Here is a 67,606-nt window from a genome sequence, read left to right on the forward strand (position 1 = left end):
CACACCTTTAATCCCAGCACTTGGGAGGCAGAGCCAGGTGGATCTCTGAGTTCGAGGCCTGGTCGACAGAGTGAGCTCTAGGACAGCCAGGGATACGAGAACTGTGTCTTGAGAAACCAAAACAAATGAGTAAATAATGAAGACACATACCTCCGCACCTGGCTAATTTTAGGCTTTTGATTTTTAAGACAAAGTCTCACTGTGTAAGCTTAGCTGGGTCTATTTGCTATGTAGATCAGGCTAACTTCAAACAGAGATCTTCCTGCTTCTGCTTCCCCAGTGCTGGGACTAAATGTGTATGCCACCGTGCTTGACTTATTTTAGAGTTTTTTTCTCCTACTGGGAGAAAAAAGGCCCAGGTCTGGCCTTGAGCTCCTGTTCACCTTGCCTCCACTTCCTGTATGCTGGGGTTACAGATGCAGGAAACCACCCTGAGTTACAGTGCTCTATTTACTCCACAGAAAACGGCAAATGCTACTAAGCCAGGATCCTGCCTCCTACCAGGGAACAAACATTAGTTAACACAGCTCTGCCCACATCCAAGCTAAGTGTAGGGCGCTCTCTCTCTCTCTCTCTCTCTCTCTCTCTTTCTCTCCCTCTAGAAGTTGCCACCTCTGTCCCTCCTGGACCCATCCTCCTTCCTTTGTCACCTGTACCCTGTATCCCTCTCTACTTCTTCCCCCAGCCTCCACCTAATAGCCCCCAAATCCTCCTAAACTTATAAGATGGAGCTGGAGAGATGGCTCATGGTTAAGAGCATTGGCTGCTCTCACAGAGGAACCAGGCACCCACACGGTGGCTCAGTCATCTACAACTCCAATTGTAGGGGATCTAGCGCCCTCTTCTGGTCTCTGCTGGCACCAGCATGCACATGACATATACTCAGGGCAAAATAAACAAAACTTAAAAATTGAATTCTGTCTGGCTCTCTGTCTTCCTCCCAGCCTTGGGTGCCTGCCTGATCTATGCTTCCTCTGGGTTTGGTCCAACCACTTGTGTCTCCTTCCCACATTTCCTAGGCAAGGTCTCATCTCCCCCATGGAGCAGGTCCTGCCCACTCTCCACCCCAGCACCCACTGCTGAATCTTCCCACTAAGTGCTTTTCTCCTCACTTCCCCCTACACAGGGTACTCTCACCATGGAAGGTGACCCTGTGTGGACAGGAATTCCCAGCATCTGGTGCGGGTCCAGGATGTTCAATAATGTGCAGAATGGGTATAGCATGGACTCCATGGAAGGGTACAGGAGACTCAAGTTTTGGACATTTGTGCCCATGGAAGGCCTGTAATGGTGAACTAGGAGGTGAAGGGACAAAGTCAGAACCTGTCCCTCTCCAACCCACCTGCCAAGAATCTCCAGGACATAGTTTCCTCCTCCCTCCTCCCATCCCCACTGCCAGCCTCTGCCTAGCTCTACTCACAGCAACCTCCTGCCCCAGGGTTTGTGGGGAGCAATCAAGAGGAATTCCTGGCCCGGAGTCAGAGGAGGTGCCCCAGCAGGCTGGCAGGATGCAAGAGTATGCATATGCCAGGAGATGCTCCAAATTCCAGTTCCCACAGCCCTGTGCAGAGCCCACCAAGTGGGGCCAAGATGGATGGGTGCTCCCCCGGAGCGGGGTGGGGGCACTTAGGAGGTTGTGGGGAGAGTAGAGAAGACAGACAAGTACAAAATGCAGCAGGAGTAGGCAATGACAGTCCCAATGAGAGGCAGGCAAGATGTGGGTGTCACTCTGCAATCAGACACCAACAACCCCCAGAATGGTGGATTAGTATGAGACCCATAGGAAGACTCCTGGCTGACCCCAGGAAGTCCTAGTTGCCCTTGCCCTGTATGGGACATGGACTACCCCACCACTAGCTGTGCCCCCACTTATTCAGAAGTGTCTCCAAAAGGGCTCTAGCATGTTCCAGCCATTATACGATCACTGGCAAGAAGGGTCTAGGCATAGTGGTGCAAAGTTTTTACCTCAGCACTTGGAAGGCAGGTGGATCTCTTTAAGTTCAAGATCAGTCTGGTCTACATACTGAATTTCAAGGGAGTCTGAAACCCCATCTCAAAACAAAATGGAAAAAAAAAAACCAAGCTGGGCTGGGCAGTGGTGGCACACATGCCTTTAATCCCAGCACTCTGGAGACAGCAGCAGGCAGATCTCTGAGCTCCAGGACAGCCTGGTCTACAGAGTGAGTTCTAGGACAGCCTGATCTACACAGAGGAATGGGGGGAGAGGGCATGACTCAGAGGTTGAAAACATTGACTGCTTTCCCAGAAGACCCAGGTACAGTTCCCAGCACCCACATGGTAGCCTACAACCATCTCCAACCAACTCCAGTCCCAGGATACCTGATGCCACTTCTGACCTTCTCAAGCACCAGATATACACAAACTGCATATACATACATGCAGGCAAGCACTCATAAAATAAAAATAAATTTTTTAGGGGCTGGAGAGATGGCTCAGTGGTTAAGAGCACCAGCTGCTCTTCCAGAGGTCATGAGTTCAATTCCCAGCAACCACATGGTGGCTCACAACCATCTGTAATGAGATCTGGTTCCCTCTTCTAGTGTGTGGGCATACATGGAGGCAGAATGTTGTATACACAATAAATAAATAAATTTTAAAAAAATAAAAATAATTTTTTTAAAAATTAAAAAAGAAAGGAAGGAAGGAAGGAAGGAGGAAGGAAAGGGAGGGAGAGAGGAAAAAAGAAAGGAGGAGGAAGGTCCCAAGTAAGAGAATGCAAGGCTGAGGGAGAAGGTTCCCTTCTGGTCTCTGGGCCTCTGGTCCTTGTCACTCCCCTTCCTGGGCCAGGGCCAGGTGTGATAGGCTCAGACAACAGCCCCTGCCCAGCTGTCAGCACCCAAGCTGCCACCAACGCCCACAGCGGTGCACCTGGCCTGCCACCATCACAGCCACCATCATCCCTCCCAACCTGCAGCGTGACTCTGGAACCACAATGCCTTTGCAGAAATGCTAACACAAGTTCTTCCAATGAGAAAACTCCAGGACCATGGAGTGCTGGACCATTTTCCAGCTCTGGCTCCGAGAATTTTGTGACTCACTCTTAGAAGCCTGGAGTCTCTTCTTGACCTTTTGGCCAAGTCTAGAAGCTCAGTGCCTTACAGACAAGGATTATAACCACAGAAATCTGGGGACTGGGGATCTGGGGAGCAAAGCTCTTAGAACTGAAATCTTCCAGTCATGATCCCTGTGCTCAACCCAGGAGCCCCCCAACCTTCCAGCCATCCAGACTAGCGAGCTGCAGCAAGACAGGACAAGTCTTGGTTAGGAACATTAGACCAGTACCTTGAGCCTGGGCTGCAAACAGGATAGGACAAGAAAGAGACAGGGCACTTGTGAGCAAAACCAGGGTGCTGGAGGCCTCTCCCCCCAACCCAAGAGGTTCCCCCATGGGGCCAGGAGAGATGCAGGAGGAGAGAAGGAACGTGCAGATGCCAAGGGGTTGGAGGGAGGGTGTGTGGTCACCGGGGGTGGCAAGATCTTTCCCTCCCGGCAGCTGAGCTTGGAATTTTCTCCTGGCAGGAAAGACCCACCACCATCCTATGAATGGAAAACAATCCCTGGCATCTGGCCCCTGAGGCTGTATGGTTTCTGACAATCCACCATTATTATCCTCCCTGCCTCACCCTAGCCTGGTGCAGAGGGGAAACGGAGGCAGGCAGGAAGGCAGGCAAGCAGGGTCTCTGGCTAAATTCAGAAATTTGACTCACCCTCTGGAAGATTCCAGTTATCTCTATCCCTGGCATACGCAATGCTATGAGAGGCTGAAGAAAGGGCTCAGCGGTTAAGAGCACTGGGTGCTTTTCAGTAGGAGCCGGGTTCAGTTCCCAGCACCCACATGGAGGCTTACAACCAACTCTGACCCCAGTTTGAGGGAATCCAATTCCTTCTTCTGGTTTCCTCTGGAGCCAGGCACATCTGTGGTTGACAGACATACATGTAGGCAAAACACTGAACCCATAAAAACAAATAAATATCAAAAGAAAATAAATGTGAGTCTGGCCTGGTGGATCTTGCGTTTAATCCCAGCACTCGGTAGGCAGAGGCAGAGGCAGGGGCAGGCAGATCTCTGAGTTTGAGGACATTTTGAAGACAACCTGGTCTTCAGAGCAAGTTCCAGGACAGCTAGGGCTACACAGAGAAACCCTGTCTTGGAAAGAGAGAGAGAGAGAGAGAGAGAGAGAGAGAGGTTTTTTTGTTTTTTTTTTTTTTTTTGGTTTTTCGAGACAGGGTTTCTCTGTGGTTTTGGAGCCTGTCCTGGAACTAGCTCTGTAGACCAGGCTGGCCTCAAACTCACAGAGATCCTCCTGCCTCTGCCTCCCGAGTGCTGGGATTAAAGGGGTGCGCCACCACCGCCCAGCAAGGGTTCTGTTTTGTTTTGTTAGCTACTTTCACCTTATTTTGAAGCAGGGTCTCATGTAGCCCAGGTTAGACTCAAACCAGCTATGTAATTGAGGTTGACCTGGTCTCCTGCCTTCCAGGTATGGAGGTTGACAGAAGTAAGCCACAACACTCCACCCACGGTCCTCTCACTGTCCCTGTGAAGGCTCACGTTCAGGCCCTCTCCTCTGGGAGGCCTCATCTTTTCCTGGACCCCCTTTGTCCCTTAAACTGTTCCCATTCCTCCCTTGGCTCCCTGCTACCCTGGGATAAGGTCCAAGCTCCCTCCTGTGGCTGCTCACCTTAGTCCCACTAGGCCGGAGCTAGTTCTTGCTGGGTGTCTTCTGCCTCTCCTTGTGGTCCCTCTCTCTTTCCCACTGACCAGCTTTCCCCAGAGCCCTTCCCATGGCCCTTCTGGAGCCTTCCCTGGTGGCTCTCTGGAGCCCTGGACTCCCGTACATGGCATTGATGGCCCTTCTCCATCTGCTGTTCACCGACTCCAGAGGTCATCTGGAACACAGCCTGCCTGGGTCTTAGATTGGACCCAAGACCAAGGTCCAGGGGTTCAGTCACTTGCTCAAGGTCACACAGTAGGCACCAGAGCTGGGACTGGGAACTTTTAGGGGGAGGACAGAGGAAACAAGTCCCGCAACCCTGGAGTCTCAGGGCATCTGGGCTGTAGAGAGGCCTTCGTGTAACCCTCACCTCCAAGGACGAGAAGCACCCCCCACACCAGTCACACAGACACCCTGAGACAGAGCCCCTACCCCCATGCCCGGGCTGAGTTACAGGGAGCACTCTGCTGCCCAAAGCCATTTTCACTTCATCTTTTCCTAATTTTGCTTAGAGGAAGTCACGGCGGCTGGGCCCTTTCCCCTTCTCTCACACACTTGGATTGCTTCCTTTTCCACCCTCACTTCTCTGGAAGCTTAGATCATGGTGACCAAAACAGAAGGCCCTGCCCTATAGGGCAGCAGGGTGACAGTGAGCAGGATGGAGGCAGGTGCTAGCAATGGAGAGAAGAGGTGTGCAGGGAGCGGCTTCTAGAGTGGACATGGCACTGTCCCTTCTTTGCATTCTAAGGAACCAAAAACCTAGGAAGCAGGAGAGCCAGGCCAGAGGCACTGAGGAACAGCAGGCTGTGCTCCTAGCTTCGGAGCAATATGTCATTCATTCTTCAGCTTCTTCACACATGCTGTGGTCTACGGATCTTCTGACAGATTTGGGGGGGTACAAGAACAGGGCAGAACAGGAGGAGGTGTGTGGCTGGGACCCAGGGCCAACAGCAGCAAACATGGTGGCGGGGACCAACGGAGAACAGGGTGGAGGAGCCTAGAGAGCAGACTTCAGGGAGGGGGCACTGTGGTGGCAGCAGGGCGAGCCCCCTGCCCAGTGTGGAAAGGGGATGCGTCAATGCAAGGGACTCTCTAGGGCTTGGACCACCCGCTTCTCTCCCCAGGAGAGACGGTACTTGCTCAAGCCTGGCTCTCTGCTATGAATGGGGGTCCCTTAGCACCTGCTTCCCCAGATATTTAGAGTAAACAGGACTGTATGAGACAAATCCAAGGGTGTTCTCTCCACCCAGCTCATCCTAGTTTGAGAAGAGGGCCCTGCATGGGCTGAGACGGAGAACCTAGATCCAGGCAGAGAGGTGGTGACTCCTAGTTTCCATCCCTCACTTTCTGCCTGTTGTCAGGTTGTCGTTGTTATTATTATTACTGTGTGTGCGTGTGTGTTTGAGATAGGAGGGGCAGAGTGTACTTATGGAGGTCAGAGGACAACTTGCAGTGGTTGGTTCTTACTTGTGCTGGAGGATCAGTTCTGTCATCCTCAGCTACAAAGAGTTCACGGATAGCTTGCAACACAAGAGTGTCCCAAACAAACCAAAATTAAAACAACAATTAAAAAAAAACCCCAGCACATCCAGGCTGGCGAACACACAATAGGCACTTCACTTGGCCCTCTGTGCCTGAGTACCCACTATGTCAGGCCCTGCACACATTGCTCTGAGACAGCCCAGCCTCAGGTGGAGACCACACGAGGCAGGACAAGCAGCAGGTGCAGGCAGTAGAGAGCAATAGCTTCAGGCTGCTGTGACCACACAGCCCAGCATCCAGCCTTCTCTACAGTGAGTTCCAGGACAGTCAGAGCTACACAGAGCAACCCTGTCTCACTGGGTGGTGGTGGCACACGCCTTTAATCCCAGCACTCAGGAGGCAGAGGCAGGCGGATCTCTGTGAGTTTGAGGCCAGTCTGGTCTATAAGAGCTAGTTCTAGGACAGGCTCCAAAGCTACAGAGAAATCCTGTCTCGAAAAACCAAAGGGGGGCAAAGAAAAGAAAGAAACCCTGTCTCAATAAATAAGAAAAGAAAGAAAGAAAAAGAAAAGAAAAGAAAAGAAAGAAAGAAAGAAAGAAAGAACCTGTCCAAACTGCTTTGCACTGTCAGTTGGCTTGGACGGTTGGGGATCCTGTAAGACCCAAAGGCCAAGGTCAGCAGTGGTGAGCTGGGAGATGGTAGCTCTCTGGCAGAAGGGCCCAGATCCACCATGGCTGAATGGGTGACTGGCTTGGTTGGTTAACCAGCCTTAGTGGAGATAGGTGGATGGTATGAGCATCAAGGGGCACATGGTGTGAGCATGGGGACTGCTGTCCTTCTGCTTGGACTGTCATCTATGAAATGACAGGGTAGCTTCTGCAGAAGCACAGGTCAGCCAGTCACCCAGTACCCTGTGCTATGCCCCAGCACTGGCCAGGCAGCTTGCTGGAAGGGCCAACTGGCGACTGGGTGGTGGCCTCAGGGATGGGGAAGTGGCTGCTTCAACTATCTTTAGCGCCTTCCCTCAGTCTTTGACTCGGCCAGACTGAGCAGAGCTAAAGTGGGGAGATGGAGGCAGGGCCACTTCTCCATAGTCACATGAAGCCAGTGGTCACCCAGGGACCTAGTGTGGTAGCTGACTCCTCTATGCCTACTGTCAGGAGTAAGCACCGTGTCACCCGTGTGAAGGAAGCAGAGCCCACGGATGAGCTTGGAGAGGGGCTGCAGTGGCACTGGGGATTACGTCCCTCCATTCCTCATGGAGCCTCGGTGGCCCTGCTTGTTAGGGGCAGTGGACACAGTCGTCAAGACCTTAGCTTCCTGAGGCAGCATCTGCTTCTGGCTTCCCCACTCCTGGGAGTCTCACCAAGGGATGGTTAGTCTCATCCTGCCTCAGTTTCCTTCTGTGAGCTGTCCTACTCAAGTGTGTGTGACCTGAAGATGCTCGGAAGCAGCTGTGAGTTCACTTCTCCATCTGTGGAATGGGAACAGCTGTCAGGACTGCAGGTGACCCTGAGCCAGCAGGTGTGATGCCCAGTAGGTGCTCACCAGACAGACTTCCAGCTCCTCCCAGCACCCAAACTCGGCTAAGAGACTTGGGTCCTCTTCCTGTCTGACTTAGTCCCAGCAGTGCTACCCCTAATCATGCTACTTATTCTCTTGACCTCAGCTTTGCATCTGCACCATGGGGTAGTAACAGAACCCATTTCAAGGAGTGGCCCTAAAGGCTCAGAGCTGAGTCAGGTGGTGGTGGCTCTCGCAGAGACAGGCAGATCTGTAAGTTCGAGGCCAACTGATCTATAGAGAGTTCCAGGACAGCCAGGAGAAAAGGAGCTACCTACCAAGCTTTTGGGAGCTGTCCAGGGGCCAGACCAAGGAGCAGGCCTGATATAGGCAGGCGGGACTTTAGGAAGAGGGCAGAGCAGCTAGGGGGTATGAGAGCCTCAGACAAGAACCTGCATGCCAAGAACTGGCAGATAAGAAGCTGCCTCTATTACTGGGGACAGCCTGGGGACCCATTCCCACCCCAGCAAGACTGTCACCAGGGTCTAGGCTAGAACACTTATAGGTGAACCCTGGAGGTGGCACCCAGTTGGCTATCCCTAGTAACTCTGGCTTTGTCATACCTTTTAAGGCAATGGTGGTTCTTGCCACTACCTCCCTGTTCCCACTTGCTCAGAAATTCCCAGCAGGTATTTTTTTCAGGATTGGAATGCAAATCCTTGTTTTGCCACCACAGGATTCCGGTGAGACCTGTCTTGGAATTCCAGTGAGAGGAAAGTGTGACAGGAACAAGACACAGGCATTGGAACTGTATGATGCACATGGAGAATGGTTGGGAGAGGCAATGTATCCCAGCAACAAGCAAATGCTGGTAATTCCCACCCAGGTACAGATGCAACACTCCAAAGTTTATTAAGCACTTACTGTGTGCCAAGCTCTGTCCTAGAGAGGCCAGGGGAATCTGCAGGTGACCTGGCCAAAACAGGTTGCTCTTATGGCTCTCCCTCAGGAACTGGGACCAGGAGTCCCAGGTCTGTCCTAGAGCCTCTGCCACACTTGCTTGCAGACTGAAGAAAGGCCCTGCCACTGGCCTGTTTTCTGTTAATCACTTCTCAGTTTTGTCTACATTTCCCATCTGCCTCCACGAGGTTCCTGAGAAGTCCTTGTAATGGTGCTGGGAGTGTAGTGAGCACTGGCTCCAGAGGCCATGCCTCGGGTAGAGGCTTGGGGTGGGTGTCCATGCTGCCCAAGTATCAAGAAAGCAAAACTACAGCCCTCTGTGCCTCTTTTCTACAAACTGTATTCTATGCCTGGTGTTATGGAGCTACCTATCTTGGGTGAGGTGAGGAGCTGGAGCTGAGGACCAGAGTTCAGGTCCCATAACCCACATGGGGGCTTATAGCCATCCTTAACCCCAATTCTGTCCTCTTCTGGCTCTGTAGGCACCAGGCATGCATGTGGTATATAAATACATGTTAAACATACAGATAAAGTAGAACTACAGACATGAGGCAAGGTGGCCCAGGGTACCCTGGACTACCTGAAAAATTCTAGGACCAGACTACATTTATATCTCTTAAGGTTACCTTACCTGTAGTATTACTTTCCCCAAGCACAGGCTTCCATCACTTTTACCTAGACAAACTTTGTTCCCCAGACCGTCTTGGCCATAACTAGGGAATAAGGTCTGGATGTCCTGTAGTGCCTTCTACAGGTCTAATAGGGTCCTAAAAGCAGTCCACAACATGAGATCAGCGTTCTCACTGGGATGTGCCTGGGCCAACTTGATAGATACCACAGCAGAGCTTAGCTGTTTGCCATGTATACCTACCCCCTGGTGGCTCAGGGCTTAAGTACAGGCTGAAACACCAAGTGACCACTGAACCACAACTTTAAAGGACCTCCAGGTTTATATTGAGTTGTGGGCTGACATCCACACATACCCTTGAAGCAGTCCAAGGGTAACCTTAAATCAGGGCCTTGGAGCTGTTCTAGCTGTCCTGTCCTATTTGCTTGAGCCGAGCAGCTGACACATTATCACCACCAGAAAACCTTTGTATTTAAGCCAAGCTCTAACTGAAAGCTACCATGTAAACCACAGCATCAAGTCCTACCTCCCCTTGTCACAACCCCAGTGTCAAGCAAACTCTGCAAGAAGCTGCATGTATCAGATAGGAAGGACATATAGTCCTCCAGTGACTCACTATGTTTCCTGTAGGCAATGGACACCAAGCATTTTTAGCGCCTCTATGTTGAAGTATTGAACTTCCCCCTCCATTAATGGTTGGCCATTGCCCTAGAGAAAAATTGAAGAGCCAATTTCACTGAAAAAGTTTTTATTGAGACCAGCCACACCAGTCAAGCAAATTCTGGCATTAAGCACCTTCCTCCTTGGCAATGCGGTCTTTCTTGAGTGGTCCCTGTGAGAGAAACAGTAGTTTGTCAGTCTAAATCCTAAACAGCCATGTGGGCAAAACAGCCAAGACAAAACTGGGACATGAAGGTCCTTACCATGAATGCTTTCTTCTCCTCCATGGTCTGGAAACGACCGTGGCCAAACTTGGAGGTGGTGTCAATGAATTTCAGGTCAATCTTCTCCAGAGCCCGCCGTTTGGTCTGCACCAGCAAGGACTGTGGCACATACAAAAAAATTGGTTAGTGACTGACACCTAGAGCCAGTTCAGTAGCACAATATGCAGAACTCATGCAAACTGTGGAAACTGCTATGTGGGGTCAGGTTCCACTCCTACGACAGGCCAGTATTTCCAGTGAAGGACCCTGGGTTTTTTACCTTGCGGAGTGTGAGCACTCGCTTCTTGGTTCCCACCACACAGCCTTTGAGCATGATGAAGTCATTGGTTACCTCACCATAATGGACAAAGCCACCCTAGGGAATCATAAAGTTACTGGTCAGTGCAGATTAAGAAGCCAGTTACACACAGCCAACCATGATCAGCAATGCTGTTCTCAGAAGGAAGGCAACAGGGAATGGTTCCTCAGTTTCACTCGGGCGCTGTGCCCAGCGCACATTCCAGAGCCTCATCACAGAACAGCTATGATGGATCCCCACCCCTCTAGGAACTACTACAGGGGTCATGAAAGCCAAGTGCCATCCCACAGAAGCATCTGGGTGTCGGCACTCACCAGTGGGTTGATGCTCTTGTCAGAAAGGTCATAGTCGGTAGATGCATTGTTCTTGATCAGCTTGCCATCCTTGATAAGGTAGCCCTGACCAATCTTGTAAATCTGAAAATACCATCAACAACTGAGAAAGCAGTCCTAGGAACCAGGTCAATAACACTGAGGTGCTAGCAACTAGCCTAGTACCCAGACTCTGAAAGCAGGAAGTCCACAGGTTTCCAGGTAGATAGGACAGTACACAAATATGTACTTCTCCAAAGGTCAAAGTGCTCTTCAATTAGCTACATGAGCCTAAAAACTAATGCTAGGCATAACGACAGCTCACTCCAATAATCCTGAGGTCTGTCACAACCTCCAAGGGCATGCAGGAACATTGCTTATAAAATGAACCTTTTTAAAAAAATCTCCCTGGAGCCAGGTCGAACTGAGTTCAAGGCCAGGCAGGTCTACAGAGCAAATGCCAGGACAGGCTCAAAAGCTAGAGAAACTTTCTCAAAAAATTCAAACAAAACTCCCTGCCCAGGAAAGGGTTGGGGCTGTGGGTTCCGCCCCTGGACTGCCCCACCGGCCGGATAGATCCCAGCCAGCCTTGTCACATCTCACCTTCTTGTTGATTTCTGTCCGATGATGGTAGCCTTTCTGCCCAGCCCGAGCCACAGAGAAGGCCACTCGGGCAGGGTGCCAAGCGCCAATACAGGCAACCTTGCGCAACCCTCGATGGGTCTTGCGGGGCAGTTTCTTTGTATGCCAACGACTGGTCACCCCTAAAGAGAACATGTCATTTTTAGAAGGGACCGGGGCACACAACTCTGTTCCTCCCTGTGAGTGCCCAACTGGTTTTTATCTGAGTTACTTTTGGGAAAAATATCACTAATTATCTGCCAAAAGGCGAGTGAAGATCAGATCACATTTCACATCTGATTTTATCTGCAACATCAATGTCTGCATATCACACAGAGAGAGAGCAAGCGCACGCTTAAGGCCAGACGATGCCATGTCTTTGATTTTAAGGCAGTTTAACATTTAGTGTTCACAAGTAAACTCAACTGTCATTCCATTCCCTAGAACCTAGACAAGGGATGCTATTCTCAGAAGGAAGGCAACAGGGAATGCTTCCACAGTGTTACTCGGGTGCTGTGTACAGCACATTCCAGAGTCTCATCATAGAATAGCTAGTTCACTCCCCATGTATCACCCACAGAACCACAACCTACTACACCAAAGCTTACCTTTGTAGCCTTTGCCTTTTGTCACTCCAATGACATCAATCATCTCATCCTGCCCAAACACCTGGTTCACAGGAACCTGCTGCTCCAGCCTCTCCCGGGCCCAGTCTAGCTTCTCAGCCACAGTGCCCCCATTTAGCTGGATCTCCATCAAGTGTGCCTTCTTCTGGCGCAAAGGAAGCAGACGCATCTAGAAGGGGAGAAAGCTCAGATCAGGCTGACAGCAAAGCAACTTTACAATCCCACTTCTAACCACTGAGTTAGAGTGGTTAGCTGGCATGAGATAGTTGTACTTAAATGGTTCCTGTAATCCACCTCACCAGCCCTGTGTTTTGAAAACAAAATACACAGCCCAAGCTCACTTCATTTTAATATGTGTGAGTTTCGAGTTTCAAGTTGAGCCAGGGATACAGCAAGATACCCGACACTGAGAAGCCTGAATTGTAATTAACAGCCTGAAATATCCAACTAAATAACTGTCATTACAGCCCAGTGCCAGCACCTTACAAGGATCCAGGTTAAGCATTGATTGCTGCCATGAATCACCAGTGTGCTGATTAAATGAAACTTAAGATGGAGTAAAGTGCCACAGTGCCCTCTGCTGGTCAGTAACACCATGAGATTAAGCACTACACATGGGCAATAGTCAAGTTCAAGCAGCAATTAAGCTGCTACCTGGACAAGACTCCTAAAATGTCCTAATACCCCCAAGTCTCAGATAATAAAATACCTATGAATGACAGAAAAGCCTCACTCCTAGGTCGCAGCAGGTGCTCACCTGAGTGTGGGCAATTATGCGGATGACCTGGCAGTACTTCTTCATGCTGTTGAAGTCCTTCTCCAGCTGTTTCTTGCCCATGTCATCCTGCCATTTCTTACAGTATTTGGTGAAGGCCTTCTTCTTAGATTTGTGCCTTCAGGAGCAGAGCAGAGTTGGGGGAGGAGCCCGGTGCAGGCCATCATCACCATTGCAAGGGGTGAGAGGAAGGCACACTGGCACCATGTGGGCATGAGGCTCATTGCTGGCTTCTAAGGAGCCTTTTCCACCAGCAAGCGGAGCCTGGATGGAGCTCATCGGGCAGAGCCGAGCGGAGCTGAGCAGAGGTCCACAGGTTAATGAAAGCCACACATATACAGAAAGCAGTTCTTGCTCCAAGGCACCATAATCTCCCCTTTTCTACCCAAGGGATCACCTCACTGAAATATTAGGGATTAGGCAGAGGCAGGAGACTTGTCTGGTACAGCTAAGGCTCCAGGTTCAATCTCCAAATCACAACGAACCTCAACTAAAGAGGCAGAATGAGTAGACATGTCTACTTTCTAGCCTTTTTTAAAAAAAAAAAGACTTATTTAGTATGTATACAACACTCTGCCTCTATGTATGCCCGCACGCCAGAAGAGGGCACCAGATCTCACTAGAGTTGTGAGCCACCATGTGGTTGCTGAGAATTGAACTCAGGACCTCTGAAGAACAGCCAGTGCTCTTAACCTCTGAGGCATCTCTCCAGCCCCTACTTTCTAGCTTTATCTGCTATTTTTCAGTATCAAAACAATGCCAAACCCATTAGGTTGGTTGGAGTCAAGATTTCGGGTCAAACAAAAACCAAAATAAATACAGATCTGTCTTCACAACCTTTGATGAAGGTCCTAAGAAACCCAGCACTAGGGAAGCAAAGGCAGACAAATCGCCAGGTGGTCTGGAGTTCCAGGACAATCAGGGCTACAGAGAATCTGCCGGCTGGGCTGTAGTGGCACACACCTAATCCCAGCACTCCCAATGAAAGGGGAGTGCGGAGCTGTGGGTGCACACCTGAGGTGCTAGCCTGGTATAAAGTGCGAGTTATAAGACATACCCCAAAGAGGTAAACCCTGTCTCAAACATGCTAAAGGTGGAGGAAAGAAGAACCCAGTACAATGTCCACAAGATCCTAAATTGCACCTCCCCAGTGTTCCCCCTCCTTACCAGTTCTTGTAGAACCGCCTTTTACACTCATCACTGATGTGCTCAGCAAATACTGTCTTGAAGGTGCGGAGACCTCGTGGGGTTTCGACGTATCCCACGATGCCCACAACTACCATAGGTGGTGTTTCCACAATGGTTACAGCCTCCACGACTTCTTTCTTATTTACCTCTGTGAAGGCAAACAGGCATCAGTGTGTACACAACTACCGACATTCCAATGCCCACTCAGCCAGAAAGGCTCTCTGCCTCCGCACCAACTATTCGGTCTGGCCTTCAGGACTGCTCTCCACATCTTCAGGCTCCCCAAGGAGCTTTCACTGCAGTTGAACCCTAAGCTCCCAGGTGCCACAATACCTCGACTACACTTGTTCTGTGTACTCGTTGGTAGTACAGAACAGACATTACATCAGGCAGCAACTATCATCAACTATAATCCCCAGCATTCAGGAAGCTGGCTTTGATAAAATACCTCAGCTTCACGCTACACTTGAAATAAGCTTTGCCACAAGGCTATCACTGGCCTGGTTTCAGATCTCTTTATAATCAGTTCAGACATCAAGTGTCTAGACAGACGTAGGAACAAACCTTAAACCTCCGAATATGTGAGGCACCGGCTGCTTTTAGGACTAACTCGGCTTTGATGCCCAGGCATGCACATGGTTAGGAATGACCAACTTTGGACTTTGCCCCCACAGGATTTTGAACGGGCCCTATCTGCCTACCACAGCCATTCTTAGTCTCATTAAGTGGGCACTGTCACCCCTTAGCTTCAGAAGGCAACACCTGCTGTGGGGCTTTGCAAATTCATTGCAGGCACCATTTCTGAACATACCCTGCCAAGTTGTACAAGGAATTTTTTACGTACTGGATCCTGGTCTGTCAACCTCTCGGACAATGTGGGTCATGCCAGCCTTGTAGCCTAGAAAGGCTGTGAGGTGAACAGGCTTGGAAGGGTCATCCTTGGGGAAGCTCTTCACTTTCCCACGATGCCTGCTGCTGCGCTTCCGCGGCAAGAAGCCCAAGGACCCATGCCTGGGAGCAGAGAATTTCCTGTGAGACTGGGGGAGAGAGAATCATCATTACCACAGGGCATTCTCAACTGCTCTGGTCAACCCTACCACTTAACCATTAGTCCCTGGAGAGCATGCCCCTTTACATGTGTGTGCTCTTACGACGCCCTGGTAAATAGCCACATGGCGCTTCTTAGTCCAGCCTTTACGGGTAGGCCTCTCGAATTCCCAACGCCAAATCAGAACATGACAATCAGCACAGAGTTTCTGTCCGCCCGTCAAAAGGTTCATCATTTGTAGCTTCTGGGAACTCGGAAGACCCAGTTCCTTTCGCGGAATCAGGTCCCAAATGGAAGTTCGCACAATAACCCCCGTTAAAACTAAAGTCAAGGCAATCCAAAGCACACGGAATTTCCCACCACGCTACCAATAGGCACTTTTGGAATAAAACTGATGTCAAGAAGCAAAAATAACTCGTTTTAAATCGAGGGACCTTTAGGCTTGGGCTCAAGGCAAGGCCTCTCCCACAGGCTCAGGCCGGCCCTCCGCACGCATTCTCAATAGAGATCTAGGGCCCGTCGCGGCCACCGCCATGTCCTCTGTGCTCCGAAAGCACCTTCCCAGTCATGGTGAGACCACGATGGCGCCCATTGGACCACACTAGCAGAGAACCAAGGGGACGCCCGGCATTGACACACGTACCATCTCTCCTCACACGCCGCCGCCGATAGAGGACGGCCAGGCCGTGGGGCAGACTATATAAAGCCTCCTGATGACTCCGCCCACTCAGCGTGCGAGCGTGCTGCCGCAGAGGACGTCGGATCGAAGTACGCGCAACGAACGTCCCTTTCCCGCCCATTCCGGATTGACAAGTAGCGTCGGTACGGCAAGTGGTTGGGTTCAAACGTTGCAAAAAAGCCTCATAGACGCTGCGGTTTCTAAAGTAATGAATCTACGGCGCTCTGCAGCAGCCAAACTTGATGGTAATGAAGCAAAATGGCTGCGTTGTTTGTGTCGGTGTGCTACGCTGTCACCTCTAGAATTCAGTCTCCAGGTGCTGTCCCTTATAACTCTACACAATGTCGAAAGCAACGTCGTTGAGGCAGGTTTTAGTTAGATGGAACTGGATGAAACGCGTTTGCTCTCTGACTAGCCAGTGATTTTAATGCAACAACGACCTGCCTTTAATACGCCATAATTTCGGGATCAATTCTTTCAAGTTCGGTCTCTGCCATTCCAGCACCTACATGCCATGTCCCGTTCACATTTTGTTCTTTCCTTTCCTTTTTTTTTTTTAATTTTTAAACGTGTATTGGTGTTTTGCCTGCATGTCCGCCTGTCTGTCCTTGTGAGGGTGTTAAATCCCCTGGAACTGGAGTTACAGACACTTTTGAGCCGCCTTGTGGGTGCTAGACTTGAACCCCTGGTCCGGAAGAGCAGTCAGTAATCTTAACTGCTGAGCCATCGGTCCAGCCCCTTAATTTTTAGGGTGTTTTTTTTTGTTTGTTTGTTTGTTTGTTTTGTTTTTCGAGACAGGGTTTCTCTGTGGCTTTGGAGCCTGTCCTGGAACTAGCTCTGTAGACCAGGCTGGTCTCGAACTCACAGAGATCCACCTGCCTCTGCATCCTGAGTGCTGGGATTAAAGGCGTGCACCACCATCGCCTGGCTTAATTTTTAGATTTATTCATGTTATGTGAGTGTATGAGTATTTTGCCAAGGTGTATGTATGTGTACCATGTGTGTGCCTGGCGTCTGCAGAAGTCAGAAGAGGGTGTCAGACCCTGGAACTGGAGCTACAGACAGTTGGGAGTGCTGTAAACCAAACCCCGGGTCCCTGGGATAGCAGCAAGTTTCCTTAACGACTGAATCATCTCTCCAGATTTAATATATATTATATTATATATATATATATATTTGTTTTTAGGAGTGTGAATATAGCTTTATTAAAGAAAAGTAAGAAAGACATTCTGAAAGTAGGGGTACCAAGTGCAGAACATCCTTTAAACCGATATCTAGCACACGCCTTCAATCCCAGCACTTGGGAGGCAAAGGCAGGCAGGTATCTGAGTTTGAGGCCAACCTGGTCTACATAGGTAGCTGCAAGCCAGCCAAGGCTATGTGGTGAGACTCTGTCACAAAATAATAAAATAAAATAAATTAACACTTAAAAAGGTAGAACTTTTGGGTTAGAAATTGTGCTTCAGTTGGTAGAGTCTTTGCCTAGAATACATGAAACTAGTACAGTGTAAAGACAGGCATGGTGTTCATATCTGTAATCCTATCAATCCGGAGAATCAGGATTTATAGGTTGTTCTTGGCTACATATTGAGTCTGAAACGAACCTGGAATACAAATGACCCTGTTTCAGAAACTAAAATAAAGGCTCGACAGATGGCTTGTTGATTAAGACTGCGTACTGCTTTTCCAGATGACTCCAGCTACCGTGAATCAGACATCTTCCGGCATTCTCAGGCACCTGTGCAAGCATGCACATATGGAGACACAAAAATAAAATCTAGCCCGGTATGGGGACACACAGTGCAAGGCCAGCCTGGTGTACCCAGTGAGACTCTGTCTCAAAACAAACCAGACAAGGTTTCCCTGTGTAACCCGGACTGTCCTGGAACTCTGTCGACCAGATTGGCCTCGAACTCACAGAGATCCACCTTCCTCAGCCTCCTGGGATTAAAGACCTTAAAGGCCTGCTGTTGGATGCCTGGCCACCTTGCCAAAAATCTCTTAAACACAAGAAGAGACGTGAACGTGAGACAAGTGCTCTCCAGTAAACTACATCCTTAGCCCTTGGCTATTTGTTGTTGTTGTTGTTGTTGTTTGTTTGTTTGTTTTTTCCTAGACAGGGTTTCTCTGTAGCTTGGAGCCTGTCCTGGAACTAGCTCTTGTAGATCAGGCTAGCCTCGAACTCACAGAGATCCGCCTGCCTCTGCCTCCTGAGTGCTGGGATTAAAGGCGTGCGCCACCACCGCCCAGCCAGGCTTGTCTATTTGTTTTTGTTTTGTGGTATGGCCTTGAATCCTCTGTGCAGCCTAAGGTCGCCTCAAACTCTGGGTCTCCCTAAGACGTCTCCCAAGTGCTGCATTCCAGGCACATCCAGTCCCAGCTTAAGACGTTTTTGAAAACACCGAGCCAAGCTGGAGACTTGCTTTACCAAAAATAGTAAACATATTACGAATTCACAGTAGTGAAAACAATGTGGCAGGGAAAAGAAAGAAAAAAGGAATAGAACATAGACATCAGAGGTGTCAATTGTCAATTTTTGTTTGCTTTTGTTTTTGTTTTTCGAGATAGGATTTCTCTGTGTAGCCCTGGCTGTCCTGGAATTCATTTTGTATACCAGTCTGGCCTTAAATTTTTGCGTGCACACACACACACACACACACACACACACACACGCATGGATGCACACAGTGAACAACAATGCTAACACACATCGAAAAAGATTTTTCAAAGAAATTGTTATTTTTATGTGTATAGGTGTTTTGCCTACATGTATGCTTGTATACCACATGCATGCAACGTCTCCAGATACCCTGGAACTGGAATTATAGCTGGTTGTGACCCTTTATGTGGATGCTGGAAGTGAACTCCTGTCTTCTGCAAGAGCAGCTAATGTACTTAACCACTGACCCATTTCTCCAGCCCCCACCACCAACAGATACTTTTGACCCCTGAATCTTAGAAACACAAGCCATAAAGAATAAAGTAATTAATTATATTTGGTTATGTCAAAATTAAGGGTTTGTTTTGTTTTTTTGAGATAGGGTTTCTCTGTAGCTTTGGAGTCTGTCCTGGAACTAGCTCTTGTAGACCAGGCTGGCCTCGAACTCCCAGAGATCCGCCTGCCTCTGCCTCCCGAGTGCTGGAACTAAAGGCACGAGCCACCACTGCCCGGCCAGGTTGGTATGTTTTTCATCCTCTGTAAATATGTAAACTTATCCACAGAGAGGCAATATTGAGAGCCATACCAAGTCCAAGCAGTCTGGCAAACCCCAGGCTGTCAGCCAAGCAAATGCTCTTCGCTTTCTTTGAAGAATCAGCCAGAAATGACAATTTTTGAACATACAGTGGCAGGAACATTCAGCTAAAATCATCTGGACAGGTTCTGCAAGGTGGGTGATCCTGTGAAGGAGCTTGCAGACACTCTGGAAGACCCGAATTCTATCCTAGGGACTCAGAACCAACACCCACAGGAAGTCCTCTAAGCTCCACAAGCGCTGTGACACACACAGATACTTTTCTGAAAATCTGAACAGACACCACTTGCAGGAGAAAAACAAAAAACCCAAAGTCTAAAACTTCATCTAAACTTCTCAGCTGATTCAAATAGGAACTGGTCAAAAGCTGTCACATGACTCCCCTCTCTCTGGGGTGCTGATAGCCCTGAGATGATGAATGCTTCTCTTTTCAGGTCACTTTTGAAAAGCTTGTCATTAGCATGTGCTAGTTACACGTAATAGTGGTTTTCACTGTGACTCCTTTGTGCACATGTATAACACGCTGCAATTGAGCTTATCGCTTATTGCCCTCCCACTCTTGCCGCTCACCTTTCTCTTCCCAAATAGTTCTTTTTCCACATTCATGTCTTTCCTGTTCTAATTGTTGGTGGCCCAGTGAGTTTTATTAGAATTACTTCTGGGGTCATGGGTGGTAATTTAATATATGGGCAAAGAATGAGTATCTTAGCAGTGGCTACACCACTGAAGAAAGTGTCCCTCTCCTAGCAACCATTTAGCAGTCTTTAAATCATCTTGGAGAGATGGGCATCTGTGAAGTCTTCTACTCTTCTTGTAATTGGATGGTGACAGGACAGATCTTGTGCTGGTAATCACAGAGAATTCAAGACTGCAGTGGCCACATCATTCCTGGAGGACCGCATTCTGCTACTCCACCACCGTGTTTGTTGTTGTTGCTGTGTGTGTGTCTATGTGTGGTGTATGTGTGTGTTTATGTATCTTTGTCTTGTGTGTGTGTGTGTGTGTGTGTGTGTTTATTTTTGAGGCAGAGTCTTATTTATCCCAGCCTGGTCTCAAGATCACTACTTGTATAGCTAAGGATGGCTATTCCTGATCCTCCGGCTTCTACCTAAGAGAGCTAGATTACATACATATATGTGCCTTCACACTTATTTTTAGGGTAGTGCTGGGGATTGAACCCAGGATTTTGTGCTTGCTATGGAAGCCAGAAGAGCTATATATTATTATTGTATTTAGTATATAAGTGTTTTGCTTTTGTGTGTGTGTCTGTGTGTGCCTAAAGCCCATGAAGGCCTGTAAAAGGTATCTGGAGTTACAGACTATTGTGAGCCACTATATGGGTGTTAGGAATTGAACCTGGGTCCTCTGGAAGAAGAGCCAGTGTTTTTAACTACTGAGCCATCTTTCTAGTCCCTTGTTTATTTAGATTTATTTATTATAGTGTTCTGCCTGCATGTATGCCTGAGTGCCAGAAGAGGGCACCAGATCTCATAACAGTTGGTTGTGAACATCCTGGTAGCTGGGTATTGAACCTCTGGAAGAGTAGCCCGGGCTCTTAACTTTTTTTTTTTTTTTTTTTTTTTTTTTTTTTTGGTTTTTCGAGACAGACAGGGTTTCTCTGTGGTTTTGGAGCCTGTCCTGGAACTAGCTCTGTAGACCAGGCTGGTCTCGAACTCACAGAGATCCGCCTGCCTCTGCCTCCTGAGTGCTGGGATTAAAGGCATGCACCCCCCCTTTTTTTTCAAGACAGGGTTTCTCTGTGTAGCCCTGGCTGTCCTGGAACTAGTTCTGTAGATCAGGCTTTCTTTGAATTCACAGAGATCCTCCTACTTCTGCCTCCCTGGGATTAAAGGTGTGTGCCACCACTGCCTGGCTTAGTTGTTTTTTTTTTTTTTAATTTTACTCCTTCCCTTCTCTCTATATTGTTATTATTAGTGTGTATGTATGTATGGTGTATGTGTGTATGTATGTATGCTGTGTGTGTGTGTTGCTTTCAAGGAGATCAAAAGGGGATCGAATCTTCTGGAATTGGAATTACTAAATTACAATGGTTGTGAGTCACAGTATAGGCGCTAGGAACTGAACTAAGGTCCTCCGCAAGGGCAGCAAGTCATCTCTCTTAATTGCTGAGCCCTTCTTTTAATTTTTTATCTTTTAAACAGAGGGCTCACCAGTTGGCTGCAGTCAGTGTGTACGCTAGGCTATTCTGAAACCCACTCAGCTCCACCTGTCTCTGCCTCCACAGCGCTGTTTGTTTCCACCTTATTTGTTAGGATTTTTTTCTAGATAGGGTCTCTGTTAGGTAGTCCTGGCTATCCTGGTACTCACCTAGTAGACCAGGCTGGCCTTGAACTCAGAGACCTGCCTTCCTCTTGCTTCCTCTTTATTTTTGACAGATTCTCCCAAAGAACCTGGAGACAGAAGCCATTTGGGATAGGCAATATGGCTAGCCAGTAAGTTCCCAAGATTTGTCTGTCTCTACCTCCTAGCTCTGGGATTACAAGTGTGTCTCTACCATATATAATTTTTTTAATATGAATGTTTGGGATTGAAACTCGGGTCCTAAGCAATGCAAGCTCTGTACCTACTGAGTCATTTCCCTGGCTTGATGGGAAACTTTTGAAGGCAAACATAAGGTGGATGTGTTTTCTTTGTAACTTTTTAAATTTATTTATGTATTTATTTTATATGTATGGTCTGTGTATGGGTGTGTACACCAGAATGCAGATGCCCATGGAGACTATAGGCGACAGATCCCTCTGGAGCTGGAGTTACAGGTTATGAGTCACCCAATGTGACTGCTGGGATCTGAACTCTGGCCCACTGCAAGAGCAGCGTTTGCTCCCGGCCCCTCTCTCTGGTCTATTTGTTCTTTTGAGACAGTCTCAAGTAGCCCAGGCTGACTGGAACTTAAGTGCTGAAGCCAACCATGAACTGCTTCTCCAGTCTCTACCTTCCAGATTCTAGGATTACAGCCAACCTGGTTTAGCAATAAGGAGGGTTACACAAGACATTTTGAAACTATAGTCTTGCCAGGCGATGGTGGCGCATGCCTTTAATCCCAGCACTCGGGAGGCAGAGGCAGGCAGATCTCTGTGAGTTCGAGACCAGCCTGGTCTACAGAGCTAGTTCCAGGACAGGCTCCAAAGCCACAGTGAAACCTTGTCTCCAAAAAACCAAAATTATAGTCTTTTGCCAGAGGGCTTAATAGCCAAGATGATGCTACTCTGATGGGGAGTAGTGCTGCTATTCGGATGTCCTACCAGAAGTCCTTTTGGTATAAGGTGTCCAGAGCCTCTGAGCAGGATCAAGGCTGAGGTTCCGGGACCCTCATTAGTGTTGTTCTTAATTCTGCGGGTTGGCTGCGGGTTAGACGGTAAAGGCATTACGCGAGGAAGAAGACACAGACACGCGGCGGTCCCACGTGGGTGCACTTTAATGGGGGAGGGGTAACAGGCAGGTAAGGGGCGTGCAGACACGGTAGGAAAGGCGGGGGAAGATAAGGAAGGGGAGGGGGGGGCTCGTGGCGGCCCCCGCTTTTTAACGGGGAATGCAAAGGCTTCTGGGAAATGTGTCCCACGCTTGGTGCGCTGGAGTCCAGCAGAACGCTGTGAGTTGTAGTCTTGCAAGAGAACAACATTTCACCCTTTTGTTTGATTAAAAAAAATTGGGGGGCCGGGCGGTGGTGGCGCAAGCCTTTAATCCCAGCACTCGGGAGGCAGAGGCAGGCGGATCTCTGTGAGTTCGAGGCCAGCCTGGTCTACAAGAGCTAGTTCCAGGACAGGAACCAAAAGCTACGGAGAAACCCTGTCTCGAAAAATCAAAAAAAAAAATTGGGGGACCTTAAAGGGTAGGGAATGGGGGCGTAGTCCGGTCTCTCATGGCTGCTTCCTGCTGGCTTTGGGCGTTGAGGGGTCCAGGAAATGTCTGATTATTCTGGCGATGTCCCACTGGCATCTGAGGTCGCTGGTGTCTGGTGATGGCTGGTTGTACCGCTAGCATTTGAAGTCCTGGCTGTCGTCTGAGGTGGCTGATTGAAGAAATCTGTCTGGCTTTTCCTGAGTAGCTGGGTCATCATTAAGATGCTGGAAGGCAAAAGTTGCATTAGTAAAAGGAAAAATTAAAAAAGGGGGGGGGATCTAAGGGAATTTTTTTGGGGGGGGAACTGGGGTGAGGAGGGAGAGTGAGGGAGTCTTAGGATGTCCAGGGTTAAGAATGATAAAAAATTAAATGATACTTATTCCGTTATTCCGTTTGTGTTTGATTTGTTTAGATGGGTTGGGCTGGCATCCTGGAGCTTAAAGAGAGTGTCTTAAAGGAAATAGATTTTAGCTGTATATTCCTTAACATTTCAGGGGCCACTGCTGCAGTCAGCGGCTGACCTGCTATGTCAAAGAACCTTATTGAGAATCTGCTTACCACCTGAGCCCTTGACTCCGTATTTGATGATGGTACCTGTAACGACAGCTAAACGGTTATTTATGAATTTAAAGAAGGAAGGGTGTGTTAACACAGCGACGGATGGGGACCACTGTTTTCCTTAGACTGTAGTAGAGGGGACTGAATCCGGCGTCCTTTGGAACTTAAGAGAACAAGGTCCCGTCTTAGTTACCGTGTATGGAGGATTATCTTGAGCTGTGGAGATAAACGGTTTAAGATATGATAGGTGAATCCAATGAGGAATTCCTTCAAGCTTGGCAGCTGTGGGAGTTAAAAGAATTACTCTGAAAGGGCCCTGCCATTTAGGGGAAAGGGGTGAAGGGCACTGGCCTGGGGGTGAGAGTAATACCTTATCTCCTATGTTAACCGGCGGTGGACATGTATTAGCACATGGTCGAGGTAGTGAGTGATCTGTGAAGTACCTTACCTGATGACTGAGGATGGTACGGTATGTGAAAATTCCAGGGGATTCCGAGCGCTTTAGACAGATTTGGGCGTTTTAAGTGAATATTTGGTCCTGGGATCTGACTTTTGGCAGATCTGACAGGAGGCTGCTGTAGCTTTTAGGAGCCTGATATCCTTAGGTGTAACAACGGGAGAGTGGTGGTTAGTGACAGCGGGAGCCTAGAGGGGCTTTGGAAGATCGAGGGGGAGGCGTAGGACAGGGAGGAGATGCTTTAAGCCGCCTGTGTGACCTGTGGTGGAGAGGAGACGGGGAAGAATCCGAAGACGCGCGCGACCTGTTACGGGAGAAGTGGGGTGAGGCTGGTTCGGAGAGGGAGTGGGTAGGTGACCCAGAAGAATATTTATGTGGGACTCCTGGAGACCTAGGAATGAAACGTTTAGAGGCAACATGGGGAAAGGTGCAGGCGAGTAAATCTTGGAAGAAAGAGGAATGGGTGAGCTGTTGCTGTCGCTCGACTGGGTGGAGTGAGAGCGAGTGGCCCCTCGAGGCGCGGTGGGGGGTGTGTGGAGGCAGGGGGGTGGGGGTTGAGGTTTGTCTGCGGGATCCATGGCGGCGGGAGCAGAGGGTCCCTGGAGGGATGGCATTGCCAAAAACATGTCAGCAGGTGAACAGTGTGAAAAAGTAGAAGGATCAGTCTTTAGGGCCATGTAAAAGAAGGCCATTACGTACATTAATTCCTTCCATTTAGCTGACCGGTGACAAAAATTGGCCAACTCCCACAGAGTGTCGGGGTCAAACGACCCTTGGGAAGGCCGTGGATAGAACCTTATAAATTGTACTTAGGCCAAGTTTTGGAACAAAGGCGTGTTAACTTAGATAGTTTTATGGAGGGGACGAGGGCGTGAGGCTCAAGAGCTTCCAGAAGCTGCCCGAGTGGGGAGGATGGGGGAATTGGCTTGGAATGCTTAGAGCCCATAGTTGAAGAGGAGCCTGCCTGCAAAAAGGTACCGGAGTACCACGAACACGGCAGCCACGAATACAGGCGTCCGAGTATTCGTGGGGCGTGTTAGGGCTTAATTGGCCTGAGCCCAGCTACTGGATGGGGGGAAAAAAAGCCCCGGCTGGGAGGAGACAATTAAGCTTATTGGAGCTGACCGTACAGCCCAAAAAGGCACCGCACTGGAGCGGGCCGGGAAGAGGACAGGAAAGGTTAGAAAAAAAAAGAGAAAAAGGCCAGAAGCACCGAACTTCTGGGCGCGGACTGAGGCAGGTTTCAGCCGAGGGCAAAAAGCCGGGGGAAAGGGGAGTGAGGTTGGCAACCTTGCCCAGGACGCGCCAAAGAAAGCCGGCCGGACAGTCTCTGAGCGCCCCGGGGGGAAGGAAGCCAACTTAGGTTAACTCACGGAACAGGATCAGGCAGTGGTGGATGGCCGTGGGCCGTGGTAAACAGGCGGAGGTGGTCTCAGGTGGTCGGTTCAGACCTTGTGCTGGTGAAGCCCAGAGGCAAAAGCCTCAGGCACTGGGACGGAGAGGTCTCCGAGTTGAAGGAAGGCACCACCATTGTTCTTTTTTTTTGTTTGTTTTTTTTTTGTTTTTTTGAGACAGGGTTTCTCTGTGGCTTTGGAGCCTGTCCTGGAACTAGCTCTGTAGACCAGGCTGGTCTCGAACTCACAGAGATCCGCCTGCCTCTGCCTCCCGAGACCACCGTTGTTCTTAATTCTGCGGGTTGGCTGCGGGTTAGACGGTAGAGATGTTACATGAGGAAGAAGACACAGACACGCGGCGGTCCCACGTGGGTGCACTTTAATGGGGGAGGGGCAACAGACAGGTAAAGGTGTGCGAACACGTTAGGAAAAGCGGGGGAAGAGAAAAAGGGAGGAAGTCGTGGCAGCCTTTGCTTTTAACGGGGAATGCAAAGGCTTCTGGGAAATGTGTTCCACGCTTGCGTGCGCTGGAGTCCAGAGGAATGCTGGGAGCTGTAGTCTTGCAAGAGAACAACAATTAGCATACAAAAAGAGAACAAGAGTCCAAGAGCTTTAGGGGCCAGGTGGCAGGAAGCAGGACCAGGACATATACATAGACTCGCATACCTATTTCACCAGGACCAAGTACATATGGTGAATACATCCTCTCTAACTGATTGGCAGGGGCCCATCACACAGAATGCCTGTGGGAGTGTGGTAGGTGGGTGTGAAGGCACCCCCAGATGGCTGCTTATAGTCTGCTATATCCTTCACAAAGTGGTCTATGCCTTTAATCCAACACTGGGGAGGCAGAAGAAGGTGAATCTCTGTGAGTTCGAGGCCAGCCTGGTCTACAGAGCTAGTTCCAGGACAGCTAAGGCTGTTACATAGAGAAACTCCGTTTTGAAAAACAAAAACAAAAACAAACAAACAAACAAACCTCCCCCCGCAAAAAACCTAATAAGTAAATAAAATAAATAAATATGAGGGCTGGCAAATAAAAACAGATATGAGGCCCCTCCAAGCCTGATGACCTGAGTTCAATCCTCAGAACTCACTTAGTAGAAGAAAAGAACTGACTCTGAGCAGCCAACTGATCTCTACACACATGATAAATACAATAGCAACATATTAAAAACAGGGTCTTGAGAACTAGCCCAGTGGTTAAGAGCACCGGCTGCTCTAGTGGACTCCCGGCACCCATATGGTGGCTCACAATGGCCTGTATTTTGAGTCCCAGTGAATCTGACGCTCTCATCTGGCCTCCATGGTCACTGCAATACAGGGTACACAGACAAACATGCAGGCAAAACACCCATACACATAAAAAATAAAAAAACGTTTTAATTAAAAATAAATGGAACAGGGGCCTGGAGAGATGGTTCAGTGGTTAAGAGCACTGGCTGCTCTTCCAGAGGTCCTGAGTTCAATTCCCAGCAACCACATGGTGGCTCACAACCATCTGTAACGAGATCTGGTGCCCTCTTCTGGCCTTCAGGCACACATGGTGGCAGAATGTTGTATACATAATAAATAAATGAATAAAAAACAATAAATAAATGGAACAGCTGTTGCTGAGCTTTAAGCTCAGCCCAGTCCCTGTTGTTGACGTGGCTTACTCCTGAGCCTGTCTGCCTCCCCGGCGGTTTGGGCCTGGATCTGTTCTGGCCAGGCTTGTCCTTTCATCCCTGTAGCTGGCTCCATCTTCACTCTCAATGCTGATCTCCAGTGATCTCTACAGCAATATCCTCTTCCCTGAAGCTGGTTTGGTTCCTTATCTGATTAAGGCTGACTCTATTTGCATTTCTGTCGGCCCGCTTCTGAAACACCTTCAACAACGCCAACGCAGTAGCCTGTCGAACTGCACACTCCTTGTGTACAGCACTTACGTGCAGCCGGCTTGAGTGAGTTACTGTGCAATGTGTGACCAGAGAGTTAATTTTAGTAAGTAAGATTAGAATAAGAGCAGCTGCGTTTACCTTAGCTCGATCACGGAGGTAGGCAGGGTTATCTGGCAAACAGGTGCTGTTGAAACTGCTCCACCTTATGAATTTATTGTTACTGGATAAATTCTGATACCAGGGAGAGAAAGCAACGTGTTCATTTACGTTGTGGCATAGAACTCGGGACAAGGTCAAGACGGACAAGATGGAGAATGTTTCAACAACCTTCAAGAATGCTTAGTAAGGAGCTGGAGAGATGGCTTAGTGGCTAAGAGCACTGGTTGCACTTCCAGAGGTCCTGAGTTCAGTTCCCAGCACCCACATGGTGGCTCACACCCATCTGTAACGAGATCTGGCATGTAGGCATACATGCAGAGGAATACTGTATACATAATAAATAAATAAATCTTTAAAAAAAAAAGAATTGGGGGACCTGGAGAGATGGCTCAGAGGTAAAGAGCATTGCCTGCTCTTCCAAAGGTCCTGAGTTCAATTCCCAGCAACCACATGGTGGCTCACAGCCATCTGTAATGGGGTTTGGTGCCCTCTTCTGGCCTGCAGGCATACACACAGACAGAATATTGTATACATAATAAATAAATATTTAAAAAAAAAGAATTGGCATAAGAACAGACAGGAAGACCATTGGAACAGAATAGAAGACCCAGATATCAATCCACACATCTTCGAACACCTGATATTTGATAAAGAAGCAAAAAATATCAAATGGAAAAAAGAAAGCATATTTAACATGTAGAAAAATGAAAATAGACCCATATCTATCACCATGCACAAAACTCAAGTCCAAATGGATCAAAGACCTCAACATAAAGCCAGCCACACTGAACCTTATAGAAGAGAAAGTGGGAAGTACACTTGAACGCATTGGCAAAGGGAAACACTTCCGAAATAAAACCCCAACAGCTCAGACACTGAGAGAAACAATTAATAAATGGGACCTCCTGAAACTGAAAAGCTTCTGTAAAGAAAAGGACATGGTCAACAAGACAAAACAACAGCTTACAGAAGGGGAAAAGATCTTCACTAACCCCATATCAGACAGAGGTCTGATCTCCAAAATATACAAAGAACTCAAGAAATTGGACACCAAAAGAACACATAATCCAATAAAAAATGGAGTACAGACCTAAACAGAGAACTCTCAACAGAGGAATCTAAAATGGCTGAAAGACACTTAAGGAAATGTTCAACATCTTTAGTCTTCAGAGAAATGCAAATCAAAACAACTCTGAGATTCCATCTTACACCTGTAAGAATGGCCAAGATCAAAAACACTGATGACAACTTATGCTGGAGAGATTGTGGGGAAAAGGGAACACTTCTGCATTGCTGATGGGAATGCAAGCTGGTACAACCCCTTTGGATGTCAGTGTGGTGATTTCTCAGAAAATTAGGAAACAACCTTCCTCAAGACCCAGAAATACCACTTTTGGGTATATATCCAGAGGATGCTCAATCGTACCACAAGGACATGTGCTCGACTATGTTCTTAACAGCACTGTTTGTCATAGCCAGAACCTGGAAACAACCTAAATGCCCCTTGACCGAAGAATGGATAAGGAAAATATGGTACATTTACACAATGGAGTACTACACAGCAGAAAAAATAACAACAGCTTGAATTTTGCAGGACAATGGATGAAGCTAGAAAACATTATTTTGAGTGAGGTAACCCAGACACAGAAAAACAATTATCACATGTACTCACTCATAGGTGGTTTTTAAACATAAAGCAAAGAAAGCGAGCCTACAAAGCACAATCCCAGAGAATTTAGACAACAATGTGGACACTAAGAAAGACTTACATAGATCTAATCTACATGGGAAGTAGAAAGTAGAAAAGGACAAGATCTCCTGAGTAAATTGGGAGCAAGGGGACCTTGGGGGAGGATTAAAGCGGGGAGGTGAGAGGCAGGGAGGGGAGCAGAGAAAAACACAGAGCTCAATAAATATCAATAAAATAGTTAAAAAAAAAAAGAATGTGTAGTGAGCCGGAGTGGTGGTGGCACTTACCTTTAATCTCAGCACTAGGGAGGCAGAGGGACGCAGATCTCTATGAGTTCGAGGCCAGCCTGGGTGGGCTCCAAGAGCTAGTTCCAGGATGGGCTTCAAAGGTACAGAGAAACCCTGTCTCGAAAAACAAAAAAATACGGGTTGGCTGCTCAGTCCAGGAACCCTCCTGGCCACACACAGCTTTGTGCTTCTGAGCAAATGCTGAGCCAGGTGTGGTAGCTCATGACTGAGATCTCAGCTCACAAGATTGCCCCAAGTTTGAGCTGAGCATAGGCTACATAGTGAGTCTGATGACTGTGTGAGACCTTGTTATAAAACAAAAGAGCTGGAGAGCACTTGTTGCTCTTGTGGTAGACCAGAGTTTGGCTCCCAGTTCTAGGGGATCCCAGCCCTCTTCTGGTCTCCCCAGGCATTGCATTTATATGGTGCACATACAAACATGAAGACAGGGGCTGGAGAGATGGCTCAGAGGTTAAGAGCATTGCCTGCTTTTCCAAAGGTCCTGAGTTCAATTCCCAGCAACCACATGGTGGCTCACAACCATCTGTAATGAGGTCTGGTGCCCTCTTCTGGCCAGCAGGCATACACACAGAATATTGTATACATAATAAATAAATATTAAAAAAAAAACAAACATGAAGGCAAATGTTAATGCAAGATAAATGAGCTGGGTGGCGGTGGCACCCAACTTTTGGGAGGCAGAGGCAGGCAGATCTCAGTGAGTTCAAGGCCAGCCTGGTCTACCAAGCAAGTTCCTGGACAGCCAGGACTGTTACATAGAGAAATCCTGCCTCAAAAAAATGAATAAAGGGGCTGGAGAGATGGCTCAGTGGTTAAGAGCATTGCCTGCTCTTCCAAAGGTCCTGAGTTCAATTCCCGGCAACCACATGGTGGCTCACAACCATCTGTAATGAGGTCTGGTGCCCTCTTCTGGCCTGCACACACACACACACAGACACAATATTGTATACATAATAAATAAATAAACATTTAAAAAAAATGAATAAATAGCCGGGTGGTGGTGGCACACGCCTTTAATCCCAGCACTCGGGAGGCAGAGGCAGGCGGATCTCTGTGAGTTCGAGGTCAGCCTGGTCTACAAGAGCTAGTGCCAAGACAGGCTCCAAAGCTACAGAGAAACCCTGTCTTGAAAAACTAAAAAAAAAAAAAAAAAGGTCTGGAGAGATGGCTCAGAGGGTAAGAGCATTGCCTGCTCTTCCAAAGGTCCTGAGTTCAATTCCCAGCAACCACATGGTGGCTCACAACCATCTGTAATTAGGTCTGGTGCCCTCTTCTGGTCTGCAGGCATACACATAGACAGAATATTGTATACACAATAAATAAATATTTAAAAAAAAAGAATAAATAAATGAAGGAAGGAAGAAAAAAGACAAAAATTCTGCCTATGCACAAAGTTACAAAGATTTTCTCTTGCTTTCTTCTAGAAGTTTTTATATATATATAAACTTATATATATGTATATATACACTTTATATATAGCATAGTATAACAGCTGCCTCAAAGATTTCTCATTGCAGATGTATATGGTAACACAGGCCTGAAACACCGTAGCTGGAATGAAGAAGCAAGAGGATTGAAGTTCAAAATCATCCCCCTCCATATGGCATGGTGAGTTCCAGAAGTCAGCCTAGACTACAAGAGATGCTGTCTCAAAAACAACAAATTCTGGAGCCCTTAGGTCAAATTGTGTAAGGATAGGTGGGGGGTTAGGGGGAGAAGGGTAGGACTATGATGAGGGCTAGGGTGTATTTATTGACCACCTATTGTTTGTGAGGACTTTGGATATAGCAAACAAGACATAACTTGGCCAGATGCGCAGCCCACAGACACGCAGAGGAGACAATGGAAGAAATAATTACATAATTAATTACTTGATTAAGGAAAGAAGCAGGGAGCTGTGGTGTAGGGGAAGGGAATCTCACAAGATCTGTGGTTTCCCGCTCCCCCAGCTTTTGCCTCCCTTACGGGTCCCACTAGACGGGGGTGGGGGGTTGGGGGATGCGCAAGTATGACGTCATCGGTGGAGCTAGGAGGCAAAGGGGTTCTGGGGGCCAGAGGTTCTGCAGGTCTCTTAGAGCGGGTCATTCCTGAGGCCAGCGATTTAGCGGCGCGTTCAATGACCAACGTACTGTCAAACAGAGCCCCTTCACTCTATTTAGGAAGACAGCGACAGGAAAGGCAAATAAACAACAAGCAAACAAACAAATAACGAAGAGGGTTTCCTGGAGAGCTACAGCTTGGAGTGCTCCCGAAGGCGGGGACGCGTCTGCACACCGACCCAGCACCACCTTGCAGACAGAGATCATCCCGCTCACGAGGAGCTAGCCAGGCACCGAGACCCCCACAGCAGCACGCGCTCCCCGAGCGCGCGCTCCCGAGAGCCTCGCCTGCCTGGCACGTACGCCCCCTAGCGGGAGCCCGGGACCACGCCAGCCGCGCGCAGGAGAGGGGGCGGGGGCGCCGCGCACGCGCACGGGTTGGCGGCGTGCGCCGAGCGGGGGGCGCCGCGCGGTGCAGCCACGATGGAAGGGGGTGCGTACGGAGCGGGCAAAGCCGGGGGCGCCTTCGACCCTTACACCCTGGTGCGGCAGCCACACACCATCCTGCGTGTCGTGTCTTGGGTAAGGACGTAGCAAGGCGGGCTGGGGCTCTGGGCGCCGGCGAGCGGCGCGACCTCACCTGGCCGGGCCGGCCCTGCCGGTGCAGCGGATCCCGGCCGCACGCTGCTTCCCCTGCCATCGCCGCCGAGTTCCTCAGCCCTATCGCCGTGACCTCCAAGCTGTCGCTGCTTTGCGGCTAGCAGCGCGGCTCGCGCGCGTCCGTGGGGACGGAGCGCGAGTTCAAGGCCGCTTTTGGGGGGCGCGGATCAGGGCGTAGATCTTCTCGGTAGGGCGCACGCCGCACCTGCCGCTCGTGTTCGGGGCGAGGACCGCAAACCAGGTTTTGTTGCTCATCCCACACGCTGCAGAGCCCTGAGTGTGGTGCTGGATACCGGGGTTCCTCCAAGACCTGCATCTGCTAAGCCGCGTGACCTTGGGCAGGGAACCACCCAAGAAAAGATCGGGGAAGCGAGGGATTCAGTTCCGAGCTGGGTGGGGAGCGTCACCTCTTCTGTCACGCTTTAGTGTCTCGATTTATAGGGGTGGGAGGAGCCTTCTTGAGGCCCCCTTGGGCTCTGACATTTTGTGAATCGGCGATACTCCCACCTCTAGCCGCAGCATACACCTGAGTGGCGCCTAGGTGTTGTCTGGAGAAAGGTCCCTTCCACGCAATGGAGAGCAGGGAGGACGGTCTGTTCGCAACCTTCTGCCCACCTAATCGGTGCAGGACCCCCAGAGCTGAGTGGGGCTCAGCTCAGACCTGGGGTGTGGGGCAAAAACAGCTTGAAGGGAGAGGCTCTGGGGCTTTGCACCGGAGGGAGAGGAGGTCTGAGGGCTGTGGTGTCCTTTGGGGTTGGCTGGCTTCGTGGAGGAGAGTTTTGCTACTGCAAGTCTGGGGCTCGCTCCTGAAGGGCTAAGACCGAAAGAACCTGGATTGGTGACATAGGTTAGGGACCCTTGGGGTTGTGATTGAAGTCAGCTGTGACCTAGTCTTGCTGAGGTGCCCCTCTGTCCTGGTTTTCAGGGCCATATCAGGGTCTGATGGGTGCAATGGCTTGGGATTTATTCTGGTCTTAGAAAGTGTTTAAATGTCCTCCTTATGGAGAGCCTTGTTTCTGGCACTCTTTATGGCCGTGCAGCCCAGATATGTCCATGAGGATTTGTGACCCTGAATTTCTTTATTCTTGGCACTCCCCATATTGCAGAAGTCCCTGCAGGCCCTAGGTAAAGTGGGAATCCTCGTCTTCTTCTGACCTCTCTGGGACACCTGGCTGTGAGAGGGAAGCTTGGTGAGGGGGTGTGGGCGTTTCTTGTGCTTGGGTCATTTCTCCCCGCGATGGCTTCATTTAGCAAAGCTTTATTGAGTCTGCCAGGCCCGAAGGGAAGGCTGCATGACTCAGGCTCAGCCCTGATGCTCAGGGAGCCCACAGTCCTACCGGGGAGGGAGCCAGGACAGGGTCTTCCTGCTGTGGAATTGGGGTGCTTCTTGGAGGTGTTGTCGTTTTGGGTCTAGTGGGATGCAGAGGCCATACACTTGTATACATGGGGTAAAAGGAGGACCTGGTGAGCAGGAGGGGGGAATTAACTAGATCTAGCACCTACTCAGTGATTCTTGAGAACGGCAGGCAAGCATTCGAATCCAAGTCTTGTTGCCAAAGGACTGGGTTTCTGCTGCAGGGGAGATTGCCAATCCTGTAGTTTCCAGGTTATGAGTGATCAAGTCTAACTCCAGCCCGAAGATCTCCATGATCTCCCAGCCCTGCTCAGGCACCTGGATTCTAGGTGCTTTATACTTTTAGCAAAGGTGTGTACTATAGGCTAGAGAAAAATGTTTTTAAAATCTAGATAAAAAGCTTTGATCCTGGGTGGCGGTGACACACACCTTTGATTCCTGCACTCTGGAGGCAGAGGCAGGTTGATCTTTGAGTTCAAGACCAGCTTGGTCTACAGAGTGAGTTCCAGGACAGCCAGGGCTCTGACACAGAGAAACACCCACACCCTAAAAAAGAAAAGCGTTGAGCAGTGACCTCTACCTGTAATCTCAGTACTCTGGACTTAGAGGTTGGAGGATCAAGAGTTCAAGGCCAGCCTCAATTACGTAGCCAGTTAGAGCCAGCCTGGGCTACCGGAGATTGTCTAAATATAAGATAAAGACCTTCCCCCTCTACCTGATCATTAAAGTAATACCTGCTGGTTATTGGAAAGCACGAAAATCGTGCATGGTGATTATAACATGGGATATATAATACCACTGACGTACACCTTTAGAAAGGATGAAGATGAGCCTGGGGGTGTAGTTAGTGGCAGACCACTTGCCTAACAAGTGTTAAGGCCCTGGTCTCTAACCTCAGTTCTGGGGCGGAAAAGGGAAAAGAAAGAATGAGAGAGAGAGAGTAAATTTCATGTCATGCCGTCTTGTTTCCACCCCACCTTATTCAGTCTGTGGTATGTAGAGACATCCTAACAAATTCTGAAGTGGCTCCCCAATGCCAGAGTTCACGTGGAGGTTTTTTTTGTTGTTGTTGTTGTTTGTTTGTTTGTTTGTTTAATTGGGGGAAGGGGATGGGGAAAGGGGGAGGTGAGTGGGAGAGACTGGTCTCTGGGGACAGGAGCAGTGGAAGAGAAGAGAGAGACAGAGAGAGAAGGGGGAAGAGACACAGAGAGAATGAGAGACACACAGGCCCACCTTTTAGAAGGGAACGTAGTGAATGTGCACAGGAGCTGCTCTTAGTGGCTGCAGTTGAGGATGCATCCTGTCAGGACCCCAAGGGCAGGCCAGTACTGATGCCTGAATACTAACAATGGGGCCACCAATGCACTCTCTCATCTACTGTGGGGTCTGATAGCCCTAGACTTCTCCATGGAGTTAAGGGCACCGATTTGTTCAGGTTTGCTGTAATTTTCCTGGCTTTAGCATAGCCCCAGATTCCCAGGCCACTCAGTCCTGTACAAGCTAGGGCCACTGGTACCGAGGACTCCACCGTAGCTACGGTCCCAGCACACAGACTAGTGGGTTTGTAGAAGTTGTACCAGATCGTTTTTTCCTGTTTTTACAAAAGATTGCCTTGAGACTCTTACCGTGCAAACGTTGGGGCCTCACTCAATGTGGACCTTGAGTCCCTGGAGCCCCTTGACTGAAGCTGTCTCTACTCTTCCCTGTCACTCCTTCCCCCAGGCTGGGCAAGGCCAGACTGCACCTGATGGGGATGGCGGGGTTGGGACATCGTCCAGGGCAACTGCAAGCTGCTGCCTCCATCTGCTTTTTAATCCTTCTCTCCCCCATCCCTACATTTTTTTTTAAAGGCAGGATCTTTTATAGCTCAGGCTGGCCTCAAACTTGGTCTGTAACTAGAAATGACCTTGGATTGATTCTCCTGCCTCCACCTCCCTCTGGCTAGAATTATAGGCTACGAGGCAACACTCGATTTTGTTAAGTGATGGTGATGGAACTCAGGGCTTCTTGCATGCTGGGCAAACTCTTTACCAACTAGGTCACATCTTTAGTCCATTTAAATGTTTTTAAAGTTTATTTTTTAGTTTTTTAATTTTTTGATTGTTTTTCTGAGACAAGGTTTCTCTATATAACATTCCTGGCAGTCCTGGAATTCGCTCTGTAGACCAGGCTGGTCTTGAACTCTCAGAGATCCGCCTGCCTCTGACTCCCGAGTGCTGGGATTAAAGGTGTGCACCACCACCGCCAGGCTAAGTTTGTGTCTATGTGTGTGCACCTTTGTGAGGGGGATTCGGGAGACAAAAGAGATCATCTGATACGCCGGAGTTGGAATTGAGGCATTATGAACCTCCTAGGATGCTGGGAACTGGGTACTGGCACTCTAAAGAACAGCAAGTTGCCGGGCGGTGGTGGCGCACGCCTTTAATCCCAGCACTTGGGAGGCAGAGGCAGGCGGATCTCTGTGAGTTCGAGACCAGCCTGGTCTACAAGAGCTAGTTCCAGGACAGGCTCCTAAACCACAGAGAAACCCTGTCTTGAAAAACAAAAACAAACAAACAAACAAAAAGAACAGCAAGTTGTCCTAATTGCAGAGTGGTCTCTCCAGAACTTTCCACTTTTTGTGGTCATTTTTCTTTCGAGACAAGGTTTCTCTGTGTAACCCCAGCTGTCCTGGAACTTGCTTTGTAGATTAGGCTTTAGACCTGAACTCAGAGATCCACCTGGATTAAAGGTGTGCGCCAGCCACTACACCCAGTTGGACTGATAGACTGATTTTTTTTTGAGTACTCAGGGAGAATTCAGTAAGTATAGTGGGGCTCCCCCTCCCCTCGTGACAGGCTTTCTCTGTGTAGCGCTGGCTGTCCTAGAACTCACTTTGTAGCTGAGTCTGGTCTTGAGATCCTCCTGCCTCTGCTGGGATTCAAGGTGTGCATCTCCACACCTGGTTTCTTTCCCCCATTTTTAGGTTAGCAGCAAGCTCAGCCAGGTGTCTCTCTAGGTCGAGGAACATCCGGGCTGCAGGGCTTCATGCTCCTTGCGCTCTCTGCAGATGTCTCCCGGAGTCCTGGCTCGCAGTTGTGTCTGGGGGCATGTGTCCTGGTTGGAGGTATGTTGTCACATCCAGTCGGCTTTCTCCCAGTGTCAGGCACACTCTGGCACCTAGACAGGAAGGCTTGACATCTGTGACTTTCCATCCTGGAGCCCTCCTGGCCTCTCTGATGGGGCCAACTCTTGGACTCCTGTGTGTGTCTCAGGTCTAGGGTGTGGTGAGTTGTACACAGGAGGTAAGAGGTTGGGCCTCTGGGTTTCTGATGTGTATTTTGGTGCTTTCCTTGGTGTGTAGACAGCTGGAGGCCTGAGGGGCCTGACAGCCTGGATTTTAGCCTCAGCAGCAAGTCTCTTTCCTAGCCTTCATTTGTGTCTTAGGGTTGGAGAACCTGGAAGGTTTGTGGCAGTGGTGAGCTGGTGAGCTCTTCCTTGCTTTATCTTTTCTCCATATTGTTGTTGTTTTTATTATTATTATTTTGTTTTTGTAGTCCCGAGCTTCATGCCTGCTAGACAAGTGCTTTAACACTCATTGTATTATACCTCTAGTCAACAATTTTTGACTTTTTTTGTTTGGTTGGTTTTTGGTTTTTCGAGACAGGCTTTCTCTGTAGCTTTGGATCCTGTTCTGGAACTAGCTCTTGTAGACCAGGCTGGCCTCGACCTGCCTCTACCTCCTGAGTGCTGGGATTAAAAGTGTGCACTATCACCTCCTGGCTTTTTTCTCTTTCTTTCTTTTTTTAAAATTTTTTTAATTTTTAATTTTTTGTTTGTTTCTTAAGACAAGGTTTCTCTGTGTAGCCCTCACTATCCTGGAACTCTGTAGACCAGGCTGGTCTCAAACTCAGAGATCCACTTACCTTTGCCTCCTGTGTGCTGGGATTAAAGTTGTGCGCCACCACACCTGGCTAATTTTTAACTTTTTTTTTAAGACTGATTTTTATTTATGCTTGTTCGTGTGTGTTTGTGTGTGCGTGCCATGTAAGTGTGGGTGCTTACAGAGTCAGGAAGAAAGAATCAGATCTCCTGGCTTCTTATGTGAGTGCTGGGAACTGAACTGAGGTCTTCTGGAAGAGCAGTGATAGCTCTTCACCACTGACCCGTCTTTCCTGCCCCAATTCTTCACTTTTTAGTTTGAGACAGGGTCTCTTGTTTGTTTTTTTTTTTGTTTGTTTTAATTTTTGTTTTTTGAAACAGGATTTCTCTGTAGCTTTGGAACCTGTCCAGGTTGGCTTCGAACTCACAGAGATTCACCTTCCTCTGCCTCCCAAGTGCTGGGATTAGGCATGTGCCAATGTGCCACCACCACCTGGCTGGGTTTTTTTTTTTTTTTTTTTTTTTGGTTTTTTGAGACAGGGTTTCTCTGTGGCTTTGGAGCCTGTCCTGGAACTAGCTCTCTAGACCAGGCTGGTCTCGAACTCACAGAGATCCGCCTACCTCTGCCTCCCGAGTGCTGGGATTAAAGGCGTGCGCCACCACCGCCCGGCTGGAGACAGTATTTCTTTGTGTAGCTCTGACTGGTCAAAGGTGTGCACCACTGCTGCCCAACTTGAGACAGGGTCTTGATGTTTAATTTAGCCCAGGATGTCCTGGAACTTCTCTCCGTCTCCCAATGAGATTAGAGGTGTGCAGTCCCCACTTCAGATGGCAGATAAGCCCAGAGCCAGTAACTGAGGCTGCTGGGATAGGTAAGCCAGTCCTCAGACCAAGAGGAGCAAAGCTGAGCATGGGGTGGGGGGTGGGGGGAAGGCCAGGAGGACAGAGAGGAGAAGCCGGGAGGGAGGAAAGAAGAGGCAGATAACAAGGTAGTTGGAGAAGCCAGGCTTGGAAGTCAGACCTGAAAAACCTGCTGTCCCAGTGGGAGAGGAGGTAAGCAGGGCACAGGGCAAGTCTTCAGTGGCTGTGTGGCTAGAGCAAGATGTTCTCTAAGCCTCAGTTTCCCCATTCATTAAGTTGGAAGTGTCTGTGGGGGTCAGAAGGACCTAAGGACCTGGATTCGGATCCCTTACACCCTCATATAAGCCGGATGTGGCAGCATATGCCCGTAACCCTAGCACTGGGTGTGGGCAGACACAGGCAGGTCCCTGGAACTCTGCCAGCCTAGCTGAATCAATGACCTGCAGGCTCACTGAGAGACCCTGCCTCAAAAAATAAGATAACAGCAGAGGAGGGCGCCCTGTGCTGACCTTCGGCCTCCACTTGTGTGCACCACACACACTGCAGCAGAGGGAGGCTCCTTGCACACATGTGTGTCGCTGGAGCTTGGCAGGCTGGTCATACCTCCTTATTTCTGGGGAGCTTCCTTTCCAGGCATGGAGTTTGGCTCATCTCCTCTGAGGAGGCAGGTGCAGGGGAAGTGACTTGGGGGAAGAGATAACTCTTTGGCTGCTACAGTCCCAAGCTGTCAGCCCAGGCTTGGTGGAAGAGTAGCTCTTTGGCTGGTACAGCCCCCAGCTGTCAGCCCAGAACCGTGAAGGACCCCACAAACCAGATTGCTGAGGTAGCCCACAGTCACAGAGCAGATGGACGTGGACTGTGCCCTGAGTTTCTGTCTCTCCTGAAGTTCTAATCCCTGACCTCCTCATGTAAATTCTCTGTAACGTGGTCTACCTTGAGCCCTTGTACCCTGAAGCCACTCAATAGTGGTCATTCTCTTCTTCCCACCTTCCCTTTGTGAGCAGGCTCAGGGTCCTTCTGTTCCTGAAGCCTCTTGGACTTGAAGGCCTTCCTCCAGCTTGGGCTGCCCAGCAGCCCTGAGATCTCCCTTCCCTTCTGACACACCAGGGCCAGCGTGGTTCCCCTGGCCTCACACCCCTTCCCTGACCTGCAGCTCTTCGGTTCTGGTCACTATGCCTCCCTCTCTCCCCCTCTCTTTTTTCACACCTGGGCCTGCCCTCCTCCATGTCTCGTCCTCATCTGACACAGCCACAGCCTAGGCTGTGTGCATCCTCATGCCATGTCCAGTTGTCCTCAGCCCTCTTGTCTGTCCTCTCCCCTGAGCCCTGTGATCTTATACCTGACCCTCCCCATGCCTGGCCTTCAGACCCCCGGCACCTTGTCCCCTCTCTGGCACTTCTGCGCGGTTGCACTTACCTGCCACCGCTGGGTTAAATCCAGTCCTGCTCTCCATCTCTGCCCTGTTTGGTGGCTCAGCCTCCTGGATATTGGCCCTCTTGCCTGCTCAAGTTCCTGTGTCTGCATCTGGAGCTTCCCCCCATTCTCCTCTTGCCTCTCCACCTTCAGGTTCCCCTCTCTGCTCCTGGCCTTTCCCCCTCTTCAGCCACTCCCTCCCCATTCCCCTGGTCTCTTGGAGGGCTGAGAGGGCTCAGTCTAGAATGACATTCAGCAGGCTCCCTCCCTCCCTCTCACCTCCTTCTGGTCAGGCTCATCCGTGACCTTCACATTGCCAAATCCCGTGGTTGATCCTTATAAATGGATCTCCACGGTGCCCGGCTGGCAGCGAGGTCCTCTGTGCGCCCTTCCCCTGAGTCCAAATGCATAGGATGTGGGCACTCTGTCCTTCAATTTCACCTGGACTCTGTGTTTTGCCTGCTTTAGGCAATGAAGGCTTCCACACTAATGTGAGAAATATGGCCCAGAATCTAGTTAAAATATGGTGTTGAGTGTGGAGAACCAGGAGAAAGTGCATACCCTTTGAGACTTTGAGACAAGAAGGCAACACTAGAGTTAGCAGGATAAGAACCAACCAGCCAGGGCTGGAGAGATGGCTCAGAGATTAAGAACATTGCCTGCTCTCCCAAAGGTCCTGAGTTCAATTTCCAGCAACCACGTGGTGGCTCACAACCATCTGTAGAGGGGTCTGGTGCCCTCTTCTGGCGTGCAGGCATATACACAGACACAATACATAATAAATAAATAAATATTTAAAAAAAAAAAACCAACCAGCCAGAAGGAGCTGATGGCGTGGACTGAGAGACATAATAGAATTGAGTTGGGCTGTAAGCCTTGGGGACAGGGAATCTGTCAGACTCCCAGTGCTGGGGTGATGGCCAACTTGGGAGGACTCTGAACTGTGGGTATGTGTGTTGGAACCTGTGCTACTCTGCCCCCTTGTTTTATCAGAACTGTCACCTCCCCTGGGAAGCCTTCCTGGGTTCCCCAGCTCGCTCTCTCCTCATTGCCCTTGTCCACTGGGCAGATAGTTGAGAATTGGCAAGGCTGCAACCTCTTCTACGTTGATTGTCTCCAAAGGGGAGCCAGGCTAGGAGAAACCGCGGTGTCAGCCTGGGGCTGGCATCACCTGGCAAGGCAAGAGGCAGTACCTGAGTGGTGAACCCTGTCCCCACTAGCTGAGGAACTCCAGAGCCTCGGTTGTCCCGTCTCTGAAGTGAATTCACCAATGCCACCTTGCTGGGTGGACTGGGTGCTTGGGTTCAGCAGTGACAGGGTCAGACAGGATGGACATTCTCCACTTCTTCCTTCCAAAAGGGGCAGAGATGGCACTGATGGAGGAGCCCTGGCCAGTCAAAGCAGCCAGCTCTCTGGGTCTCAGTTTCCCCCTTCTTGGTGAGGCTTTCAAGCCCTGTGTTTTCATAGCCTCAGGAGAGGGTTGTTGGTTTGCATCTCCGCACTCAGTGAGACGTGGTCCTTGTGCCCTGCCCAGTCAGCTCAGCCCCACTACTGAGACCACGTGAGGACAGCCTATGGGAAGATTCCCACCTAATCCCCAGTGGCTACATCTAAGGCTGCCAGGAGGAGAGGCCCAGGCTCTCTAGGCAGATGAGCTGCTGCTGGGCGCTGTCACGCGTCTCTGTGCTGGCTTCTCTGCTTCCCTCACATGATCTTGTGGGCTGTGGACTTGTCTGTAGTAGGGCCCTTGGCAGCCTGACTCATCTCAGCATGGTTGCCTGTCCCGGGGTGCAGGAGGCAGGATTGGGCTGGGGAGGGGACTGCAGCCCAGATGCTGGCCGGAAGCCAGGCTCAGCTCACAGTCGGTTTTGGGCGTGAGTCCCTTGTGTTCAGGGGTGTGCACGTGGTACACTACCGGCCAGGGGTACCGAGTTCTCTCCTGGAGCTCTGCACTACCTGTGCCTGTCACGCTGGCTCCTGCTCCCCTGCAGGCGTCTCTTGACCTTCCTGCTGGGCTTGGGGAGACTGAACCCAGCTATTGAGCTATAGGGAACAACTTACGTAATGATGCGACTAAGGGAGCTGATTGGAAGCTGCCCTGGATCTGAGAGTCCTGAGGGCTTCCTGGGGCCGTGTAGTTCCTGTGGAGGTTCAGATGCTGCCGAGCTGGCCTCCTTGGGAAGATCTGGGGGAAGATCCAAGGGCCAGCCAAGGGCGAAGGCTTTGAGGTTTCATGGCCTTAGGAGGGCAATGTTGATAAAAGCCAGAGGAAGCGGGTAAGGCCTGGTGGGAAGGGTGAGTTCACTTCCTGAGTGAGTGTCAGTTTAGCAGAATAACTAGCTTTCCCCTGACTTAGGTTTAATGAAAGCATCTGGCGTGGCTGCTGTCACTGCCTGAAGATCTGTGGAGGTGGCCTGGGTCCAAGCTGGCAACACGAAGTGCTACAGAATTTTGTGGGGAAGCCGAGGTAACAGGGCCAGGTAGCCAGATTGGTGAGGGTTGAGGTCTGGCCCAGGTCTGGGGTCTGGTAGGTAGATGGGACCCTGTGAATGAGTGGTGGATGGGGTCTTGGAGGAGGAGGCTAGGGGCAAGACCCTTGCTTGCCTCATAATTGTGCTGGGGGATAAAGAGGGTATTTGGGGTTCATGATATCTGCCTAGCTGTTTTCTGGGGCTTGGGGCGCAATTAGAGAAGACCTTGAGGTGGTGAGCAGGCTGTCTGGCTGCCTGCACCAAAGGGGTGGAGGGCAACGGGGACCAAGCAGTCTCCTCCCAACCACCTGACTTAGGAATCAATGTCTGTGCAGGGTCAGTGGAAGGTATTGTTGGAAGCTTAACAGGCCGGGGTGTTTAATGGATGCTATCTGCAGCTTAGCTGGGTAAACCTGACATTCATCTACAGACCTTTCCAGACTAGTGTGGTGGCACATGCCTGTAGTTCCAGTATGCCGAAGATTGAGTCATCAGCGGAACTGTTGCGAGTTCAAGGCCAGATGGGGCTACTTAAGCAAGTACCAGACTAACTAAGACTCTGTCTCACAAAAAGAAGAGGCTGGAGAAATTATCAGTGGTTAAGGGTACTTGCTGGGGGCTGGAGAGATGGCTCAGAGGTTAAGTGCTCTGGCTGCTCTTCCTGAGGTCCTGAGTTCAGTTCCCAGCACTCAAGTGGCAGCTCACAACTGTCTTTAATTTCAGTCCCAGGGGCTCTGACACCTCATACAAACACACACACAGGCCAAACACCAATGCACATAAAATAAATTAATTAAAAAGCATAATAAAAAATAGATCTTTCAAAAAAAAAAAGAGTACTTGCTCTTCTGGAGAACCCAACCAAGTTCAGTTCCCAGCACTCCTGTTAGGTGGCTCCCAGCTGCCTGTAACTCCTGTTCCAGGGGATCTGATATCATCTTTTGGCTGCTTGCTCACCCACACACGTGTGGCATACACCAACACAAATAAAAATAAATCTAAACATAAGGATGGAAAGATTTATTTGAGAAACAAGTAGAGAGGAAAGTAAAATACCTTACCTTTAATAGCTAGGACTTCAGGAGTTGCTGGTGCCCCTGCTGGCTGAGGGACGGGTTGAGAAGGGGAGGTGTTCTTAGAGTCCTTCAGTTGACTCAGGCACAGGCCTCCTGGCTCTGTTCTCTAAGAATACTCACCATTTGGTCCCTTGGGAATTACTCAGGGCTGTCTGTCATGGTAGCCTGGAACTGCGGTCTGGAATTTGCCCCTCTTTGGGAGCAGCTGTAAGTTGGGTGCTGGTTCTATCCTGGAGTGCTTTGGAGGGACAGGCTGGGTCAGAGGCCATGTCCCACCTTCTGGTGAACCTCAGCTTCCCTGTTGGGTAGCAGCTACTTTGTTGGGATATATGGGTCTCAATGAGGACTAATGGTCAAATCTCTGAGGTACTCTCTTTGACTTCTGACCCTCTGGAATTACAGGCTGGCACAGGGTCTCATGGGGAGACAGACAGTAAACATCCCAACCCTTGAGATCAGGGTGGGGAGGGTCACTAAGGAGGTGTCCAGAAGGTTGCTGGGGTCGCCACATCTTCATAGGGTCCCCAAGAGTGAAAGGCGTTGCCTCATTAGATGAAAAAAAGGAAGGAAGCAGTGTTCGGAGTGGGAGCTGCATGTACAGAATTTTGCAGCACCCTGCAGCTGTGCATTCTTTCCCTCCAGATGACTGACAGGGTGCAGAGGCCAAGGGTGCCAGAGGCTCAGGGCTTCTGGGTTGTTGGATGCTCTGCACCTCTGAATTTAGTAGCTCAGTATCCTGAAATTCTCTAATCTGGTTTTTCTTCTTGCTCTGAGTTGGCTGTGGGTCTCCACCAAGCACCATCTGGACTCTGTTTCTAAAGACAGGACGGATGGATCCAGAAGCGGGCGGAACCCATGGCAGAGGCACACTGTCTACCTGGCCATTTGTTTTCTATTTTCTGGCTGTATTCAGGAGTGTCCGCCACAGCACACGTGTGGAGGTCAGAGGATAGCTTTAGATTTCTCTTTCCACTGTGTGACTCCTGGGATAGAACTCAGGACTCCAGACTTCGACAACATGGGCCTTTTACCTGCCAAGCCACTTCGCCATCCCTTCCTCGCCATTTTCTCCAGCTAGTTGGACAGAAGGAGGTTCATTCTGAACCTGCCACTGTCAGGCAGCCCCCCTGGGTCCCTAGCCTCCTGTCTGGGTCCTCTGCTGTTTTTTGGCCCCTGGTTCTTCCTGTGAGGACCGTTTCCCCTTCCCCACAGCACAGCCAGCTACCACAATGTCTTTTCCCATATCCTGGCTTCCACTGGATCCATATAGAGTTTCCGTCTGGTTTAGTTTCCGGTTCTCTGGTGTCTGCTTACGCTATGTGTTCCCTGCGGTCTCTGCAGATCTGGCTTTAACAAGCTACCCAGGGAGGCTGCCTGGCACAGGGCACCAGCTCTGGATTCAGAGAGTCTGGCATGCCAGTGCTGGCTCCACTGCAGCCTGGGAGACCCACGAGTCCCCAGGCACAGTCCTAAGATAGGAATGAGTATGTCAGTCTGGTGGGTCTGAGCATACCTCAGTACACGCTGTAAGCCCTTCTCTCCACATCTGTGAGAGGTCGAGCGGCAACACATGAGGCCCTGTCCCCTGCTCAGTTGAGAAATTAGATCATCGCTGTAGGTGAGACTGAGAGAATCCGGTAGATGGCTCTGGAGACTTCAGAGACGGTAGGTTCTTGAAGACAGTCTGTTCAGGGGCTGGAGAGGTGGCTCAGTGGTTAGGAGCATGGCCTGCTCTTCCAAAGGTCCTGAGTTCAAATCCCGGCAACCACATGGTGGCTCACAACCATCTGTAATGGGGTCTGGTGCCCTCTTCTGGCCTGCAGACATACACACAGACAGAATGTTATATACATAATAAATATTTAAAAAAAAAAAGACAGTCTGTTCATCCATAGGCCTGGACCTGCAGGGTGTAGGTGTGTTCAGGTGCACCTCTGTCTGTTTGTCGTCAGGTCTACCCTTGAGTTCAGTATTCTCCTTCACTGTGTGGGACCTGAGCAGGTCTGCAGGCTGCACCACTCCTGCAGTCCGAGCTCCCCCAGTTTGCTCCCTGGCTCTTTCCAGCCTGGATTCTGCAGGAATCCCTGCAGGAGCTCCCTGTAGTCTCTCTCCGAGCTGACCAGCTGGTTCTTTGCATGCAAACCCAGGTCAGATCAGGTCAGTTACTGCTTCTGAGTCCTCATTGACTGTTAGACCCACCCTGACCCCAGGGGACCAGCCTTTGCTTACCTCGGTGACCTTAATTCCCAGATGTCTTCCTCTGGCTCTGTGTCACTTCCCTTACCTCCGTCTTAACACAATAAGGTGTTAATAGGGACTTTGTGCTTGTTGTTGCTCCTCCCTGGGCCATCATTTTTGAGATACCGATTAGGGCGGGGGTTGGGGAGGTGGGGTAGTGGTGGTGTTTGCTGCCGCCTGACTCAGTGGTCACTTCATCAGCCACCCTGGCTGTCTCCCCTTACACTAGTTAATGCTTCTTCGTGGTATGTTTCAGAACTTACATGAATACCTGTCTCCTTCGGTGTGAACAGGGACCTTGGCTGCCTTGTAGTTTTGGTGTAGGTCACATATGAGGTGCTCAGGAGTTGCTGTTACTGACCTCTAGGAAGAGGCCTCCTGGGCCCCACCCCGAGGCAGTGCAGATCTGTGTGTGTGTGACACAGTCAGCTCTCCGAATAGTGCACCCTTGCAGTTTGTGTGCTTTCCCTGCACCTGTCACAGAGGCCACCATTAAGTTTGGGGTGGGACCTGTGCTAGGAACAGTCTCCAAGGAAGAAGACCTAGAAAGGGCCTGGGACAGTGGAAGGGAAGCACATAGCTGAGGAGGAGGAGGAACAGAGCCCCCAGAAGTGAATGGGGCTGGTGCCCAGTTGGCCTCTATACCTAGATACTCAGGATGTATCCAGATGGTAGAGAGGAACCCCAAAAGTGATTTTTTTCAACTTCCAATCTTCCATCTTCCAGTGGGGACATCAGAAGGAGCAGGACCAATGGGAAGGGATCTGTGAGTCTGGCCTTGTCCCCCAGCTACTTCAAATCCCATGCTTATTGCACCTGAAGACGGTAGTCACCCCACAGTCCATCAGGCCTGTACCCCACTGATCACTGCTACTCTCCCACTACCCCACCATATCCTCAGTCCACCTCCAGCCTCTGCTTCCATTCCCCTGCCTGAATTATGTGTGCCATCCATGCAGGGCTGGCTCTTTCTCAGTCATCTCAAAGGGCCCAGCTGCAGAGCTCTGCCCTGACCACTGATGCATCCTCTTGACCTTTTCAGGACCTGCTGTCACCCTAAGCATCCATTCCTCAGAGTATATTGGGAGTCCTCAGCTGTTGTTTTTCCCTAGACCCAAGGCCAGGCAGGGATTCTCTGATTGTACCCCAAGGGTCACTCCTCACAGGAAGGTCCTGTTGTCCTCAGTGTCCCTTTCTGCAAAGTTTCAGGCACCAGGAAGCTTACAATTTGTGGTGAGTACCTGACCAGAGCTGGCGCCTGCTGCTGTTGTGGGGTCACAGGCCGCCCCGTTCCTGTTTTTGAGGGTGTTTTGGTCTTGCTCCTCACCCTCCTGGGGACACATGTCTCCGACACCTTTTTCCTGGCCTCTCCAAGGACTCCCTTCTTGATTCCCCTTAGAGACCCAGTCTTAATGGTTCCTCTTCAGCCTTCCCCAAGGCCCAGATTTCCGTTTGCCTGCTCCCCCTCCCAGCCTTTGGGGAGCCCGTTTTCCTTGCTTTTGACAAGTGGGGCTCACTCTTGTTCTCAGCCCCTGCTGCAGCAGTGTGTTTTCCTGCCACAGGAACAGGCAATATTGCTCAAGAGAGGCCTCTGGTGTTCCATTTTGCCCAAAGCCTCCAGGGAAAGGAAGCAACCTGAAAGGGCCTCTTTCTTAATCCTGAGAGGCATGCCCTGCTCTGGGTACTGGTGTGCAAACCTCCCCGAGAGGAGAGGTTGGTGTTGTGTTTTTTTAAGTGCCAGGATGGTAAGTGCCTGACCTAGCAATGAACTACATCCCCTGTGTATATATGTGTGTGCCTGAGTGTGACTATGTGCACCCGCGGAACCAGTGAACTACATCCCCTGTATACATGTATATGCGTGAGTGTGACTCTGTGCACCCACCCGCGGAAGACAAAAGACAACTTTGCCGAGTTATTTCTCTCCTTCCACTTTTGTGTGGGTCCCAGGAATCGAACTCAGCTCACCAAGCTTGTGCTACAAGTGATTTTATCCACTGAGCCGGCTCACTAGATGATAATTTTCTAGAAGCCCATTGTATGGGGCTGCACCTAGCAAGCAGCTCCAGATTTGAATGGAGCAGGCCTGTCTGACCCCAGGGTCTGAAATCTCTCTAATCAAGAGACTTTTCCATTCTGTGTGTTTGGTGGCATCTGGGGATATGAAGGACTGATGGGCGTAATCGACCGGTAAGCTAGAATTAACCAGACAAGCTCAATATAACAGACCTAGTTTAATAATTGGAAAACGGGGAAACTCCCACGAGCGAAGAGAGAAGAGAGAGTGCACCTGGATTCCCAGGTCTTTCTTCCCTGGCCCCAGGCGCCACACCCTAGCGAAATGTGATTGGCTGAGCTTCCCCATCATCTCCCCCTTTTGTCTAAACAAGATCGAACCAAACCCAATACAACTATATACAATAGGAACAGATACCGAATATAAAATTACAAGCAACAAACAATATTAATCAAGAAACATATAACAAAAGTTTTACTAAGCATTCTATTTCAAGGAGTCTAAATAATATATTGAAATTAAGTTTAGCTAAATCATGAGGAGGGTAACTATAATTATCTAATCTTCAACTCTATCAAAGATCTGAGAAGGGAAGTAATATAACTTGAGCAACCAGGAAGTAGAAACGAGAAACTTCCAAAATGTGCAACAAACGATAGAGATAACTACCTGGGCAATCACCCAAAGTCTCATTTGCAATGTTGAGGCAACCAACTTTGGCTAAGGCTTTAGAACTATCCTACCCTGTCTTGGCAAGATAAGACAATCCTGTTTTATACATTTACAGATACTCTGTATCTCTGTCAGTGGTCGAGGTATGGGCTTTTCTTTGCTCAAAGGTCAGTTCTTCCAAAAAGACAAGCTCCCAGTGGAGTGTCTTTGGTGCTCAACATTCTCTCGGGAGTAGAGCGGTGTTGCTAGGAGTAATTGTGTCTCACTACCACGGAACTCTAGGTTAGACTAAAGGCCTTTTTCTACAGCTCTTTGAAGAGGTTGAAGATTATACTATCTATACTAAATATAATCTCTATGTATCTAAAGAACCTGATTAGCCTATATATAAATATGACAAACATAGATGACTATTGATCTATAATTCTCGATACCTATCTAACTTGAAGACTAAGAGAATAAAAACTGTGCAATAAATGAGGACAATGACCTCCAAATGTAAACAATGTATATCATTACATAACAATATATAAGTATCTTAATCAGAGGCAGAAATGTACACCGCAATATGGTAAATATATATATATATATATATATCTCAATACATAACAAATGTTTTAAACAGAGGCTGAAGCATACTTGCATACAATAGTTAATATAATTTAACTTTGTATCAACATACAAGAATCGATACCAATATAATTTTCTAAAAACAATAACTCACAAATACCAATCTAATATCCCATCACCAATTATCCACTTAATGGAGATTCATATAATGAAAAGATCAAACATCTCAGTGTGCTGAGGCCTGGAGGGTGTCATGAGGCAGCAGATGAATGGGACCACTGTTGTCTGGTGGTAGACATGCAAGAAAACACTGGACGATTCTTGGCTCTTCCCCTATTCCACAACGTCTCTGCCTTACTACCCCTCCTGGGTGTGTCTACTGTGGCAGAGAGCATGTGGCTGATAACGGAAGGATATTTTTTGTACCCACGTGGAGGCTCACAACCATCTGGGAATCCAGTCCCAGGGGAATTGAACGCCCTCTTGTGGCATCCATGAGCACTGCACATGTGTACAGACCAAACATCCATGTGCGTAAAATACATTTTTAAATAAACGGAAAGTAGGGGCTGAGGAGATGACTCTCTTGGTAAGTTCTTGCTATGTAGACACGAGGACCCAAGTTCAGGCCTTCATAGTCATCTAAAAGCTGGGTACAGTGGCCTGAGCCTGTAATAGCAATGCTGGATGGGCAGAGATGGCAAGATCTCTGGGGCTTACTGGCCAGACGGTCTGGCTGAATCAGTGAGCTCCAAGTTTAGTGAGATCTATCTTTCTTTCTTTCTTTCTTTCTTTTTTTTTTTTTTGAACCAGGGTTTCTCTGTAGCTTTGAGCCTATCTTGGAACTAGCTTTTGTAGACCAGACTGGCCTCAAACTCACAGAGATCCACCTGCCTCTGCCTCCCGAGTGCTGGGGTTAAAGGTGTGCACCACCACCGCCATGCTCGAGATCTTGTTTCTAAAAGTAAGGTGGAGAGTAGCCGAGGAAGCCCCTAGACATTGACTTCTAGCCTCCACATACACGCATGCAGTTGTCTGCATTTGCTGATGATACTGATATGTCGATTAGCCATTGCTACATAATACATTGCCCCCAAACGTATTGCCTAAAACAGCAGTCACAGTTTACCTCAGTTTCTGTGGGTCAGGAATCTGCTAAGGTGGGAGCTATTGCCTCCAGGTCTCTCATGGCTAAAGCCACGATGTCAGCCAGGGCTGTGGTCTCATTGGCTCTCCTGTGGACAAGTCAGTTTCAAGTTCACAAGCATGTGCTCTGGGTTTCAGCCCACCCACACTCCATGGGCTGCTGATGGAGAGGGCTTCAGCTCCCTTCAGGCTATCAGCTAGAGACTTTCCTCCGCCCCTTGTCACAGCAGCTGCCTTCCAGTAGAGCAGGCAGGGACAGGAGGCCAGAGAGTGGGAGCCAGAGGCAAAATCTCATCGCTTAAATTATCCTTTTGTAACTTCAAACTTATGTAATGTACTTTGATCATTTCCCCCCCAGTCATTCTTCCTTCTCCCTCCTGCCAAACCCCTCTACCCAACAAGCTCTTACAGTCATGTCCTGTTTTATTTATGTCTATGTATGTTTATTTGTGTCTATGTATGAGGCCTGTAGAGGGCACCAGATCCCCTGGAATTACAGATGGTTATGAGCCACCGGAAATGGGTACTGGAAACGGTACTGGAAACGGTACTTACCCGCTGGGACGCTCTCCAGCCCTGTGTCTTTGCATTAAGGTTGCTGGCATGAGCACAGCAGGGCCTTATTCACCTGGCAACGGCAGTTCACCATGAGGAAGATGGCTGCCCCTCCCCTAGCAACCACCTGTAGCTTCTCAGCGGGGTGGGGCCTTATGAGCCCAGATTCTTTTATTTATTTATTTGTTTGTTTTGGAGGGGGAGTTCAAGACAGGGTTTCTCTGTGTAGCTTTGTAGACCAGGCTGACTTTGAACTCAGAGACCTACCTGTCTTACCTGTCTCTGCCTCCCAAGTGCTGGAATTAAAGGTGTGCGCCACCGCTGCATGCCCAGCTCCGAGACACCTTGTAACCACATTTTATCTATCAGGTCTAGTCACCATGGGGTGTGGCCTGCAGGAGGCAGAGCCACTGTGGCCTGAGCTAGCTGCCAGTCCAGCTGAAGTGATCCGGGTTTGTTAAGACCGTGAGTGAGGTGGCTTGTGGGACGCCTCTGGCAGGATGGCTACCGCTATGAGCTTTTGACTTCTCACTTCATTCACCGGGGTAGGACCAAGACTCGTGGCCCGAGACACCAGACTAGAGCAGCCCTACCTAGGCTGTTCAGAGAGGGACACGATACTGGGACACGATGCTAGGAACTGTAGAAATTGATCTGGAGAATGGGGGATTGGCAGGGAGCCTTGGGGACCCTTGGTGGCAGGAGGTAGGAAGAACTGCATGAACAGTCAGAGGCCCTTAAGCTCTGTAGCAGTGTTAGAAAGTGATGGATGCTGCCTTGCTGTGTGACCTCAAGCAACTCGCCCTCCTTCTCTGGGGTCCCTGCTTAAATACCTACCTGTCTCTTGTTCGTGTTCGCAGGGGATCAGGCTACAGTTGACAGGGTGGGGGAGCCTGGCTGTGCTCACACTTGCTCCGCCCTGCAGGTTTTCTCCATTGTGGTCTTTGGCTCCATCGTGAATGAGGGCTACCTCAACAGCTCAGAGGAGGAGGAGGAGTTCTGCATCTACAACCGGAACCCCAATGCCTGCAGCTACGGCGTGACCGTGGGCGTGCTGGCGTTCCTCACCTGCCTGCTCTACCTGGCTCTGGACGTGTACTTCCCACAGATCAGCAGTGTCAAGGATCGCAAGAAGGCTGTGCTGTCCGACATCGGTGTCTCGGGTGAGCCTGCTCGGGTGGTACCCCTTAATAACCTCCCGTGAAGTGTGGGTAGTCAAGCCCCAGACGAGGGGCTGCGGCTGACGAGGGGAGGGGCTCAAGTCAGCTCTGGTCTCAGTGCCCTTCGGCTCCCTTCCCTGAAGATCCTCGATCCCCCCTTCCCCTGGTCTCAGCAGAACTACCTCCCTTTGCCAGTCTCCCACCCATGGGAATCCCAGAGTCAGTCTGGTAGGCACTTTGGGCAGGATCAGGAGACTGTGGGCCCTGCTTCCTAAGGAACTGGGGACCCTTTGACCTTCCAGAAAGACCTAGGACTAAGTGACTGTTCCCTTGTTTCCATGGAGTTCCCAGAAGCTCCTTTCAGGGATAGGCTGGCACATGCCCAGGCTCTGTCCTGGACAGTTCTGGGGAGACCCTGGTACCCACAGAGGATCTTGATCTTCTACCCAGCCCACACACCTCAGCTTCAGGGGGCTCCACTTGGGAGGCTTCTGGAAGCTGCACACGTGGGAAGTGGAGGCCCAGGCTGTAGGCTGTGCAGTTACTATTGTCCTTGTCCCAGTGGTCCCTCTCCCCAGTTCTCCAGAAGTCTGAGCAGGGCTGCTGCATCCAGCTCCTTGCATTGGCAGCTGGTCGTCCAGACCAGGCCAGGGATGTGGCAGGCGCTAAGAGAGGCCCCTGACCTGGCTGCCCACCCCCTCCCCATTGTCCTCTCGCTCCATGGTTTGCCCTGTGCATCTGCTTGCTTTTGACCTGCCCTCTCTGTGGCCCCCCAACCCCAACTCCATCATTCCCAGTCCGCTCCTTCTCTCTGTTCCACCTCCTCGCTCATCATTTGGGGGTCGGGGAGCATGGGAGCATGCTCTTGACCTGTGTCCTTGTTTCTTGGTACCCTGTTTTCTCCCCCTTCTCTGTGTGTGTCACTGACATGTGGCCTGACCCTGGACACTCCAGCCTTCTGGGCCTTCTTCTGGTTCGTGGGTTTCTGCTTCCTGGCCAACCAGTGGCAAGTCTCCAAGGTCCAGGACAACCCTCTGAACGAAGGGACAGATGCCGCCCGGGCCGCCATCGCCTTCTCTTTCTTCTCCATTTTCACTTGGGTGAGTATGGCGCCTGTAGACTCCCCACTAGCCCCAGCCACACCCCAAGCTGTGGCCTGTTGAATAGATAGGCTGAGCTCTGTCTCCTGGCGGGAACCTCACTCCAGCACCACCCACAGCCTCCCTGAGCAAGGCAAACCCTTGCCTTTTGTGGAGCAGCTTTCCTAGGGTTGTGACGTGAACTTCACAGTGCAGCCCAGACTGGGCCTGAACTCAAGGTCCTCCTGCCTGGCCTCTGCACACAGGCAGCGCCTTTGCTGCTTCCCTTGTTTTCTTTGCTCATGTTGAGTCTTCGTTCACGAGGGTCTTCGATCATGGGGGCTCCCCACTTCAGAAGGTTCCTATTGACACCGCTTTCCAAACAGGGAAACTGAGGCTCAGTCACTTATCAGTGTGTTTGTTCGTCTATTTTTGGCTTTTCAAGACAGGGTTTCTCTCTGTAGCCCTGGCTGTCCCAGAATTTGTTTCACCACACCCAGCCTAAAAATAATATTCCTTAAAAAAGACAAAAAATAAGCTGGGCAATGGTGGCGCACGCCTTTAATCCCGGCATTTAGGAGGCAGAAGCGGGTGGATCTCTGTGAGTTTAAGGCCAACCTGATTTACAGAGCTACAGGACTCTTACACAGAGAACCCTGTTTCCAATCTTGCAGATGGGGGGTCATATCTAGGGTCTTGGGTTTGCTGCGGTCTGTTCTTTGCAGGGCTAGCCCAAGGTCTCGAGGACTCCGTGGCATAGTAAGGCTAGCCCCTCTTTGTGTGGGTCTAGGTCATGTCTATTTTTTTTAAGATTTATTTATTTATTATGTATACAACATTCCTTCCGTGTATGCTTGCATGCCAGAAGAGGGCACCAGATCTCATTACAGATGGCTGTGAGCCACCATGTGCTTGCTGGGAATTGAACTCAGGATCTCTGGAAGAGCATTTAGTGCTCTTAACCTCTGGGCCATCTCTCCAGCCCTGGCCATATATATATATATTTTAAAAAGACCCCAACACCCATTTTCTGGGGCATCCTCAGCCCCCAGTTTTGGGAGCTAGAATTTTGTGGTTCCTGGAGACCAGCCATGAGTAACCATAGCTCTTGATGCCTTCAGGACTGGGCAGGACCGTCAAGGTGACCCCAGGGGATCTCATTTGGGAAGAAGGTATCTGGAGGAGAGTGGGCCTCTGGCTGAGATGGGCAGAGCTGACCGGACCTGAGGGACTGGTGCTGCTGACCACAGCTGGCCTTCCTGAGTCAGCTCTGCCCTTCCACCTCCTCAGCAGCCTCACCCCTGCTCTCTCCGGCAGAGCCTGACAGCAGCCCTGGCCGTCCGCAGACTCAAGGAACTTACCTTCCAGGAGGACTACAACACACTGTTCCCTGCCTCAGCTCAGCCGTAGCCCCTGAAGGGCAGGGAGTCCAGGCCCCAGCAGGGCTCAAGTGCAGGAGACGGCTGACCGCTAGAGCAGGAAGGACAGGCTAGCTGGAGTAGTCAGCTAAGACTCAGCGCTGGCTCACTCATGCTGCATCGCTTCCTCGGTTTATTCTTTACGTTCACTCCTTCAGTAAACATTTATTGAGCAACTGTTTGGTGCCTGTGTGGATTAGACTGGTCCCTGGTCCCAGGAGCCTGTAGGCTGGGAGGGAAAGGTAGCCGACCTTCCACAAAGTGGGGTGGCCCCTTAGAGGGTCTGAAGTGCCTTCCTGGAAGGGGCTGAGCCTGGACAGTGTGATAACCTGTCCGTGATTGTGGTGTGAAAGGCCAGCTTACTGTCCCCCTGGAGTGACTTCCTGCAGAGGGCTGGCCTGGAATGTTGGAGGACCTTTGGCCCAGCTCAGCTTTCCTGTGCTGTGTGACCAAGAGCAAATTCTTGCACCTCTCTGAATCTTGGTCAATTTTCCTAGCCTGACTGATAATGGATGAACTTCTTCAGGCAGCTGAGCAGGTTGAACAAAGGCCTGCAGGCCTTGGCACAGGGATGCTCAATAAATGTCAGTTCTGTCTTTCATTCATTTGTTCACCCATTCATTCATTCATTCCTTGAGTCAGGTGCATCCCCATAAACTCTCCTCGGGGATTGGGTCTTTTTTTTTTTTTTTTTTTTTTTTTGGTTTTTCGAGACAGGGTTTCTCTGTGGCTTTGGAGCCTGTCCTGGAACTAGCTCTGTAGACCAGGCTGGCCTCGAACTCACAGAGATCCGCCTGCCTTTGCCTCGCGAGTGCTGGGTTTAAAGGCTTGCGCCACCACCGCCCAGCGGGGAGTGGGTCTTCTAGTGAATACTTGTTCTGTCGAAAGACTTTGGCCTCTAGATCCTCCTCACTGCCTCCTCTGGGTCCCCAGAATCTGGACAGCACCCACCCAGGGCTTGTACTCTCTGCAGGCTGTGAGGATGCAGTAGGTGCAAGCGGACTCCAGAGCGTTGCTTCTTCTGCCTTGCTGTCGCTGAATGCAGAGAGTGAGCCAGCAGGCATTGGCGGCATGCAAGTACAGACAGCCTGCTGCCCAGTGAGATATCACGTGGAGTGCAGGTCCCAGAGTGCTGAATAGAGTCCCTCAGTCTCTCTCTTATGATTGCTGGGGCAGGACCTTCTCCCTTTGCACTGGGTGGCAGGGGACTGGCCACGGACACTGTCTCCAGTGTCTCTAGAGCAGTGGTTCTCAGCCTTCCTAATGCTGCCACCCTTTAATACAGTTCCTTATGCAGAACTATTTCATTGATACTTTATGACTGATTTTGCTGCTGTTATAATTGTAATTTAAAGAACTGACATGCGACCCCCAAAGGTTGAGAACCAGTGCTCTAGCTGGCGGCCTCTCTCTCGAAAGGATTTGTGGAAGTCATCGCTCCAGCTTCCTGCCTCCACAGGCATCACGAAGCCAGGGAGTACAGGGAGAGCCTGGCCTCCATACTTCTCTTTTGTTTCCTGCCCTCTCACCACTGCCCCAGAGAGCCCTGACAACTCCTCAGTCCCACACAGGCCAGGGCCTCTGGCTTTGGGGCTGAGTCTCGGCATTCCTCCTCTCTGCCTTCATCTTCCCAGTCATGACCCAGGACTGTGGGCCGGAAAGGTCTAGGGAAGGCTTTCTCTGTGAATTGCAGAGCCAATTTGATGTGGTTCCTGTGGTCAGCATCCTGTCTTCCCTCTGTGCAGCTGCAGGCAATCTTTGTGCTGAGACAAACAGGGCCCAGCATGTATCAGACAGTCAAGGTTCTGATGAGTCCTGTGGTTCTGAGACGTGTTTTACTGCTTTGTTCTTTTCTCACACTTGTCTTGCTGTGTGTTTCAGCTGGAATTAGCTTTAGTGGCAAATGATTTCAATTCCAAATAATAATAATAATAATTTAAACAAATTTCAACTCTGGAGAAATAGTGTGGGGCTTGCATAGTGGCTCTGAATGCCTTCAGTGATTAGACACAACCTTAGCTCTTACCCATCGTCCATCTTAGTGTGTTTTAGCTATTGGAGCGCCAGCTATCACATCTATTTTCCCCGGCATTAGACCTGACAGTGGGTCATGGGATATGGCTGTGCCTCATTGGTTGGAAGTTAACCACATGACTGTGCCTAGCTGCAAGAGAAGCAAAAAGATGGCTTTTAGGCATCTGTTTTAGGAGGCTTTTTCTCCCATTTCACATAACACCCCTGAGAACACAGTTTGGGAGCAGGCTGTGGGCCTTTGGGTCATCTTAACCCTCCGAGGCTGAGTCGTCTTGGCTTGGGATACTCGGGGCAAGTGGCTTCTGAGGTTCTTTATGGCTGGATGATGTGGTCCTGGGTCTCGGAAGGGGTGGCTGTGTGAACAGTCCTTCCCCTTAGTCAAGCTTGGTGGTTTGAACATCTGTAACCATCTGTATCCTGTCAACTAACCTCTACTAACCCAATACTCTTGTCTGTCTCTCTCCTAACCATCCCTCCTACCTGTCCTCGTCCCTGCCTGCCCCCATCCCAGGCGGGCCAGGCTGTGCTGGCCTTCCAGCGGTACCAGATTGGCGCCGACTCGGCCCTCTTCTCCCAGGACTACATGGATCCCAGCCAGGACTCCAGCATGCCTTATGCACCCTACGTGGAGCCCAGCGCTGGGCCGGACCCTGCTGGCATGGGTGGCACCTACCAGCATCCAGCCAACGCCTTCGATGCTGAGCCCCAGGGTTACCAGTCACAGGGCTACTGAGCCCCCATGATGGTGGTGACAGTGACCGCCTACCCTGCCCCTGCCCTTTCATCCTAGCTCCCCTTTCAAACATCCTGCTCCCTCCCAGGTGACCCTGCCTAGCACCTGTTAAGCCTCCAGGTGATTCCACTGAGGCCCAGTGCAGCTGGGGTGGGTCGGTGGGGGGGAGCCAGGTGGGGTGTGTCTACATGTGTGTGCAAGTGTGTGCCCAGCAGGGGTCTAGAGGGTGGGGCCCAGGGGTTACAGTCATTCATTGTGTCCTTGAGCATTTGCTGAGCACCTACTGTATGCCAGGCCTTACTCAGCTGGGGAGTGAGGGATGGGGGACAGTGGGCTGAGGAAGCCCTGATCTGGGTGCAGGAAAGGCAGGACAGACAGATATGGGCAAGTTTGGCTACAGGGGCTCAGTCACAAGGTGAGTGTGGTCAATCACAGGATGGGGACCATCATCCCCAGAGTCCTTGGTATGGAACAGTCGGTCCTCCTGGAATTGCCAGGGACATCTGCATTTTATAGTCGAGGGAACCAAGGTCTGAGAGGTCAGAATACTTTGTCCAAGGTCATTCAAGGAGCTGAGAACAGGCCACCTCAAGGTAGGCTAGATGCGGAGCTCCTGCCAGCCTTTCTTTCTATTCCTGCACCTAGGCTTTGCCTCTCAGTGTTACTCTAATTCGGGGGGTGGGGGGATGCTTCAGGACCTGAGTCCAGCAAGACACACGATCTGCTGCAAACCAAGGGCCTCTTCTGCCTCAGTTACTTTCCCCCATTCAGGTTCTCTCCTCAGTCCTGGCCTTCTAGAGGGCTCCCCAAACCCGCCTCTGTCCCCTTGTGTTGCTCCATGCTCAACATGCCCCACAGGGAACTTCTTTGGGGTCTGCCAGCAACCTCCTTTGCAGTCTCCCAAAGGAGTGGTGGCCATCTCTGCCTCTTGGGCTTGCTGTGCACATGACTGGGTAGACAGGAGGCTGCGGGGAGTGGAGACCTGCCCGGAGGTCCCTGTGCTAGTGGTAGAGCTGGCCTTGACTCCACCCATCCAGCAGGTGACTCCACCCTGGTCACCACCTGGGACACTGTCCTCTCTCTGCTTGTCTGGGTCAGCCAGGGTTCAGGACAGGAGCTTTCAATGACAGGTTCAGTTTGAGTGCCATAGCTCAGGTCCCACTGCCCCAGATGACTTGTAAGTGAGACACGAGAGAATAGACTCAGGGAGATCTCGGGCCACAGGAAAGAAAATAGCAGGTTATCTCAGAGACTAGAGATGGGAGAGTGGGTGGGGCCTATAGAGACAGCAAGGCCACATTCTCACAGGAGGTGCTTCCCTCTGTGTGACAGAGGGAGCCCAGAGGGAGGGTTGTCTATGCCATCGTCCTGTGTACCTGGCATACACCAGCTGGTTCTTTGTGAAGCAGGGCAATGGGCTGCGGGTCAATTTCAGCAAGGGTGTCCTCAGCATCTCACCCCGTGCCCTACAGGACTCTGACAGGCATGTTTTCTCTTCTGGTACCCATGTTGGTGAGGTGTCACCAAGGATGTCTGTGGCGCCTGTCCGCTAAGAGCCTATGAACTCCTACATAGAGGTATAGGGCCGTTACCGTAGGAGACCTGGCATGAGTGCAGGCCTCAGGAAGACAGCAAGGGAGGGGCCACACGCTTCAGAGGCACAGAAGGAGCACCACTGCCCCCTCCTGAGCAGAAGGGGAAATTGAGTCTCTGTGAGTATAGAGAGTTAGCATTGGAGATTGGATCCTAATGGGGTCTCCAAGTTCCGTAGGGGGCTCCGGTGTTGGGAGAGGACCCCAGGCAGCTGAGTGACAGCTGGCTGTTGCTAACTTCCATTTTCCACACCTGGGAAGGGGCTCCGTGTACAGCCCCATGCCCCAACCAGGTGGGTCAAGCAGGGACAGCTTGGGTGACTTAACTGGTTTCAGACCAGAGGGGAGACAATGGCCACAGAATGTTTCTGTGCCACCAAGAGGCTATGAGAAGTCCTGGCTTTTGCAACTCATGCTGGTGAATGCTAGAGATCTGAGGATGGCCCATCGGTGTCTCCCTAGGCAGCAACAGGCCACTGGTGATGTCAAGCAGAGGGCAGAGTGCTGGTTAAACTCTGCCCAGCCTGGGGTGTTTATCATCGACCTTAGACCTCAGGCTGTGGAAGTTTACAGGACCAGGAGCTGGGCTGCTAGGACCTCAGCAGGCAACCCCCTCCTTTTCCAGATGCATGCCACCATCATGGTAGCGATGTCAGACAGCGGACAAGAAACCTAGGAGGATTTGAGTCAGACCCAGGCTTCTGACTTAGTGATTTGGGAGGGATCACAGGCCCACACCTCCTTGGACAAAGCATAGTCCTCGTAGGACCCAAGGCCAGCAGCACCCTGGTTTCCTTCCCCTCTCCACTGCATCTGCTTTTCTCTCCCCCACTCTCCATGGAGACACCCCCCACAGCTGGGCCCTATGGACTTGGGGCTCCCTTTTCCCTGTCAAGCACAAAAGAAGGTCTGGGAATGGATTCTACAGGACTTTATAGTTGCAGGGGTCTTTCAAGAGACTTATGTCTCATCCAAGGTTAAGCACAGAGTGAGAGATTGGGAGCCCCATCTTCTGCCTTCTGAGATGTCATAATCTGCACAGTCACAGGCCATCTTGCCTGGGTGGCCCCCAGTCCTGGAGTGTAGCAATCAAGGGGCTAATTCCCAGGGAACCGGCACCAGTCTCCACTCCGTCTGCCCCTCATGACTCTTGGGGTTCCAGGCTTTTCCCATGTAACCAATAGATCCCACTTGTTACCCCTGGGGCACCCCTAACCTTGATCCATAACCCCTTTGAGTGTGAGCAGGAGTCCCCAGAGTTTATGGAGGATGAGCTGAGCTAGCCATCTCCTAGTGCTACCCCCACCCTGACACTCCCGCCCCCCTGGTGCCCACAGCTCTTGTCTGGGTGCCCCAGCCCCTCCCACAGCGTTACTGCCTGTGTATAGTATAAATATATATATTTTCTATATATAAGATGTATAATATAAGGCTCCACAATATATCTGTGAGTGTGTGTGCGTGCGTGTGTGCGGTAAAGGGCGGCCTCCAACTTGGGCCCTGCTCTAGACCCTCCCCCACCTGGTTAAGCCTCTCCAGAGTGGATCCAGTGGCCCTGTGGCATCCTCCTCTATGACATCCATCCATCCGTGGTGAACCAAGTGAAGGTGGTGACTTCTGGTGATATAGTAATAAAGTGAAGACTTCCAACTCACCGGGGGCTGTGTCACTGTTTTTTCGTCGGCCCCGTGTGTGGCTTCAGCTTGTTTATCCCCTCCGTCTCCGCTGCCCTGGGCCAAGTTTTATCTGTTTATTATTGTTTGGTTAACTTGTTTTTTTTCCCAAGACAAAGTTGCAGGTCTTCTAGGCTGGCCTCAAATTTGCTCTGTAGCTGTAGATGACTTTGAACTCTGTGTGTGTGTGTGTGTGTGTGTGTGTTTGACACACATGCCATGATGTGCCTGTGGTAAGCAGAGGACACGTCTGTTCTTCTATCTTTACTTGGATTCAGGGGTCAAATTCAGATTACCAAGTTTGTGCAGCAAGCACCTTTGCCCACTGAGCCATCCCACCAGCCCTTCACCTTAGTGTTTTGGGACATGATCTTCCCCTGAATCTGGAGTGCACCAATTCAGCAATTCTAGCTGGTCAGTAGTGCAAGAGCTCCAAGGATCCTCCTGCCTCCACCTTCCCATACCAGGATTATAGACATACTCGGATCCTCCTACTTAACAAGCATTTCGACTGTTCTGATCCTGCCTCCACCTCCTGAGCGCTAGGATGATAAACACTTGCCAGCACTCCTTGTTTATGCAGCATGGGAGAGAGAATCCAGGGCTCTGCGTGTGCTAGAGCACTGTACAGACTAAGCTATATTCCCAGCCTAAGTAGATTTTTCTAAACATTTACATATTTACTGGTGGGGGTGCTCTAGCGCACATGTGGAGGTTGGGGGACGACTTCAGGGAGCTGGTTCTTTCCTTCCACCATGTGGATCCTAAAGATTAAACTCCAGTCACCACGCCTGACAGCAAGTGCCTTTACTCACTGAGCCATCTCACCAGCTCCACATAGATTCTTTGAGTCTTGTTTTTTTTTTTGAGACAGGATCGTCTCATTATGCAACTTTGGCTAGCCTGACATTCATTACATAGACGAGGCTGGCTTTAAACTCCCAGAGATCCTCCTGCCTCTATCTCCTGATTGTTGGGATTAGAGGAGTGTGCTACCACTCCCGGTTCATTGTAAATGTTTTAACAATTTATTTATGCAATTATAAATATTTATTCATTTTTATGTGTGTGAGTGTTTTGTCCGAATGTTTGTCTGTGCATCATGTGTGTGAAGTCTGTGCAGAAATTAGGAGGGGGCACTGGATCCCCTGGAACTGGCGTTCTCTGTGGCTGTGAGCCACGATGTGGGTGCTGGGAATGGAAACAGGTCCTCTGCACGTGTAGCAGATGGTTTTAACTGCTGGGCCATCTCTCCAGCCCCCAGTTTGTTTATGCAATTTGATTTCCTCAATTTCAAAGAAAAAGTTATTGTAAAATTGCCTCTGTTAATGATGAAGCGTCTTGAGGACACAGTTCTCTTCTGCAGAATGTGGTGAACTTTTTTTTTTTTTTAATATTTATTTATTTATTTATTATGTATACAGTATTCTATCTGTGTGTATGCCTGCAGGCCAGAAGAGGGCACCAGACCTCATTACAGATGGTTGTGAGCCACCATGTGGTTGCTGGGAATTGAACTCAGGACCTTTGGAAGAGCAGGCAGTGCTCTTAACCACTGAGCCATCTCTCCAGCCCCCTGTGGTGAACTTTTAATTTGATTTCTGTGTCTGATGTTTGCTTTGTGATGTTGTAAATTCTTTTAAGTCTTTCCCGGGGCTGAAGAGATGGCTCAGTGGTTAAGAGCACTGCCTGCTCTTCCAGAGGACTCAAGTTCAATTCCCAGGACCCACGTGGCAGTTTAAAATTGCCAATAACTCCAGTCCCAGGAGATCCGGCACCTTCTCTGGCCTCTCTGGGTACCAAGCAAGCAAGTGATTCACAGGTAAACATTCAGGCAAAATACCCATACATGTTTAAAATAAATAAATAAATGACAAAAAATACTTTCCTTTTTGGTTCTTTGAATCAAACCATGAGCTTTAATGCAATCTTCAGATACATCTTTATTTTACAGTTTGCTATCAAAAGTCCCTGCGGCTGTGCCGGCTGTGCCGCCCGCTGGCTGTGCTGCCCATTCCTCGGCTCCAGCGCTGTGTTTGTGCACACCCCACACCGTCAGGCACTTTTACATGAAACCCCTTCTCTTACCATGGCCCTGCTGGGCTTCTGCCACCGCTCACTCTTTTGTTACTCTCCACCTGGGCACAGATCCTTCCTCCCCGTTCCCTTGCAGCTCCACAGAGTCACAGACTGCTCAGCCATACGAGTGCATGCCAGGAGGGCAGGCCAACTTCTAGGCACCTGTGATACCCGCCACCTACCACGCTTGCTGGCCTGAGCCTGCGGAGTGCCATCTGACATATCTCCCCTGCTCCTCGGCGTACTGCTTTGTGTACTGGATGTACTTAGAAAACACAAGTGCAAAGGTAAAACCAGAGGCTGGGGAGGTGGCTCAGTTGGTAAAGTGCTTGTGCAAGTGTGAGGACCTGAGTTTGACTCCAAGCATCCGCAAGAAAGGTTGGGTATGACTACAGGCACTGATGGCTTGTATTCTCAGGACTGCGGGCAGCCGGTGACAGCAGGGCCCTGGGCTTTGTTGGCCAGCCAATCTAGCTGAATGTTTGAGGTTCAGTGAAAGAACCTGTCTCCAAAAACAAGGTTGACAAGGTCGACAGCTCCTGAGGAATAACATTAGGTCTCCACATACAAAATCAGATGCACTTGCATGCATGGGAACACACACATGCGCACATGAATAAAATTATTTAGAAATTCAGGATGGCTAAGTCAGAGTGCTGACTCAGGTCTTCTGAGGACAGGACCCTGTCTGACGACATAGGTGGCTTGCCCACAAGTCTCCCCTGCTTAGAATGTTAATGCCAGCCCTTCCATGTCTCTCTTTTTTTTTTTTAAGATTTATTTATTATGTATACAACATTCTGCCTCTATGTATGCCCACATGCCAGAAGAGGGCACCAGATCTCATTACAGATGGTTGTGAGCCACCATGTGGTTGCTGGGAATTGAACTCATGACCTCTGCAAGAGCAGTTAGTGCTCTTAACCACTGAGCCATCTCTCCAGCCCTAGGCCTTCGTTTTCTTCTTTCAGTTTCCCTGTCAGTTAGCTCCTGACTGTGGACTAGAGCTAACCCAGCTAACCCAGCATAATCCACTTCACATCTTTCAATGTCCGTGACAGGTCCTGTTTTATAAAGGAACTGGGCCATGGCACAGGGTCACAAGAGCAGAACCTGACCCCACCCCACCCCTGACTCTTGCTTTGAAACCTGCTGAAGACTTGGCTCCTTTCTACTGAGTTCGTTCTGTTGCACTTCTTAAGCTGGATGTCCTTAGCTTGTTTAGTTTTGCTTTTGTTCGTGAGCTTATTGACAGTACTACTGGGGACAGAACCCAAGGCCTCATACATACTAGTGAGCTACATCTCAGCCCCTTAGAGCTTGCTCTTAGGGTAAAGATTCCCGGTTCTGTGTGTTTCCGGACTGGTGACTTCTCCCTTGTTCATTGTCTGTTTCCTTTGCTTCTCCGCCAGCTGTGTCCCATTTGTTTTTTTTTTTAAAGATTTATTTATTTATTATGTATACAACATTCCTTCCATGTATACTTGCATGCCAGAAGAGGAGAGGGCACCAGATCTCATTATAGATGGCTGTGAGCCACCATGTGGTTGCTGGGAATTGAACTCAGGACCTCTGGAAGAGCAGTCAATGCTCTTAACCTGAGCCATCTCTCCAGCCCCGCTGTGTCCCATTTGTATGCCCTACAAATGCTCCTTCAAACATTTGAGAGAGCCGGGTGCTGGTGTTGCACGCCAGCACTCGGGAGGCAGAGGCAGGTGGTTCTCAGTGAGTTCAAGGCCAACCTGGTCTACAGAGTGAGGACAGTCTCCAAAGCTACACAGAGAAACCCTGTCTCGAAAAACCCAAACCAGCCCAGATCCTTTAGGGATCAAGCCTCGACCCCACCAGCTCCATCCCTTCCTGGTGCTTTCCTTTGTTAAAGGATGATAAACAGTCCCCTTCCCATAGTTCATCATGCTGCTGGGGGGCTGGTTATAGCACTGAAAGCAACTTTGCCTGTGACCATCTCCAGTAGCAAAAGGAATAGATGTATCTATTAAAGTGGCCGGTACTGGATTCCAGCACCCGGGAGGCGGAGGCAGAGGCAGGCGGTGAGTTTCAAGACCAACCTGGTCTACAAACTAAGTTTCAGACAGCCAGGACTGTTAATATAGAGATATCCTGTCTCTGGCGTGGGGTGGGTAGGGTGAAAGAAGCCAGTACTGACACCACACAGGCACATGGCAAAATTCTGCAACAGAAAATAGAGAAAGGAAGGAGCCTTGTCTAGTGGTACTTGCCCTCTTGCTGGACAACAAGGCTACAATTATTCCTTGGGGTCCTAGGCAAAATGAAGCAATCCAAGGGGACGATGAGGATGGGGGAGGGAAGATGACAAATCTTTTATTGATGTGGGATTGCAGCCTCCCTACAACATTTTACTTCTTCTCAGTGTCCTCTAGGGTCCCTATATCACCTGCTCAAGCCAACGTCTGCCTGCAGCAGCAGAACACCAGGTCAGGGATTGACTAGAACCCACAGGTGGGGTGGGGGTGACAGGTGCACAGATGGCCTCAGTGCAGACTTCTGACCTGACCTGAGGTGTTGCTAGCCTTCGACTGCTTTGTGTGCTGTCGGAGGTGGGGAGGTCATTGTACAATTATTGGATGTTCCAGAAGATGTGTGCACCCAAAGGCAGCCTGCCCATCTGGAGACCCACGGTACGGCCACGAACCAGGCTTAAATGGTTATCAGGACCAGCAGTTGCAGTAGAAGCAGATGTTGAGCTGATCAGAAAGAATCTGCATGTGATACATCCGTCTGTCCTGGGGAAAACAAGACCCATTCCAGAGCTTGGCTTCTAGGCATACAGAGGGCCAGCAGTCTTCCTTCTAGGAATCAGCCGGTCCTTGGAAGCTTAGAACCTGGCAAACAGAAGGTGCTAACTTAATGCTTATTCTGCCAAGTGCCATGCTGAGCCCAGGGTTGTCTTCTTCATGTCTGGAAAACTATAGAATCTGGTATGAAGAGATGATTGTGAGGAGCTAGGGAGGCTCCAAGATGTAGTTCGAGCTCCCCACTTAATCTCTAGGGGACCATCAAACCGGCATGCCTCAGTTTCCTTCATTTATCAACATACTGATTCCTCTCTGTGTGGGCCTTTAAATAATTTGATGTTGTAAACATTTGCTAAGCCTTAAGGAAACCTTGGATCAAAACCAATCAACCAACCAATCAATCAAAAAAAAAAGCTGGGTGTGGTGGTGCTCACCTTTAATCCCAGCACTCAGGTGGATCTCTGAGTTCGAGGCCAGCTTGGTCTACAGTGATTTTTCAGGACAGCTAGGGCTACACAGAGAAACCCTGGCTTGGAAAAAATAAAAGTTCCCTTCAGTGCCATGATTCCTTCTCCATCTCCTGTTCACCACCCATAAACTCTGGAGAGCTGTCTGCTCTAAGGTCTCCATGTCTGAATTCCCAGCCAGCCCACGGGTCATTGCAGCTCACACTATTACACCTGAATGATCTCAGCTCAAGGCTTCTAAATGGAATCCAGTGAGCTGCCAATCAAATCTTTCTGAAAGACCTCACACCGGTGCTCACATCCTCCTTGCACACTCATGTCCTCCTTGCACACTCCTCGATCCAGCCTACCCTTGCCATCCTGCCCCTTCAGCAGCACCATCTGTGTTGCTTCTACGGGCTCAGCTTCTGGTCTGATCTCTAGCCTCCTATTGGCTTCTCGTCTCAGACACAGCAAGCTCAACATGCTGGAATGGAGCGCACTTCGCACTTCCTTCTTTCTCCTCCTAACCCTGCCTGCAATCTCTGACACCTCTCCCCATCACACTGCCTTAGGCTTTAGGCCGTTTTCTGTTGCTTTAACAAAATACTTGATACTGGATTGTTTATTTACTGAAATGGGGTGTCGGGTAGTCTAGGCTGGTAGCAAACTTCTGGCCCTCCTGTCTCTCAAGGGATGGCGTTACAGGCAGGTGTTCACCATGCCTAGTGAGGCCAGATAATATAGAAAGAAAAGAACTTGTGTTTGGCTCAAAGTTCTAGAGGCTGGGAAGCCCGAGAGCACAGCCCCTGTATCTGATGTCTTCCTACTTCATCATGGCATGACAGAGCATCATGTGAAGAAGGAGCAAGCATGTCATCTGGCCTCTACTAATCTCATCACTGGGCCCTGACTTCATTTAATCCTAATGCAGCCATCTCCCAAAGACCCTGCCTTAATTACAACGACCAACTACTATTTGAGTTTAGGTTTACATTTCCAAGAGCTGAACTTTTAGAGGATGCAATTCAGACTACCTGAAACCAATACCCTAGCCCCAGTGATTTTATACCTTAAATAAAATCCACCCTCTACCACCAGCCATGTCAATCACTATCATTGCTCTCCTACAATAGCCCTTTTTACTTTACCTTTCTATCCATTCAATTTCTGTAAAACTTTATTTAGTTCTCAGTAGTCAGAGAATCAGTGAGCCTGTGTCAAGAGCTTGCTTAGCAACCAATGATTTTTCTTTCTTTTTTTTTTTTTTTTCTTCTTTGAGACAGAGTTTCTCTACATAGCTCTGACTGTCCTGGAACTCACTATGTAGATGAGGCTAGTTTTAAACTCACAGTGTTGCCTGCCTTTGCCTCCCATGGCCTGGGATTAATGGCATGCACCACCTTACCCTGCACAGCTCAGTAACTTTCCATTCGACCTCCAAGTGAGCGTCCAGACTCCAGCCTGAAGCCACATTTTCTTCATTCCTCCTTTCTCTGTTTCAGCCTTTGGGCCGTCTGTGACCTGGCATGCTTCTGTTGTGTTTTTGAGATAGGATCTTGTTATGTAATTGTTACAGGGAGGTCTCCAGTTCCCTTTGTTGTCTGACACCCCAGCTGCTGCAGTCTTGGTTCTCCTGCTCTTGGGAAAGATGAATTCAGGCAGGACATAGTAAGCACGTTTAATTAGAGCAAGCAAGGTCGCATACAAGAGGAAGAGCAAGTGAACCCAAGCATCAACTGCCCCATCTTAGTGGACAAGATGCTTATATACTTCTGTTCCTTATTCCCTTCCCTAGGGTGGGCATTTCCAAGAGAGGAGTCCATTTTCTCCAGAATTCACTCTGGCTGAATTCTGAGTATAAGATGCAGGAATACATATGGAGGATCAAAGTACCATTAAAACGGAGAAGTTCACTAGGGAAGAGGGTAGCAGACCTCTGCCCTCCTGAAAAGGACGGTCTCTAAGGTTGCTTTGGTCTGACCTGGTTAGGGTCCACCACTGTCACTCATTCCTGACTTCCTGTTGTTGGCTTCCTGGAGTGGCCCATCTGGATTCGATCACTGTCACTATCTTTATGTCTTGATTGTCAGCCCACCATTATCTTTACATCCTGTTTTGGGGCCCTGAGCTGCCCCAGCGGAGGGACCTTATTCTTCAGGTCTTATTTTTGGGAACCTATTTGTCAATCTCTTCTAGAATGAACCTGTATAACATAGCCCAGGCTACTCTCAAACTTGTTATCCTCCTGCCTCAGTTCCCTAAACTCTGAGATTACAGGTGTGACTGGACACTCTCCACGCCCAGCTTCTGCACCGCTCTTGA

General features: G+C 49.9%; 2 protein-coding genes and 4 non-coding genes across 7 annotated transcripts; 1 reads left to right on the forward strand and 5 right to left on the reverse strand.

The window, feature by feature from the left end:
• Positions 1-10,037: 10,037 nt before the first annotated feature.
• On the reverse strand, positions 10,038-15,846 carry Rpl3 (ribosomal protein L3). Its single transcript, XM_041672144.1, has 10 exons — positions 15,761-15,846; positions 14,914-15,106; positions 14,049-14,217; positions 12,864-12,999; positions 12,089-12,275; positions 11,463-11,623; positions 10,863-10,964; positions 10,510-10,605; positions 10,230-10,349; positions 10,038-10,138 (listed from the first exon to the last, which is right to left on the reverse strand). Exons 1-10 carry the CDS (start codon positions 15,761-15,763, stop codon positions 10,094-10,096), a joined length of 1,212 nt encoding a protein of 403 aa, XP_041528078.1. The 5' UTR covers positions 15,764-15,846; the 3' UTR covers positions 10,038-10,093.
• Positions 10,679-10,772, reverse strand: LOC121461592. Its single transcript, XR_005976208.1, has one exon. It is a non-coding gene; the product is annotated as a small nucleolar RNA U83B (small nucleolar RNA).
• On the reverse strand, positions 11,941-12,032 carry LOC121461593. The gene has a single exon (XR_005976209.1). It is a non-coding gene; the product is annotated as a small nucleolar RNA U83B (small nucleolar RNA).
• Positions 13,000-13,054, reverse strand: LOC121461596. Its single transcript, XR_005976211.1, has one exon. It is a non-coding gene; the product is annotated as a small nucleolar RNA U82P (small nucleolar RNA).
• Positions 15,294-15,355, reverse strand: LOC121461589. The gene has a single exon (XR_005976206.1). It is a non-coding gene; the product is annotated as a small nucleolar RNA SNORD43 (small nucleolar RNA).
• Positions 15,847-31,808: 15,962 nt separating the features above from the next.
• Positions 31,809-59,051, forward strand: Syngr1 (synaptogyrin 1). 2 transcript variants are annotated; one of them, XM_041672596.1, is made up of 4 exons: positions 31,809-31,978; positions 51,216-51,453; positions 52,405-52,550; positions 53,847-54,124. In XM_041672596.1, exons 1-4 carry the CDS (start codon positions 31,880-31,882, stop codon positions 53,937-53,939), a joined length of 576 nt encoding a protein of 191 aa, XP_041528530.1. In that variant the 5' UTR covers positions 31,809-31,879; the 3' UTR covers positions 53,940-54,124. The 2 variants fall into 2 exon arrangements, with proteins under 2 accessions (XP_041528530.1, XP_041528529.1); XM_041672595.1 differs by lacking the exon at positions 53,847-54,124 and adding an exon at positions 56,493-59,051 and having other exon boundaries at positions 31,813-31,978.
• Positions 59,052-67,606: the final 8,555 nt, after the last annotated feature.

The sequence above is a fragment of the Microtus oregoni genome, unplaced genomic scaffold (assembly GCF_018167655.1).
Source record: "Microtus oregoni isolate MIOR12 unplaced genomic scaffold, Mior012 000022F_ref0000154, whole genome shotgun sequence".
Taxonomy (NCBI): domain Eukaryota; kingdom Metazoa; phylum Chordata; class Mammalia; order Rodentia; family Cricetidae; genus Microtus; species Microtus oregoni.

Coding starts and splice junctions, on each gene's coding strand:
- Syngr1 (XM_041672595.1), top strand. CDS start 31,880: ATGGAAGGGGGTGCGTACGGAGCGGGCAAAGCCGGGGGCGCCTTCGAC. Junction 31,979..51,215: donor TCCTGCGTGTCGTGTCTTGG/GTAAGGACGTAG, acceptor TCCGCCCTGCAG/GTTTTCTCCATTGTGGTCTT. Junction 52,551..56,492: donor TCTTCTCCATTTTCACTTGG/GTGAGTATGGCG, acceptor CCCCCATCCCAG/GCGGGCCAGGCTGTGCTGGC.
- Rpl3 (XM_041672144.1), bottom strand. Junction 13,000..14,048: donor AGGCGGTTCTACAAGAACTG/GTAAGGAGGGGG, acceptor CTGCTCCTGAAG/GCACAAATCTAAGAAGAAGG. Junction 10,965..11,462: donor GGACAGAAATCAACAAGAAG/GTGAGATGTGAC, acceptor TGGTATTTTCAG/ATTTACAAGATTGGTCAGGG.